This window comes from Prinia subflava, chromosome 1 (genome assembly GCF_021018805.1).
Source record: "Prinia subflava isolate CZ2003 ecotype Zambia chromosome 1, Cam_Psub_1.2, whole genome shotgun sequence".
Taxonomy (NCBI): domain Eukaryota; kingdom Metazoa; phylum Chordata; class Aves; order Passeriformes; family Cisticolidae; genus Prinia; species Prinia subflava.
The window spans coordinates 127,623,023-127,695,111 of NC_086247.1; positions in this window are offsets into that span (position 1 = coordinate 127,623,023).

A 72,089-nucleotide genomic window follows, 5' to 3' on the forward strand; every position below is an offset into this window, starting at 1 on the left:
GGTGTGCTCACAGAGAGCCAACGGGCTCTGTCACCGCTGGCCCAGACACAGCGACAGAGTGTTAGGGGGTCAGTCTGCAAGCTCGCAAGCAGTACTGACTCCCGTGGGTTCTTTGCCTGGCAGAGGCTTATGCGAGCGATGGAGATCTGACGGGCAGTGGGAAGAAAGGAGGAAACAATTTCAGACGAACAGAGGGTTTATTGCAAACACCTCCTCAGCCCGAAACTGCCCGGGGGGAGAGGGGTGCGGGGGGTTTTTGTCCAAAGGATTTGGAGAGGGGACAAAAGGGGTGGCCAGCCAACCGGGGCAGGTTGCCAGGGGATACAGGTGTAATAGAACATCGCTTGGACTAATCAGGGGAAAAATAGGAGGGATTTACAAAGGCGGGAGACATGACAGGCAGCTAACCGTGTGCCGCATGGCAGGTGCCGGAGTCATGTGAGTCATGTGAACAAAGGAACAATCGAGGGGTGGGATACAAGGAACCCAACAAGTACAAAAGCATAGAAAGCCTAACCGATTAAATTAACACACTGCCACACTCATATAGAAGTCAACCTAATGGGCTTAAAATGAGTGATCTGAGAAAAAAAAAAATTTAAGACTAAATGTCTATACTTTAGAGTTTTAAAATTTTATATTGTGGCTAAAAACTGTGGGAAATTAAAACACTGTCAAAACTGAAAAATTAAGTTTCTGTTTTGTTATTTAGCATTTTCTAATAGCTTTAAACCAAAAAATTCCCTGTCAGTTCTACAGTAGATTTACTGCTCTTGATAACAGCAATATGTTTTCTCATTTACCTTTCTTACATTGAGTTTATATTGTAGGCTGGTGCTTCTTCTGTAGTTTTAAAATAACATTGTCTATTTATTTTACAGCAGATTTGCAGCTGTACCTGTTTTCCTGGTTTGGAAAGACAGATGTCTGCTAAGAAAGCCAAAGCCTCCCTTGAAGATGTAAAACCCCTCCCTCCAAATTATTATAATTTTGAAATTAAGGAGCCCCCAGGCAAAGATATGTGAGTAGGAATAATAGTTCTCTACGAGGAATAATAAAATAAAAATGTAGTAGTACAAAAAACAAACAAACCAAAAAGAAAACCCTGACAAGGTCAGACTACAACCTGACACCCTGTTGGTCAGGGTGATGGTAGCAATCCAATCAAGTCCTCCTGGTGTGACAGATGTGGTTCTGTTGGAGTAGAGATGATCCTGTAGAAGAGTGTCATTTTCCCCTGAAGATCCAGTGGTGGATAGATGTGTCTGGTCTTCCTCTGGGAATCCAGTGGAAACAGGCTGTCGTAGTGTTCTGACTCTCAGGTTTTTATCCAGGTAGGAATTCTTGGCTCCTCCCACTGGGTGAAGCATCTCACAATGGGATGATGTAATTGTATCAGTCATGTAGTGAGCCTTAATGGCCCATTAACAGAAGATACCCTCACCCTGAGTTATGAGGACTGGAAGAGCTAAAGAAACATTGCCCCACCTGTATTTAACAGATGGTAATAAGATACATATTTTTGGTTACATCTTGCATTGCAAAATAAGACACTGTTATATAAAGTAAGACTTATTCCAACACATGAAAATATGTATGTCCTCAGTCCACTGCAATCAGGGCTGATAGAAAACAGCTCTGGTCCTGAAATCTTAAAACCACATTATAGTGTCACAATACCCAAGTTGTTATAGCTTGACCTGCAGGTCAGCTTGGGAGCAGAATTATGTCTTAAGGTTAATGGCTAATATCTTGTTATTCAAACCATCAGCAGGAGAACTTGCATCAGACTTGGACAGCAAACAAGTTTCTATCATAACTCCCAATTTTTAAGAATTTGCATTCATAGAATAAAGCATTCTGCTTTTAGACTATTTTCTATGGTTTTCTCCCTTCAAAAACTTTTTTTTCAACTATTATCAAGCAAGACCCTTTTGACCTGCTTTAATTCACCTATAATTTTAAAATAATTCAAATCAATAGTTCTCTGTAAATTTTACAGCTATTTCTTATTTTAAAACTAACAAACAAAATTAACTGCACTTGAAAAATGAGATAGACATAATTTTCTTTGAGTAATGAGATCCTGGGATGAAATTTACCATGCTTGGTCTCTACACAACAGATAATTTTATTTTTTTAGAGTAAAATCCAGTTATCTGTTCACAAGTGTCTTTGGTGATTGTGCTTCAAAGTAAAATAACCTTCTCTTTAAAAAGGCTGTAGCAATAAGTACCCAAAGTTTCCACTGAGTACCAATACTTCTGCTTCATTAAAAATATTTTGAAAATTACAGTATTTTGAAAAAGGCTTTTTGAGCATAAGTAGTAGAAAAAAGACTATTTTGTTGTCACTGTAAGGGTGTTTAATATGTAGAACAGCCCATGACCACAGTCTAAATTATAGAGAACAATCACAACCAGAATAGTCATCTTACTACGCACCTGTTGCAGTGTGACATCCAGAAGTTAAGCACCTCCTCCCAGTGAGATGGTCTGGGGCAATGATGGTCCTAATGAAACCCAAGAGGTGAGAGGAGGAAAGCAAGTCCAGATCTCTGCAAGTACATGGAAAACAAGGTTACCTATCCTTGGACCATGAGCTTTCCAGTGAGAATCACCAGCTCAGATTCACAGCTGGGCAGGGCTGGCATCCAAGCAAGTGATCCTTTCTTACAGAAACAGAATTTTTTCTTAACTTTCCTGAAACACCAGAACTCCAGAAGGCAAGGTTCCCTGAAAGCAAATGGGTACAGAGCACTGAGCCTCCATCTTTTCTACCTTTCTCATCAGAACAAGTGCAGCAGCTATTAAAGCTCCCACTCTCTATGGAAGAAGTTATTTTGTTCTGACCTTGAAGATCCAGATCCTAAAAGTCAAAATTAATTTCTGCCTCTACAGAATTTTCTGGAGCTGATGCCAACATTTTCTCTATGCCACGGTGTTCATTGTGACAAAAGGGAATCCACACTCCAAAATGGGTCTTACAGCTCCTGGAGCAAGATTATGGATTTCTTGATAATCTTGATACCTGGATTTCTTGACGACTATTTTTATTTCTTTAGACACCCATGCTGCATATGATGAATTATTTCAGAACCATATTTTATTTTTTTCCTGGCCATTACATTTCTAATCATTGCCACAGACTTCAAGCACCAGTATTCCTTTGGCTGCTGGTGTATTGCTAGGACTGTCTCTAGTATCAGCCAAAGCTGAAGTAACCTTGCACCAAGAATAGAACTGGCAACAAGAGGGAAAACAGGCCAGATGCTTCGATTCATCAGTTGTACCAAATTGTCTTTATCTTATGTAAGTAAGGCTCCAAGCCTTGTAAATTTATGGGCTCTCATTTATAGGCAAAATCCCCACATCTGAGATTCTAAAGTCACAGAAGTGTTTCTGTGAGATTGCACTAAAAAAAATGTTTCAGGTACACAGAAGTGTTAAGTGAGAGCTCTGGAAGGAGGCTAATAGAGGAGCAAGACACACTCTGTCCAGATAAATCCTGGGGGTGATCCTGCTGTAATTATGAGTTTCTCTGCTAACAGATGTTCACATTCAGAATCTGCCTGACTGTGGGTAATAGACGAGATTAACATTTGCCAAACAGTGACCTTGTGTTTTATATGGCTTTCCAAAATCTACCAGCCTCAGAACAATAAATAGCAGTACTAAATAGGACAAAAAAATGAAAACTGGAGCATTTCCAGAGATGCATGTTATACCCATTAAATTTTAATTAAGTGAAAACTGCTTTAAAAGTTAGAGACTTTTTGTCCCTTTTTACGTTTTTTTTTCCACAGGTAGCTAAGACATGGGCAATTACTTTTCTATTTTTGAAAAGATTCCTGATCTCATAACAAAGTTTTCCTGAGTTCATTTAACTTGATTGTTGACCTGATTGGCACAGCACACATTTTGAGACAAGTTAACAGAAAAATTGAAGCAATTTCACTGAAGCTTATTTCAAGTTTCCTTGGCAGTGACACTTTGCTTTTGAAAGAGAAATAGGAAAAGTTCAAATGAAAATGTGTTTGTTTTTATACACAAATAAGTACTGGGGTTTTTTTTCATTAACAATATAGGTATCTTTTAAGGTGCACAAGGTCATAGTTTATAGCCTTAAAAAGTAAGTATGGTTAACAGATAATAGAGAACAGAGCACAATTAAAAGGATTAAAGATCAGGCTTGGTGAAAAAGATAAGAGGTTCATAGGCTGTTGTGGGATATTAAGGAGAAGGATGCTAGGAGAATGGGGTTTTCTTATGGTTACCTGAAACTAATTAGGTAGGAAAAATTCTTTTATCTGTCTTTTCATTAGTTACTAAAAAAATATGTTGGAATTCTGAGTAGATGAAAGAGAGGGCTAGTGACTACTATGTAATTCTTTGTGCATTTTGGGATGATTTCCAGTACACACAATTATTAGAGCAGCTTTTATATGTGAGTTGATCAAAGGAGTGTTCTTAAATGAAGCAAAGAGTACAGACAGAAATTAAAGAGGGTCTAGAAAAGAGGAACTGCTGACAGAACTGAGGTTGTTTAGTCTGGAGAAGGGGAGGCTCAGGGGAACCTTACCACTCTCTACAACTGCCTGAAATGAGATTGGCAGGGGTGGGGGTGTGTGTCAGTCTCTTCTTCTGCCATGCCTCAACTGAAAGGATGAGAGAAAATATCTACAAATTGCACCAGGGTAGGTCACATTACATACTAGAGAAGAAAATTTCTCAGAAAGTGTCCTTAGGCTTTGGAATAAGTGTTCAGGGAGGTGGTAGGGTCACCATCCCTTAGAGTGTTCAAGTGTAAGGATGTGGCCCTTGGGGAAATGGTTTAGGGGAGATTGGGGTGGTGCTGATGGTGCTAAAGGTTGTCTAAAGGTTGGACTGGGTGATTGTGAAGGTTTCTTCCTCAGAGGATTCTGTGATTACGTGATTCTGTAAAAAGGAAAAGAGATCGATACAAAATTTGAATTTGTATTTTAGTAAATACTCCAGTTTAAACTCACAAATAACTTACTTGAATTTTAGGATCTTCACTCAACTACAAACTCAGCTCATTGTGTTATGCATCCTTTGGATGGATGGCTTAGCATGCAGGATGGCTGACTGGCCCTTACAGAAGAGTCTTTAGCCTGAATATAAATGTGACAGCAAAACTGAAGCCTCACACTTGCTGGTTTCTGTCAAACCCCAGTGACTCTGCTTCATATGCTGAATATACATCGATCCCTTCCTAGAAACGAGTTCCTTAACACTGGAAATATGCCAGTAATCTGGCACATGCAATCTTCTGTATCTACATGGAAATTTTTTCCTGTATGCTTTAGTCAATCAAATGTTTAGTAGCACTGACCCAAAGCAAATTATAGTTTTTTCTAACATGCAGGCAAGATAGATTCACTCAAACTTCATTAAAGTTTTCAGTTCTACAATGAGGGAAAATATCAAACATGGCTTAAGTCAATTAAATAGATTTCTGGTATGACATGATTTTAATATATAAGAGTATCTCAAACATCTCAAAAAGAAAGAGACTCAAAGCATGTGTAGCAAAGCTTCAGGATCAAGACTGAGATTTATTAGTCATCCTTCAATACCTTGAGACCAATTCAATTTGTCAGAGCTGGATATCATTGCCATTTTCCACAGAATCCTGGGTTTTAAATCAAGGCCAACATAGCATCTAACCTTGGAGTGCAAAAGAATTTATGGTATTGCTGGAAGGGCCATGTCTCACAGGGATTTAAATCTTTTGAATAATCCATTCTGATTTTTTTTCCCCTAGAGGTGTAAAAGAGGACAGCTGCTACTATGTTTAAGAGATTAAGAAATGAAATCACATGTGCAGCAAGAGTGATTCACAGAGCAGAATCATTATATGTATCTTCAAAATTTATCCTAAATTAGTATTTTACACTAAGACAATCCTGTGAGGTCTTCTAATCTGTTTTATATGACTGACGTTCGTTCTCTGCCATGTTTTAAATTGCTTTTCTTGTGAGTAGATGTTTTAGGAAGAATACTATTAATTTTGAATTAAAACTTTTAGGGCAGAAATTACTCACGACACATTATATATACCACACTGGATGTATATGGAATACACAAATTTTGTGTGTGTGTGTGCATGCATTTCATATACACACGTGCATCTATCAGGATGGTGCAAGTAGACATTCCTAAGAGTTGTGTTTCAGTTGTTTACACTGCAGTCAAAATGCAACCAACCAAGCAGACATTTGTCATGGTCTAGGCTCTTATGCTTAATTTTAGCAAGAAATAGTTAAACCCTATCTGAAAACTAAGTAAAAAGACTAGTACAGTTTTTCTGATGCTGCAAAATTCTGATAGTCCGTCTGTGGTAGGCTCAAGCACTGCAAATTCCTGAACAAATTTGAAGTTCACTGAAGATGTATCTTTTGCCACTTTGTGAATATCTGCCTGCATTTGAGTATAATAGCAAACCTTCAAAGCAATATTGTTTGTAAATGCTCACTGAAAACCTTTTCTTAGCTGGAACTCTTGATTTTTCTGTGTGTTGAACATTTCCTGCCCTAATGCTGCATGAGACTTCCCTGTCCTCTCAACTCTGAGCCCCTGCAGCAGGTGTCAGATCCTGGTGCTTGATCTAAAAAGCACTGTCTGTAAGATTGTGCTTTAAACACTATTGGTGCCATTCCTGCCTCATCCAAGTCATCAAAGCATCTGTAAAACCCCACCTGGGGAAAGTGGGATTGAGAAGCAAGCTGTGCCAGGATTGACAGGGGGTTCTCTTCAGGGAGAGAGAGGAGGCAAAGGAGTAGGGGTACTGCTGGCCATTTGAGGAAAAGGAGAGTGGAAGATGAGAAGGAGGCTTGAAGTGTCTGAAGAGTTAAGTGAGTAGGCGAGGTGAGAGATGTGGGAAGGACTGTTCAGGAGCTGCAGTGAGAAGCCAAGGAGGAGACTTGGACAAGAGTCGTGGTGGGTGAGACATGTAAATTAGATAAGCACAGGGAGAGAGAAGATGGATAACAAGTCGAGGTCTTTGTCAGAGGCCAGGATTTGAACAAGAGAGCAGTACCAAAAGCTGAAGAAGTGTGTAAAGAGGGATTGGACCTACAGAGGTGAGATGTACAGCTTGCAGTAGATCAGAGAATGTTAAATGTGGCTGAAATGGAAATTCTTTCTATTTCTGTATCCTATACAATGCAATGCATAAAAATCATCTAGAGATATCTGTGTTAATAATCACTGATGTATGAAGGAACTCAGTTAAAAAAGAGCAGCAGTAGGTTTTGGATTCTGTGTTTCTCACCCACAAAAGCCAAACATCACATTTCTACATGTACTTGGGTTGTGGGCATCTCCTTAACATTTTACATTCAAAATAGTAAACTTGCCTCTTCAGGAGCAACTGATAGTTAAGTACAAAAATTAAGTAATTAGATTTTTCTCCTAACCTTTGATTAAAGAAATACAGAAGGAAAGCACTCTCCTCTTAGCTGAATTATAAATCAAAATAGCCTAGATGATACTTTAGATGGAGAATACACACATTAATGAGGTGGGATTTAGAGAACAATGATTAGTATTTAGCTTGAAATACTGTGATTTTTGTCACTTTCCTATTTATTCCTATTTATTCCTATTTATTCCTATTTATTCCTATTTATTCATTCAATGTAGTTATCCAAATTACGAAATACTAGGAATAAAGTAAAGGACTATATTAAAAAAAAAAAAAAAAAAAAAAAAAAAAAAAGTATTTTTATGGCTTATAGGGTTCCCCAGATTAGACAATTAGATTGCTAATGAAAATGGAATATTATTTTCAGGCAAAAGCAAAAATTTTTAAAAAAGAGAAACAAAAATGCTACTAATGTCAAAAGAGATAGTTATAATTATATTTATATATTTATTTTCCATTATTGCAAAAGAAGGCAAAAAGATTTAATCTTGGATCACACAAAACAATGTAAACTCTCCAGATCCTCCAAGATTCATAAGCTGGAAGGCAGGAATTATTCTGAAGGCTGCACAATTCATTCCTGCTCTTTCCATGCTTAGTCTGGAATAGAAAAAGCAAGCCATATTCACTTCCCAACATCTTTGGCAATGCAATGATGACCGTGCTATTGAAACTATCCTGAAATTCATTCTTTCCTTGGAGTCAAACAGAACCTAAGTGGAGTTCCCACATTTCAAAATATATTCATTCATTTGTTCATTCATAATTTATTTCTCTATAATATTTAGTTAAATCTGCATTCATTAAATTGAGTATGACTACTTCATAGATAGAAACAGCTGGAAAGCCACGCCCAACTGAAAACAATAGTGGCAAAGTCTCAGATAAACACCAAAAAGATGCAGGCACCAAAGGCAGTCAATGTTCTCAATTTCCAAATGTGTTAAGAGCAGCATGAGAAAACACTTAGAGCAAGAGAAGAGTGCTTCACAGCATCGGGGGTGCTGATTGGCTGGTGATTTGTAAGGTTGAATTGCATGGCAATTTAAATGCATTTTGATTGTAACACAACTTCAAAATTGCTGAGACTTTAAACACTACTGATTATTCTAAATTATTAAATGAGCTAGAAGAAAATTACCTATGAAGCCAAAATAAGCCTTGATGATTTATATTAGTGTAACAAAAACATGTTGATATTAGTAAGACTGAGGAATGAACAAGTACTTTGCTTCTGGGACTGAAATTCATGAGAATGTGCAGATATAAGAGTATTCATGTTTCCCAGAATATATAGGTATTTCTATATTTAATTTTCCACTGTGAAAGAAAGATTGGGAAACCTCACATTCTGAAGTTTTCTCACCACTTTAAATACCTTTTCTGTTAGAATATGTAGTTGAATGTAAAAATAATATAACAGTGCAAAGGTAGACAAAGACTGAAAAAGGTTGTTTCTTCTGGAAGAACACCTTTCCTCAAAAGTATTCTTGGCAGGGATAGGGGTTATTTTATATAGTTTACACTGCTTCGCTGCTATCTAAGTATCTTAAGTATCATTTAGAATTCCTCATGTTTTTCCAACAAGGATTGCAATAAGTTGGACAGATAAATTAAAGAACAATTCAAGTTGCTTTTTTGGAGATATTGGAGAAATTAAATAGACCTTAATAGCTCTGCTACTGAAGTGTCAAAGCATATCAAAAACTCTCATTAGCCATAAAGTTACTAAGGAAAAGCCCTGGGTTACACAGTATAGAACATGCCATACAAACTTTGCTTCAAGTCCTCCAAAATTTTCCATGAAATAAACTGGTTCCAGGACAAGAAATTGTTGGTAATAATAGTGATAAGCTAAGCACTTCAGTTGTAAGTTCAAACCTCTTTGAAGTTCCATTCCCTAAACAAGACTAAAAAACTGAAGACATGCTGAAAAACTCTTTTTCTAAGTCAGGTCCTTTTTGGGTTTTTTGCAAGGCTGTTACACAATTCAGGGCTCAGACACAGATTTTGGTTGCAAGAGGCTGTTGTGATTTAATGTGTGTTGGTAACTAAGCCCCACACATGGGGGAGACCTCGTCCCTTCTTTTATTCCAGGACCTTCGTACAGAGTCAGACTGAACTTCAGGCTGTTCCTCGTCACACAGTTGATGGTGTAAGTCGAGATCCCTTCTGCCTCCATTGCAAACTACCCTCATGTTCTCAGCCACTCCTGATTTGGCTTCAGTTTGCTTTGAACATCAACAGTACATCTAATATGTTAAAAGTATCAGCAATTCTTCGTATTTGCAGAGACTAAACTTTGTGAATTCTCTTTCTTGTATTTTAAAAACATAAGGATTGGGACCTCATTTTGAGCAACTAACATTTTTGCATGGCAGGGTACAATTTATTGATTTTGCAACTGAATTATTCAAGTCACTCATTGGCAGTGAAATTATGCAGCTTCAAAAAAAGCTGAAACCAATAAAAAATTCAAAGAGAAAAGTGCCAGGTATACAAAACTGAGTTGTTTAATGAAATTATAATCTTGTCTGTGTGTGGAAAAATCAGTAGTGTCTCAAATGTGAAATAACAAATTATTGATAGTCATTAGACCTGATTCACAGCTTGGAACAAATCTTGCATTTAATCAATAACAGCATTTAATTTTCAAAACTTCTACAAATTTGTAAATCTGAAAGAACTTATGACACATAAAATGATACCTATATAACCTATATTTTTGAAAAGGCTTATATGTTGCTTGAAATGCTTAAGTTAATGCTCCTTTCAAATATTGAGGGTGCCGTTGTATTCTGAAGCTTAAGAATTTTCATGCATGTGATAGTTTTCTTGACAATATTGATAACAAATAGTCACCTAAGTACTAGCTCACTGAGAGGAGAATTTAGCCTTTGTCTTGAAGCACTCAGTTTCCATCACAAATCTTCCTATCTACCCATATCAAATTGAAAAGAGCTGTAGTTGAAATTCTTATGCAACGTGAAATAAGGAATTTGCAGATATGGGTGTTCTGAGTTCAAAACTACTTGAGCTATTTAGAAGTGAAAAACGTCCAGGATATATCACCCAGAAATTAGACATTTCATGAAGTTTAATTTTGTATTGGAACTTCATGATTTAAATTCATTTGTTATTTAGATCTGAGATATAAGCTATCACTAAAGGAGTTTGAGACTACTGCCAAAGCACAGATCAACAGAACCTCTGCTTCCCACAGTTGTGAGCAGACTTAACTGTTTTCTTCATATTAGTTATTTGCTACAAGTTCTCATTTATTTGTACCCAGGTACCATGGGCTTTGTTTTATCCCCTTTTCCCTTGCACTGTGGTGGTTCTTTTCTGTCCCACCCCTCCCATTTGTTTGCAAACTTCTCATCTTTCCCCAGTTAAATAACCCCAAAATGTAATTAATAGCTCTCATATGGTCCACTCTTTCCACATTATTCTCAAGGTTTCAACTTGTGTGTGCTTGAATTCACTTTATTATCTCAAAAATAATTACCTTTATCATGTTTTGATGGAAGCAAATATCTAAAAATTATTTTAGAATTCTGTGTCATTTTCCTCTTCAAGTGGGATCTCACAATCTTCCTTCTGTGGCTCACAACAAATAGGCCTGCAGAAGGTTGTCTAAAACTGTGATATTTTGTCCCATAAACAATTTCTTTTTTCCCCAAAAACAAACAAACAAACAAGCCCCAAAACACATTGGGCAAAACAAAAACAAAAATAAAAACAAAACAAACCTAAAAACACAATCAAAAAAAGAACTACTTAATCATTCAGCGAAATAAAGAAATTTTAAAATGTTAACAAAATATTTATTAAATGTTAACAACATATTTATAAACATTTATTATTTATGAAAGAAAAAGTGGTTTGTAAGTGACATCTCCATTTGAGAATTATACATCTATTTAAGGAGGTCTGTTTCCCTGTGAGGAGAGAGAACTTACATTTAGCCACACAGGATAGGAAAGCATCTTGCCTTTGGCAGTAACTAATAGTGGATGTTTAACAGAAAGGCAAAAGTCACAGTGAATGCCTCTAGACACGCAATAAATGTTGTAGACTGGGATAAAAGGTGGAAGGAAATTTGTCTCCTGGTCTTTGCAGGAATCAGCACACACCTCAACACACAGATAGGTGACAAATGCAGAATCACAACTATTAACCATGTGAATGATTGATTTATTCAATCTGATGATTCAAATGAAACTTTTCTTTCAAACATTATTTTTAAATTTAAATTATATTGTTACCCTTTCACTGAAAATGGAAAGCTTTCCAAAGGAAATGTAATTGGAGCAATAAATATATTTTTATTCTAAAAATAGCTGAAATGAAAAGTTTCCATTTTAATGAAAATATAATCTCCCTTTTTTACTATTCAAAACCCACAAATATATGTGACTTCTTGAACACTACAGAAATTTTGATATTTTGCCAAATAAATGTCCCAGTGTAGTTTATGAGACAGAGACACAAAACTTTGTTACTTTGAAAAATTAATTCAAGGAGTTGTTACACATTTCAAAAGAGAGAACGAGGAAAAATAGGATGTTTTTGGAGCTTGGTTTTACTCACTAAAAGAAATTGTTCTTTTCTTCTTTTTCTTTTATAAAGTGCTTCATGTTTCTTCCATAGTCTCTCTTCAATCAGGGAAATAAAGTTATAAATTTCAGGAGGAAAAAAGTCCATTCAATCTTGAAAAAACTGGCTCTTTATTCCAACTCAAAATGTACAGATGACATTTCTATTCAATTCTATTCCTTTCAGTTGGAGTAAAGAGCTCACAAAATATTTTTACGGGGTGTTAAGTGAAGTCCTAAAGTTAAAAGGTAATAAATGGCAAAAGCAAAGGAATTGATAAGAAGGGAAAAATAGAAATTATTAAAAGAAAATAATGAAAATAAAAACAATTGAAATGTTTTTCAGTTATAGAAATTGTTGTCATTCAGCACATCAAATGTATTCTTGTAATAACTTGAATACTGAGTTGTTCACACTTATTGAAAGTACCTATCTGATTTCAAGAACACCGTGCTGAAGCTAAAGACAAAACTTTTTTGCCTGTAAAATTGACTGAGAGGGAACACTATGTCTAAGTAAGAAATAATTGCATGTAATAAATTTTTGATCTTTTGGGATTGACTCAAAGAGATCAGATGTGGTTTGAGTTAACCAATAGTGGTAACTGGTAATTGATTAGTTTTATCCTCGCTCCACTGCTGCAAGTGGGGATCCCTGAAGAAGGAAGATGACTTGGGGTTTCAGGTGTTGAAGATGGCTGAATATGTTTCTCTTTAAACACTAGTTAGCTAATTAACTTTTTTCTTCTCTAAATTAAAGGGCCAGAATAAAGGAAGACAGGAAAAAATTATTTGTAATGGTTTGTTGATATTTATGTACTTAGTATAAAATTGTCTATACTTGCCAAAGAACTACAAAGAATATAAGCACAATTCAAAAAGTATAACCTCTAATTACAATAGGGTGAATGAATCATCAGCAACCATAAAGAAAATAACCTCTAGAATTTCTGTTAAGGCAGGAATGCAAATAATATTGCATGCTGAGAAATTACCTACCTGAGGTTCAACTGGAAAGTTATGATAACAAGAGAAAATGTGGAAATTTTTCCTCTCTGGTATTCGGACACTGAGACTTGGGACAGTTAAAAAGTTCTTGTGGCAGTTTCAGTTCCTGCATCAGCCACCCACTATATTTTACCACTTCCACAGAAGAATTAACCAAAGAGAAAGAGTCCATAGAGTCCATAGTGCATGTGATTATTATATTATCATGCTCATATTTACTAGATGGTCTTCACATTTTGTCATATAATATGTCACCATATATAAAATGCGGAGTCTGACACCTTAACCCAAACCCAGTTTAATTGTATTTTTAAGCCAAGGCATGAAATTCAATCCAAGATTCCTACTGATGGGTAGGCAGGTGTTCCCTTCTGACAGCTTTGCTATGGAAATAGAAACCTCAAGCTGAAAAAAAAGGCAAGCATCAGCAGTGATACCATCTTTATTTTAACAGGACTCACCAGAGTTCATCTGTCAATGTTGTTAGTTCCCCAAGTAGAGATCAAAAGAAGCAATTAGAATTCTTTCCATCAGATTTCTCTTTGCAGATAGTATTTCTAATGGGAACTCTGAAACAACACTTTAAATACCTTTCATCTTATTTTCAGATTTAAAAGATTAAGTGTTCTTCAATTTATCTGAAAATCAGGATCTTTTGTGTCTGTAAAGAAATTCCTGGAGCCAAATTAAGACATATAGGCAGAATACTTTATACACTGTTAAGTAGGATAAGATTCAACGTGACTATGTCACCAGATAAGCCCCTACTGAGGCACCTAGAATCAAATGTGTCCCAAAAATATCTATTTTATGAACAGGTAACTCACCAGAATAAACCCATGTCCATATACATTTTTTTTTTAATCTGATCTAATCCCTGGTTACGTGAAGAAATATTTTATTTTTCCTGTAATTTCAGTGTTGGGTTTTATCCTTCAATTAATCATCAGCCTTTTGCTAACAGTATTGTCAAAGGTTTCTTAGGTGACATGCAGTACAGTACATTTCGATGTTCCACACGTCAGCTTGCTTCAGCCTACAGCATCTGATGTTACAAGAGATATGAAACATGACATGACCAATGAGACTTAATAAAATTTGCTACAATCCAAGGCATTGCTCTGAAACCTGAAATAACCTTTTCTTCATTATTTTGCAACATTTGTTGTTTGTACATTCTCAGTGTAACATTTTTCTTTGTTTGTTTAAATAGGTGAAATTAAAGCAATGTGAAAAAGTTTATATAGAGGAAAACATTGGTCCCAAATATTGCTAACACTGATATGATTCTAAGGAAACAGGACTTTATATGCAAAATGTGGAAAGAAAACAAGAAACAGAGATGGAACAATGAAATAATGTATAAACAAAATCCACTTCAGATTTTAAATAATTAATAGGCAAAAATGTTACTTGAGAAGCTGTAAATCAGACTGTAAAACATCCTAATAAATGTTAGTGTCTCCTGTGAACTGGACAGCATACAAATGTGTGTGAGCACACTTTTATATATATATACTACACATACATATGTGTTTATATATATATAGGTATGTGCATATATACTACAAGCAAAATTTATAAATGCTTAGGTCTGCATGGAAAAATGAAAAGATTAAATTAAACCAGGAGAACAGGAGTAAGGGAAGAGAAATATGTAGGAAGAAGTATAGAACAAATGAGAGTATCTGGATTCAGTTGAGGTATATATTACTGTGATCCAAGAAATACAGGAATTGCCTGTTTGGACAATTATCAGGGATTGTCAGGGATGATCAGAGATTGCACAGGTAACAATGCCTAAGTGACTTCAACTGAGACTGTACTCCAAAATACTTAAAAAGGAACCCAAGAAAATATTTTTAAATTATCATATTCCTATTTACTAGATGGTCTTCACATTTTGTTAGAAAATGTCATCATGTATAAGAAATGCATTTTAAGATTCTTGATAATAATTTTCTTTATTAATATATATTCATGTAAATATTAAGTTGGCTGATAGTTACAACCATTTTTAGGTTGTGGATGAAAAACTGAACTTAAACAAATTATTCAAAAATTAACTGCACTTAACTTGTAATATAGTTTCTTTGTAATTTCTTATCCAGAAATTACATTAAATATTTTATGCTTCATCATCAATCTACTTGAAAGCATCTGCAAAATTCAAATACATCCAATTATATTAATTTCATTGGAAAACAACTGAAATGAAAGAAGCATTTTAATAATGTTTTGCATATTGTTTTCAAAACTGAATTCATGAAAGTTAAAATAATGTGAAGTATAATATTACTCATTCATACTTTGTTGTTTTGTCATTGTTTTTAAGTAATTTAAAGTATTAAAATTTTACTTAGGAATTTAATTACAATGTAACATTATGCTCATGGTAAGAGCACACTGTATGTATCTTGATTTCCTGAACAATTGAAAAAAAAAAAAGAAATGGTGCATATTTCCATTAGCCATAGTGGTTTTGTTACAGAATCTCTGCATATTTATTTTGTAAGTTTTTTGATGTTTCTCAGATATCTCTTTTCAAATTACATCAGTTGACACTGGTAGGAATTATATAAGGAGAGAATTAGATCTTTATTAAATTAATGCCTGATCTTGCTAACTCTCAGTGTTGGTCCTGAATTAATTGGAACTTGAATGAGACCTTTACAACAAAGTTTGAAAAGCAATTTTGGTCTCCAGTAGCAAAATTTTATTCTGCTTTACAAAAACTCTGAAGATCCCATGTGATATCAAACTGATACAAGGTCCTTACTGACAATGAATACAGACCCATGTTGGATTCATGTTCAGTAACCCAACTTTTGTATTCCTGTTCTGAAAAAAGCCACAACATTATATGGCAGAGAAGCCCCTTGTAGACATGAAAATTTTGCTATCAGGCTACAGTGGAAAAAGGCAAAAATGTGCTACTTAAGTTTTCCATGAGATATTCAGGACAGGATGTAGTTGAGATAATAGTATTAGCTTCAAATGGAAAGTAATGTAAATTTTATTGTGTTTCTAAGACCCTGTTCAGGAGTGTGGGTGAAGAGCATCACTGAACAGCTAAATAAAACAAGGTCAAGAAACAAACCTCAGTGCCAGGGTCAAGGGGTACAGATTAACTAATCCATGTTTGGAATGAGTTCTCCCTAAAACACACTGATCTTATTTGCACTACATTATTCTAGGTTCTAAATCCCCCTTGGCCCTAGGAAAGAAGATATCACTTCTATTTTTAATCAGTCTGAAGTGCTTAAGATTGCATTATATGTTACTGGAAGGATGACTTAGTTCCTGTGACGTGGAACTCTATGTGTTAGATCCAAGGAATTATATATTCTTGTGTTAGGTATGAAAAGTCTGCTGGGAGGGTGCTGGTAAACAGCAGACTTAGGGAAGAGATAAACCCTATGTGGTGTTACTCCTGTTGTGTCTTGGTGGAGGAATATGGAATAAACTGTTCCCACCATTCTGTCCTGGCTTTTTCTTGGTAAGAGCTGGCTGTCACAGCACAAACCAGAATAGTATGGGATATTAACTGAACTCTGTGTCAGGGGCACAGTATTCTTTCCTCACACCTCACAGGCTGCTGAAAATATTCATGCTCTCATTCTTTCTCATATGGCTAGAGTGTATAACCTTTCCAATAGAATGGGCAAACTTCTTGGAGTGACTACATGAGATTTTTTTTTACTACTTTTGGACATTTCCACAGCTCAACCTGCCTTCTGGCCAGCTGCATGCACATCCCTGCATATCTCAGTTTCACACTTCTCACTCCTCTTGTTCCAGTGAAAGGAGCTGGAAACTATTATTACACACCACTAAGGCACTTCCATTTTCTCACATCCATTTTCTGTAATTTCTGAGGCATCTCATTTTATGCTTTGTTCCATTTCAGATAATGTGTTTCTCAGATTTATTTTTATGCTGTTCCAATTTTTCATTTCTTGTTATTATGAAGATAGTTATGAAAAATAATAATATTTGTGTAGACTGATCATGAAACTTGCTACCTACTACAAATAAGCTTCTGTGAGAGTCCCATAGGTACTGTCACAAGTGTGCTGTCATGGTTTATTGACTAATCAGCAAAGAATTGAAGTCTCGATTGGCTTTATTTGTTGATTTATTGAAACAGAGAGATAGGAAGTACTGGACAGATTAATTAATTTTGCTGGGGAATCCAAGCTTTAGGATGCTGTCATTTTGATTGATGGCTGTGTAAAAGAAAAGATGTTTTGAAAATAATAAAACCTCATGAATTGTCACTTTTGTGACATGTTAATACTAAGTCCTTCCTTTTAACTGCTTCCATTCTTTTTTCTAATAGAAATATCAATTTCAATATCTGGAGACAACTTCTTGAATGCTTATGAATCAAGGGTTAAACAGGATGTGAAGGCCATTAAAAATAAGCAAACAGAATGGCTATTAAAAAGATGTGTGCTTATATACATATATATACATATATGTATTACTCTTAAACTGCTTTAGGTCAAAGATAAAGGCTTTTTTACCCTTGTGGTTGAGACTACATTTGAAAATTATGACAACATCTTAATTGGGATAATTTACAACATATAGAAGATGGGAACAATTTTCGTCAGTATTAGCTAATATTTTATAAACTATGACCTCAAGAGCAGTAGAAGGATGAACACGATTTTCACATTCTCATCAAGTTTAGAAAGTCAGGGTTACAGTTCAATTATGTTCAAAGCTCACTATTCATTTAACTTAATAGTTACTATTATTCTGTGGTCTTGTATTTTAAGCTACAAGTCTGCTGTTTTATATGACAAACTCCAGGTTTGAGCCTTTCAGACAGATTGACATATTAAGCTCTTTCATTACTCCAGCATATAAATATTTCCTCTGGGAGGAGCTGAGAGAGGACTAGAAATAAACCAGGAATGTTAAAAGAGATGCCCTGTATTATTATTCTATAAATACTCCAACATTTGTCCTTATGTGACAAGAAATAAATTAAAACATTGCAAATTTATACATTTGTGGAAGAAACTGCCATACCCTTTTCTCAGAGGCACTTTTTAAAAAACCTCTATTGTAAAGCACTACAAAATAATTTCTTTATCCAAAAGCTCTGAAGCAGTTATTAAACCAGCTGTTTTCAAAAGTACACAAATCTGCTAAGTTGCAGTTGGGTAACTGTTAAATGTTAAAGCAGTGAATGATCAGCATGTAGCAGATGGCCTGGGAATGGGTTAGAAAATGGCAATGTTAATACCACCAGACTGAGATGTTCATTTGTGCTGTGGTATGTGCAGGCTGGGTGAATAATGAAGGCTCTGTAATAATTGTGTAAATCCCAACATTATTAAATCGATTCAGCTGGGATTTCTTAATATATGTGAAGCACTTGATGTACTTTGAGAAACACCTCCTCTTTTTGCTAAAGCTGTTCTCATTAACTCATACTGCTTTATTTGCTGTGACCTCAGAGTTCCTGTTTAGTAATGAGTGGAATAAAAATTAGAAAGCCTCTTCAACTCTCAGTATGAGAGAGAGGAAAATATTCCAGAAACTAAACACCTATCCCACTGTTTTTGCAGATTGGCCATTATTTGAATTGTACACCTTATTTTTTAGGATTTTAAAATTAAATTTCTCATAATAGGAATAGGGAAAGGAAAATCACAACTTAGTCAACTGCAAAAAGTTGTTTTAAGAAGGCCAAATAAAAGAGCACACAAAATCAAAAACCCAAATAAGTATCTTGCTTCAGCAGCTTATCAAAGCTTGTTCCTGTGTGTGTAATGCTAAAAGGCAGAATAATTTTTATGTTTAGAAAGGACATAGATCAGGAGTAATGCACCAAGAATATCACCTGTGGCAGCCCCCAGAGCATGATCACCTATGATGTCGAGGTAAAACATGAATCAAAAATAAGCAAAAAGTCAAGACACTGTAAACATGCTACAGGCAGATGCACAGCTAGCAGGTAGTCCCTGGAGAACCATACTTGTACATGTGCAGGTGTTAGAACATTTAAAAACTCTTACCCACTGACAGGAGTTTGTACCTGTGAATGGAGATTCTCTTTACCTCTCAGCTTTTACCAGATTAGGTGTAAGTTGAAGGTTATTAATATAACATTAATTTTCAGCACCGTGGGTAATATGTTGCTTTAGCAGTGCCTGATGGAATTCACATTGACATCTGTGCAGAATGGTGGCCACCCAACAGCCCTCTGCATCAGTATGAGGCACCATTCATGATTAACAGCCAAGGAAGCTGAAAACATGAATTCTGCCAATTCCTGTCATTAGTGACTGCACATACATTAGGAAAAAAAAAACCCAAAAAACAACAAAGGAAAGCAAGAATTTCTTAGTATTATTTCCAATTTATAATCATTCATAATACAGTCCTCAGAAAAAAATAAAACTTTTAAGAGTTGTCTATTAATAGTTCTGTTATAAAATACTGGATGGTGAGGCACTGAAACAGATTGCCCAGCAGTGGATGCCCCATCCCAGGGAGTGTTGAAGGCCAGGCTGGATGGAGTTTTGAGCAACCTGGTCCATGGCAGGAGGGTTGGAACTAGATGATCTTTAAGGTCCCTTTCAACTAAAACCATTCTACAGTTTCATGATAACTGAAAGATGTGGAGAAGATACCATGTTTACTTATCTGTTAATCAGCAGTATGTTGCTATACACAAAAGATGTAATACCAAATATGGCAGTTCTAATGTTATCTTATTACTAAAATTCCAAATGTCTTCAGGAAATAAGCAGCATAAATCCCCTCCCTTGGCTGTGTTTATTTTGCAGAAGAGAAATCAAGTGAAAACTTTCTACTAATTTTATAGAAAGCCATCCCAGTCCTTGCATTTGAGTGAAACATTTTTTCTTTACATGACGGTGAAAAACTGGAGCTGGTTAGGATTAATACTAAAAAAAAAGTCATATTTTGCTCTCAGACTCATTGCTATAACCCTGCAAATGTAGTAAGTGTCACCCGAAGTGTCACATGCTTAGCTAAGGACAGAATTCATCACTCAGATTGCAGGATAAAAAGGGACTGCAGAGCTTTTTAGGATGTCTGTGTTTTGCTTAGCTCTGCAGTATGATACAGCCTGTGGGAACTTAATGAGTTTCCATACCTGGTTTAGCCAGCCACAGTTAACTAAATTTAAAGATGAGCCAAATTTTACAAGAACAATAAAGTGATCCTTCCAACAGTCCTCTTCTCAACTCCGGTTGCTACCGGGGTAAAAGGTGACTGAATTTGGTAAAAAAGTTCTACCAGAACATCATTATTCTATACCAGTCTTCAAATACCTTTTGTTTTCAGGTTCCTGTGAAAAGTGAGGGCCACGACAAATCTACATAACCCTCAGTTTCTCTAATCAGAGTGTAGAGAAATAGCCATGCATAAAACAGCAACAAGAAACACAAATTTTAATGTCTTCAAAGATTGCTTCTGTAATACTTCTAGAGTGTGATCTATGTCAATCATATCTATCACAGAAGGGACAAACTAAATGGCAACCCATAGCAGGTGTGTACACTGGATTTTAAGAGCCATCAAGAACAGTGCTTCTACCCTACATTGTTACTTCATGCTCTCAACTCCCCCAGCATTACCCAGTCCTGCCTTCCCATCAATGAGACTGCTGCTGGTCTGGGAAAGCTGGACTGCAAGACCTGTTGATTTCGTGCAGTCCAACTCTTTGCAGTTCCAGCTGTGTCCCTTGGTCTCCTGCAGCAGTGGATGGTGCATTTCAAAGCATATCTCCCACAGAACAAGGCTTTCCCAACATCTAGAGTTTACACACAGAAGCACAATGCATCATCAGCTTCCCAACTGTTTCTTTTGACAAATGTGCAGTGTGTATCTCTGCACTTCTGAGAGTCCCATGTGTGTAACTTCTGCTTAGTCAGGCCATGCCTGCAGTTTACAGTCAGCCCAGACTGGCTGTAGCTCACCGGGGTAGGTTTGAGACTGAGAATTCAAAGGTTCAGTTTGAGACATTCATGCCTAAGCAATACACACACAATTGTCTGCAACACACCACAGTGGAAGATTGAGAGTGATTTAGTGTGTATTTCTGTAAGATGTACACAGGTAGAGTGTATGCGGTGGGGAAGCAAAAGTCCTGCTGCAAAACAGACAGGACAAATCAACAGCAGATGCCTCAGGGGTTAACACATAGTGACTTATTAGTTTCAATTCATGTAAACCTATTTTTACTTTCAGCATGTTTCTAAAACCTTGCTTATGAGGAGGAACAAGAGAATTGGACCTGTTATGAAACACAGTTATTCAGATGTGTACCTTTTATGATCTTCTCTTGAAATTGAAGCACAAAAAAATGGATAACATATTGATTGAACTTAAAAAAATTCCCAGAACATATTATGGTTGTAAAAGCAGCCAATGCTTAGTTTTGTTTGCTTCATTCATTTTCCCTATTCATCCTGTTTCCGGATCATTAATGAAGACTAAAAACAGTCCCAAATTGCACCATTTAGCAAACTCTGTATTTTATATTTCTGTGTTTAGAAAACACTCTTCATTTTTGTCAGTACTAATCCATAAGAGTAGTTTACCTCTTATCCCAAAATATCTGTATTTTCACATAGCTTTTAGCTTTTTATGAGGAGTTTGATTGAGGCATTTCTGAATAAAAATAAATTATATCTGTCAGTTCCTGTTTACCTACTGTTTTGCTGACCAACTATCTATCAAATAGGTTGAAGTCATATTTTTCTGCTTTCTATAGGTGATCTTGTTTTATCATGTTTTATCACGTTCCAGTATTTCAAAGAAAGTTCACAAAAGAATACAAAGCCTTAGTGTGAAGTATGTATTTTACTCAAATGCCTTAAATAATAGGGTTTACATAATAGAAGAGTATTAACTATGTTAGGTAGGCAATTGAGAAGAATAATGGTGCTTTTAAAGTGAATGAAATCTATATTCACGCAGATATTTTACAGTTTTTTCATTATTTGTTTCAAACCATCTTTAGAAAGCTATCATAATATTCGCAGTCATTTTGAGAGTAAGGTAAAAAGTTGCCTTCCAGAACTCCTAAATGCTATGCATTTTTAAAAAATTAACATATTTTTGTCAGTGGTACAGACATGCAATTCTTCAGTTCCTTCAGAGAAGGGTGGATGGAGTTTTTGTGGCTTTTTATTAGGAGAACTAGAAAAATGTCTGAAACATCTGAAACAGTTTCATACTCAAAATGTCATTTGAAAAAGTGGAGATAGTGGAGCATTGGAGAGTGTGAATGCATGGGTGTTCAGACAGGAGGGAAAAAGGAATTGAGTTCACTAAATTTTAATTCTGAAAATGTCTGGAAAAGATAATCAATTAAATTATTTGCAAGTGTATGTATGACAGTGAGATGATGAACACTAGCCAAGAACAAATTGAGTCAAATTTCCATGTTTGTGCTCATTTTTGACCTAGCTAGAGTTCAGTTTTCAGTTTTCTTCATAGTAGCTGGTATGGGGAGCTTTTTTTTTTTTTTTTTTTTTTTTTTTTTTTTTTTTTTTTTTTTTTTTAATTCATGCTGGAAATGGTGTTGGTAACTCAGGGATGTTTCAGCTGTTGCTGAGCAGTGCTTCTGTAGAGTCAGGGTGTGGCAGTGTGTTAATTTGATCGGTTAGGCTTTCTATACTTTTGTACATGTTGGGTTCCCTGTACCCCACCCCTCAATTGTTCCTTTGTTTAACTCACATGACTCCGGCACCTGTCATGAGGCACACGGTGAGCTGCCTGTCATTTCTCCCGCCTTTGTAAATCCCTCCTATTTTTCCCCTGATTAGTCCAAGTGATGTTCTATTACACCTGTATCCCCTGGCAACCTGCCCCGGTTGGCTGGCAGTGGCTGGCTGCCCCCTTTGCCCCCCCTCCGAATCCTTCGGACAAAAACCCCCCGCACCCCTCTCCCCCCGAGCAGTTTCGGGCTGAGGAGGTGTTTGCAATAAACCCTCTGTTCGTCTGAAATTGTTTCCTCCTTTCTTCCCACTGCCCGTCGAATCTCCATCGCTCGCATAAGCCTCTGCCAGGCAAAGAACCCACAGGAGTCAGTACTGCTTGCGAGCTCGCAGACTGACCCCATACCACTCTGTCGCTGTGTCTGGGCCAGCGGTGACAGAGCCCGTTGGCTCTCTGTGAGCACACCGACGGATCAGGGTCTTTTCTGCTTTTCACCTCATCCTGTAAGAGAGCTGAGAGCACACAAGGATTAGAGAGGAGGCACAGCTGGGAAAGCTGATCCCAGCTGACCAACAGGATATTTTCTATCATATAATATCACGCCCAGAATATAAACTGGGGAGAATAAAGAAGGAAGAGGTAGGGGAGAAACAATCAGAGTAATTGTGTTTGTCTTCTCAAGTAATGGTTACGTTTGATGGATCCCTGCTGTCCTGGAGATGGCTGAACACCTTCCTGCTTATGGGAAAGGGTGAAGGAGTTCTTTGTTTTGTTTTGCTTGTGTATGTCTTTTGCTTTACCTGTTAAACTGTTCTCATCTCAACCCACAAATTTTCTGATTTTTACTCTTCTCCTTTTCTAAGCGTCCCAATGGGGAAAATGAGTGAGTGACTGTGAAGGACTTAGTTGACAACTGGGACTAAACCACAACAATGATATAGGAAAAGTGTTAGAATAAGAAAGAAGTAATAGAAATTCTGTGACTTTAATCTATTATATCATGTCTCACAAAACATTCCCGTAAGTAAGCTGTGAGGAAAAATTCTGGATTAAATTTTTATTCTCTTGCAGTAAAACAGGTTGGACCACTCAATCCATAAAATAAGTTTCCAAAAGCTCACTTTAGCACAGAAGACTGAGTCAAGCAGCATTCTGCAGATTATAATAGTCTTCAGTATTTTCATTGGCAATCTTTCTGAAGGAATACAAAATTGCCTTGCTTCAGAAATGATACAAACCCAAATGAGGATTTATTGGAGACAGTGTTACAATTAAGAAAGCATAAATAATTTTGAGATATGGCTAGAAAGAGTTCAATTATTTTCTATGAAATTAAATCAACTGCACAAATGCTGTCTGGTGGCATTTCTTCAGAAAATGGAAGTGGGATTTTGTGGATCATAAAATGAATACAATGCCACAGCATTGTAGAGAGGACAACCTGCATAGTTGAGTAAATAAATATTTATTTATTTACAGGACAGTTATAAAATAAGAGAAGAAATGTTTTCATTCCATGCAACACAGCTGATCTACAGAATTCTAATCTGAGACGTGTTTCAATGAAGATGTGAACTAGTTATGCCTGTGATAGAGGAGAGAATGATCAAGTTCTGTAGAACGTGAAACAGAACTGAAAAAACTGAGCTATTAAACCTAAATAAAAGAAGAGGGCTGACAGAGGATACAGTAATATTTTCAAAGTTTTATATAATTAAAATGGAAAGGAATATATCATCTCAAAGGTCCACCTTGTTACAATGTTTATAGTAATGGTCAAAACAGAATCTTAAAGAAGGCAAGTAAAAGGAAAGATCCCAAACCTTCTCAACCCCAAAGTATTTTCAAGTGATGGACTTACTGATGTAGCAATACATCAGGAGAAGTAGAAGACTTCTGGAGAAGTAGTTCTGGTTCTACAGTTTCTACTGTAGAAGTAGAAAACTTCCAGAGGTAGTTTTCAGGTATTTAATTAATCTCAGCAGCCAATATGCCTTACAGAATTTTGAAAAATTGGGACAGTAATAAAGAAAAAAAATCTGTTCTCTACCAATGGGCTGATAGGACTGTGAGTAATAGACTTCAACTACATCAGCAAAAAATTAGGTTGTATTAAAAAAAAAAAATGTAATGTTAATGGATAACAAAGTACAAAGCCAGTTTAGCTGAGGAACTTGTGGACCCTTCAATGTTATTGATCCCTAAGAAGAGACCAGCACCTTATGGGGTTGATATAAGAATCTGTAACAAGTAGCACATTCCTGTATGGTGGCAAAAAGGAGAATAAAACTGTTCACGCTCCTCTGTATTCCTTTCTTTCTTTAATTCTATTGATTGCTGATAAATTTTCATTATTTTTTACATTCTTTCAGTGACAGTGACTGCTCTTTCATTCCTGAAGACACTAATGCCAAATTAGGTAGCTCCCCCAGCAACTAACTACACTATGAATCAATAATTTTAATTTTTCCTGTGATTTATTATAGGAAATTCTGGTATGAATACTTCATTTATATTTAGATATTTAATTTTTCCAGGTAATTTTTGAAGTTATTATTTTTTTCTCACAGGTTTTAATGTATCAGTTTTCCTTTATAAATGGTACAGGAAATTTTTGCATAGGTCATTTACTTTCTGCATTTCAGAGTAAGCATCAGAAAAAACCTCTTTTATTAGTGTGTTTTTTATTCACAGTGAAAATCCCACACTGAAAGGAAATGCAGCCACCTCCCTTGCTGGCAGATAATTCCAGGAGCAAATAACTTCTGTACAGAGTGCAGTATTAAGTCTGTGCAATACTCAGTAATGTGGTCACATGCTGCCTCTTTATTTCAATTTAATTCTATATTCATTCAAATAAACCTTTCTGTCATTTAAATCTTCTGTTCAAACAATCAGACAGAGAAGCATGTGAACAATTTGTGATCCTTGAAAGGCAACAGAAGAGTAGTAGACAACATTTCCAGAAAACTTGTCCCCTTTCACTCTACTCATAGTAAAAGCAATCACCGTGTGTGTGAAAACATAAATCTATTGTATTGTCAAATCATTTCAGATAAACAAGAAGTTTCTCACTTACTAGGAATCCAGATCAAAACTAAAGCTCTTAATTTATAAGTGAAAATGTGTTGAACAAATACTAATAAAAAGGTCTCTGACTTTCATGAAAAAGGGGAAAAAATCTTAAACTGCCAGAAACAAGATAGATAGATAGATAACTAGTTTTCTATACAAAATATAAAACTGTCAATCAGATGGTATTACTAAACTAACACAGTGTATTGCTCAGAAGGGATGTCCGTGTCAATCAATGCCAAATCTACAAGCTTAATCTTGTTATCATTATATTCAGTAAGTTTTCAAAATGTGAAAAAATACATACTTTTGAGAAGTCTAGGCTGTAACACTAGCCTTGAAGATTTGAGCTACAAACACCACTAACTTAATAAAACTGAATTTAATTACAAGCCTTTTCACTCCTCATTAAAATTAATCAGTACTTTCTTTGTGTTTCTCCTCTTCTGCATAACATGTGGGTCCAGATGGTTCTCAAAGACTGTAATTTCTAGGGATTTTGAGCAACACATTTGTATTCTGTAATAGAAGGCATTTGATCCTTTATTTGATGTTGGTTCTCAGAAAATCCCTACCTTTAAAAATTCATGAGAGGATTGGAGTGGTAATCTAAGCAGCTGGTCATTTTCCTGTTCAGGTCTTTTAAATCTAGCCAAAAAAAACCCCCAACAAAACCAAGAGAGAAAAGATTTTTTAAACAGGTTCACGGTTTGCAGGTCCTAATAAAGATAATAGACTGTGAAATTTCATCTGTAGAATTTAAAATGTCAAGAATCTCAGCTAATGAAAACAACAATTGACTACAAGGGATAGTCATATTACCTGATCTGTTGAAGCAAAAAACCACACTTAACTGAAGGGTTTTTTTCTCTGCAACTTAAATCCATGTTGTTTATAAGTAAATGGATGGGCCAAGGGGTTGTGAGAGAGATTAGACAGACCTTTTCTGCTTGGCTAAGTGGTCTGATAAGACCCAAATCAGTACGGAGTGACAGCCAATATTACTTGATGCATACTGTGTGGCATATAGAAAATTGGCTCAATGCTTAATCCTAGTTCAGCAAGATCAATTGTTCATTTTGCAAGAATGATCAATTATTCAACTGCTAGCTGATCAGGATAAAAACACAATTCAAGCTTATGAAAAGAATAATTTTTTTAATATATTTAAACGTACCTTTGTTCAGAAGGAAAGTATATTTGATGGTATACTTGTGTTTTCATCACTTACGTCATGTCTGGAAGTGGAAGTGCAAATGGAATATGTGCAAGTGCAAACACTAAATCCTGAAAAAGGGCTTGTTTATTTTGAAGCACAAATAAACTGTGTGATAGATGATGTGCACATCAATATGTGCTTGTGTGTATTAATATTATAAGTTATATCCATTATAAATAATTGAATTAAAAGGTCTTATAAAATATGTGGTAAATGTGGAAACTCTTAATCTAGTTCAATAATATTACATGGTATTAGAAACCTCTCCAATGTATTTTTTTATTAAAGGAATATGAGGTTTTCCTGAAGTAGAACTTAAGTTGTAAGTAGGGTCATCTCTTTACTCAGATAAATGAGTGAGAGAGAGATGGAAAATATGTATTATATAATATCATTATAAAATATTGTGAAGTCTTTTCAGAAAATATCTAAATGTGTAAGTTTTACACGTCATCCAAATATGAAGAGAGTTTCTGCAGAGTCAGTCCTAAGGCTATGCTATATTTTAATAGCTTTTCTGTCACTAATGAAAATAAAGATGCAAAGCGCTGAAAAATATAAAGAATCATATACATTTCCTTTATATTACAATATCTCATAAATGTGCACATTTCTTTCCTAAAAAGAACATTTTAATACATTTTATGTCTTAATACCCTGCTTTTAAATTTTTAGCTTTTAAAAAGTTAGCTTTTGTTTCAGAATTACCTATGAAAATTTTATTTGCATGCTTTTTTCTCATTTCATCTTTAGTTCATCATTTTCTCTTCTTCCTTGTCTTATTCATATTTTGACAATTATTCTTTTTGTCTTTACTATCAGGAAAATGCAAGGGACTTTGACCTATTAGGCAGCAGTCTTGGGTATTTGGGGTTTTATTTATTTATTTATTTATTGGCAGATGCTGTGGCAGCATGCAGCAAATTCAAGTGGGAGCAGAGAGAGAGGAGGAAGAAAGGAAAAAGATCATCATTTGGGTTAGCAGTGATTTCCATAAACATGCATGCGGTACTGCTCTCTCCAAATCTAATTACTGACATGAATAGCAAGAGTAGAATTCTCTGATAGGTTGGTTCAAAAGCACCCAGGGAATTTTTATGAAAGGACAGCATTTGCCAAATCATCATCTGTGTCCCTTTTCTCAGAGAGCTCTGTGGGAAATATCTGAAGTGTAAATATGAGTGGATTATCAGCTTTCATGGTATCATTGCATTGCACCTTTTCCCCAGCAAAGAGAATGAATGACTGACTGTCTTTCTAATGGTCTCTGATGAAAGATGGTAGTACTCATGGATTAGATGGCATTTAACATGTCAGAGAGAATATTTCCTCAGTAAAAATAAAAGCTGACTTTCAAAGAGACTGTATGTAAGTTACTGTATTTCAGTTTTTAGTGGAGTCAAGTGATTAAGACAGGAATTTACCCTGGATAAGAAAATTTATTTAAAAATTGCAAAGCAGAATTCAAGGACCTGGGTGTTAAGGGTTAAAATTCACGGGTATTTAAACTGGTTAAATTTAAAAGATTTGCTTCCAAGGGGTCTAATGCACATCCAATTTAGATTATCCAATTTGGATTATTATTACTATTTTTTAATGGAAAAAAAGGCACAAAAAAGTAGGAAATCAAAACAATTTGCTTGTGTGGCTTAGGAGACAGGAAAGGGAAGACAAATTTTAGCTGGGCCATAAAGAATCAAATACAAAATTATTAGCAGCAATAATAAAAATATCAATAGAAATTTGATGATATGAGAGTGAGTTTTGATGCTTTGCCTGTTTTGCTCAGAGTGACATGAATAGGTGAAGTATGTAAGCATTCAGTGGCCTCTGAATATCAGAATCCTCCAGTAAAGTATTGAGGATCTTTTTCTTTTTGTTGTTTTTAATTCAGCCTGCCATAAATTCACATTACAGTACCATTTAGCAACAAACAGAACAGAGGCCAATGCAATCAGTCACAGGGTCAGAGATCTGAAATGATGCAAGACATAGACTGCAGGAGCTCAAGAGCTGCACCTCTTGAACGGAAGAGGAAGGAAGTCATGGAGGAGACACAGAGGGCTGATCCCAGCTTCTGGGAATCATCCCCTTGCAGGGGAATGAGACATTGTCACGGTGTGTGACTCTCTCCAGTCCCAGGGCACACAGCGGCCAGGGGTGCGACACCTTCCCCCTGGGGAGCTCTCACCTCCCCACCCAGGGACTCCGATGTTCTCGGCAGTGTCTATTTCGGAAGCAGAGATGGAGTGGAGGCGAGACGGGTCTTGGGGTAAACTAAGGAGATTTATTACAGGTATAACTGAAGCATAACAACTAAAAGCTGGACCCCAAAGACCCGGAGCACATGTCCCGCCGTGGGTTTTATAGACAGGGCGATACAAAGCAAACAACCAATGAGAATGCACTCAGGGAGGAGTCTAGGGCAGGGAATACAGAACTAGATCCAAGGGGAATAGCAGAAGCAGTGTAATGATACAAAACAGCAAATGATATATCGAGTGAGGGAAGATTGGCAAGGAAGGTTCTAGAAACAGAGGCAGGGACACAGAGAAACTACACATAACGGCATGTATAATTTAAATCATAACACACAAATAAAATATAAAGCTAGCTTGAAAACTTAAAGTGGAAAATCTACACCACAACAAGACATCACCATCAGCATTATTGGGAACAGCAACTTTTGAACACCAGCATCTCCTTGCTTCTTCTGATATTTCAATGCAAACTTAACCTCTAACTGGAGAAAGAAAAATGCATCCTGGCACACCTCTTGCTGCCCTTGGCAAGAGGATTTCTAGCACAATACTGAGCTAGAAAGTATTAGAGGATTTCTGACACAATACTGAGCATTTCCCTAAAGACACAGAAACCTGTATAAGGGGAAGGACATGCCTCTGGGCTCTCTTTCTAGTAAATTCAGTAAATAATCTTCACATTCTGTAATGCTGTTACCAATGTGAAAGGAGCTGGCAGAGAAAGAGGGAAGGGAAGGGAAGGGAAGGGAAGGGAAGGGAAGGGAAGGGAAGGGAAGGGAAGGGAAGGGAAGGGAAGGGAAGGGAAGGGAAGGGAAGGGAAGGGAAGGGAAGGGAAGGGAAGGGAAGGGAAGGGAAGGGAAGGGAAGGGAAGGGAAGGGAAGGGAAGGGAAGGGAAGGGAAGGGAAGGGAAGGGAAGGGAAGGGAAGGGAAGGGAAGGGAAGGGAAGGGAAGGGAAGGGAAGGGAAGGGAAGGGAAGGGAAGGGAAGGGAAGGGAAGGTGCGGGAAGGGAAGGGAAGGGAAGGGAAGGGAAGGGAAGGGAAGGGAAGGGAAGGGAAGGGAAGGGAAGGGAAGGGAAGGGAAGGGAAGGGAAGGGAAGGGAAGGGAAGGGAAGGGAAGGGAAGGGAAGGGAAGGGAAGGGAAGGGAAGGGAAGGGAAGGGAAGGGAAGGGAAGGGAAGGGAAGGGAAGGGAAGGGAAGGGAAGGGAAGGGAAGGGAAGGGAAGGGAAGGGAAGGGAAGGGAAGGGAAGGGAAGGGAAGGGAAGGGAAGGGAAGGGAAGGGAAGGGAAGGTGCGGGAAGGGAAGGTGCGGGAAGGGAAGGTGCGGGAAGGGAAGGTGCGGGAAGGGAAGGGAAGGTGCGGGAAGGGAAGGTGCGGGAAGGGAAGGTGCGGGAAGGGAAGGTGCGGGAAGGGAAGGGAAGGTGCGGGAAGGGAAGGGAAGGGAAGGGAAGGTGCGGGAAGGGAAGGGAAGGGAAGGTGCGGGAAGGTGCGGGAAGGGAAGGGAAGGGAAGGGAAGGGAAGGGAAGGGAAGGGAAGGGAAGGGAAGGGAAGGGAAGGGAAGGGAAGGGAAGGGAAGGGAAGGGAAGGGAAGGGAAGGGAAGGGAAGGGAAGGGAAGGGAAGGGAAGGGAAGGGAAGGGAAGGGAAGGGAAGGGAAGGGAAGGGAAGGGAAGGGAAGGGAAGGGAAGGGAAGGGAAGGGAAGGGAAGGGAAGGGAAGGGAAGGGAAGGGAAGGGAAGGGAAGGGAAGGGAAGGGAAGGGAAGGGAAGGGAAGGGAAGGGAAGGGAAGGGAAGGGAAGGGAAGGGAAGGGAAGGGAAGGGAAGGGAAGGGAAGGGAAGGGAAGGGAAGGGAAGGGAAGGGAAGGGAAGGGAAGGGAAGGGAAGGGAAGGGAAGGACTTTGGAAAGAGCTGTCTTTAAAAATATATCTGTCTTGTTGCAGTGATAGTGACAGTGACAGTGACAGTGACAGTGACAGTGATAGTGATAGTGATGTGATAGTGACAGTGACAATGACAATGACAATGACAATGATAGTGATAAAAGAGGAACTCAGACGACACGTATTTCTTGTTGCTTTTGGTTTTGATTTCATGGATTGTGACATTTCTAAGTTGATATTAAATATATACACTTCACTTGTTTCTTGATAAGAAAGAATATAAAATTAGTTTTCCTTCTATACATAAAATGTAAATGGATTTATTATATCACCTCTCTTTCCAAACAGGCTTTTCTTAAACTTCCTTGGCTGAATTATCTTGGTGTGACAACTTTCTGTAACATGATAGTACATGGCTGATGGGACAGGAATATTAATAGAGCAGCACAAAGTTTCCAAACTGGAATTCTACCATGAAAACAGTGTCTTTGCTGAAGCCATTAAAGAAAGCACATATCTAATCCCTTGTGAAATTTGCTCCATCTTCAGTTCCAAATGCAAAATGGCCATACTTAGCTGCAGCTATCTGAAGGTGTTTCATAGACTGTGCTTTTCTTTGCAAATAATTGTGTTCAGGCAAAAATTAACTACATTTATAGCAACTGAATTAGCCAGGAAGTTTTCTGTAACAAGTTGGTTTAAGGCCAAGTGCATTTCAGACTAAGAGCTCAAAAACACTGAGACAGCTTGAGAAGCCAATCTCTCCTGCTATTCTGCAGGATATTCTGCTTTAATAGTTTAGTTTATTCAGCTTCATAAAGGTTATTTCTCATCCTTATGCTCAGGAAAGCGTGGTATCTATAAGGAACTGCAGTTATACACATCAAAATAAGCAGCAGAGTGTTGAGTACAGCAGAGGCATCATCAGACAGAGGAGAGTTTATATTTGAACAGCATATTCTTGCCATCACCTCCTATTTCATCCACAGAGCTCATGTGGGTACATGGAGATTGAGTCTGTCTTTAGGTCAAAATTAAACAAAGAAGATGTTTTCCTGCTTTATGGACAGATGGCAGCCAATATTACAGGTACTCTCAAATGGTTTCTCTATGCTTATGTAGACATATGTCAATGAAAAGTGAGTTGCAGTCAGACGGGATTCTTGACAGCAGACTACATACCAGTCTCTTTATTGATACATGAAAAGATTAATGAATTACTTTTCTCATAGTATGGGGAGCTTTCCATTCTGATAAAACTACTAGACTAAATTAAGTCATTATACGTCATTAGACTAAATATTGTGAGATCAATTCAATAATGATTCATCTTTGACACATTTGTAATAGAATTCTTTCAAACTATTCTCTAGTTCTTAGTACAAAAGTCTTGGAAGAGATGAAAATAATTAAACTTAAATCCCTTTTTGGGTGCATAGTGGTATCTTCATCTGAAGCAGGCTCTTGGTAAGGAAGCATAGATTGGTGTAAGTTGAATTGCAAATGCTCAGGAAAGTGTTTCTGTTTTCTTCACAGAGATAGCAATTGCAAGCTTTGAGGAAATGCAATGCTCAGTTGCTCAACTGCAACTTGGTAGCTTAAAGGAAAGCTCAACTAAATCTCCTCAACCCTCCTCAGAGAGAATACGGAAAATGGAGCAGTAGAAAATAAACACTTAAAAACTAATCTGACCAGCTTTCACTGATGAATTAATTTATGTGGAATTACCCATTAATGCTTCAGTCCTACTAATTACTGAGCATTCTTTCTTTTTTCCAGCAGAGCACTTAGGCATGTACTTGAACTTAAACATAACCATTCTTTGGGATTTGCTTGACTGAGCCAGCCTACTCACTGCTTCACGATATCAAACATGAAATGTGGTCTGTGAATTTAGTTCCTTGCCATTTTCCCTTAAAACCCTTAAAATAACCTGCTCATTAAGTTTACACTCTGTGAAGCTAAAGTGCAAATATTTATTGGACAAAGTAATCTCTGTGCTGCTTTCTGAAGGACACCAATAAAATGATACAATTTCTTCTAAGCTATTTAATATCTGACCTAATAAAATGATAGACTATGATAAAAGACCCAGAACCACCCCAAATTCCCCAATACACTACATTTTTCTGTGCATAGAGAGATGCTGAATTCCAGAGACTGTTATGAAATTATTTTGCTCATAGACAATACAAATATGAGGAAAAGAATTTGTAGGTTTGATGTTTTAAATATAGCTAAATAAGTGAGGAAGAGCACATACATATCTGGAAATTTCAGTCCAAGATAAATATCTACATTTGTGTTTACATATTGAAGATAGTTACATGTATAAGGAAATTAATTTTTATTTTCCAAATAATTCTAAAAGACTGCTAATCCACAAAAAAGCAATGAGATGGCCAGTCAAAATTTGGCCAGTCAAAATTTATTATTCTTCAAATAGTCTTATTGATAAGAACATGCTGAACTTTTTTTTTTTTAATTACAGGCAAATATTCATGCTTCACTCAATACAGTGCAAACTCCAATATTAGGATGTGCAAAAGCAGTAGCTTAAGTTTTCTTTAGTGTTTAAATATCAACAATTCCAATACACCTTCCTTGTGGATTTTTTTTATTACATCTCTCTTTCTAAGTAGAAGAGCACAATAGTAAATCATATTTGGAGTTCAGTAAAGACATCCTGAACTTTATCATCTAGTGATATTCACTGAGACAAATTTTCTTGATGATTGTCTTTTCTTGCTGTGAGCAGAAGGCTATTCTGTAGTCCAAAGATCTTTTTGCATCCTAGTCATTTACTTAAAATTCTAAAATGTTTTATCTGGAGTTCAAATGTTTGTTGGGACTTGGATAAATTTGAAGTGGTCAGAGGATTTTCAACATTTTCAACATTTTGGCTTTTCTACACAGACAGATAGAATCTGTTGTTCTTACAGAATGCATCTTCCCTGGGGCTACTAAGCTTACACATCTGGGAGAATATCATGGAGACCTAGGACAAAAATGACAGTAGGACAGAGGTGCAGGAAATGGTGAATCTACGGCAAAAGTTATTGTGACACTTAAGATTAGATATGTAGCCTCATCTCACACTTAAGGTTTTGCCAGGGTTCAGAGAGCATTGTGCAGAGCATAAAAAAAAATCTGTAAATAGTAATGGACCAAAAAGTTAATCCTGACAAAGTGTTTACTGGCAAATAAGCAGTGAGTTTATCCCCTCTTGGAATAGACAGCACAAGGAAGGCAGACAAAATTCTCTAGAAGATCTCTGACAATATTTAAGTTTTCATCTTTTCCTATCAAAGTTTTCCAAGCACATTTTCCTGGTTAGTAATGTAAACATTTGGCAAGTCAAAATTAAGCTTCAACCTCAACCCATCTCTTCCCAAATTCCATTTTATTGTAATAGTTTCTGTCTTTCATTGGCCAGGTTTCTTAAATGTTATCTCTCTTTTTCCATTTTTACTCTACAGTACTCTCTGAATGAGATGGGCTTGCAGTAGAGAGGGCTTGAGAGCCCTCAAATTCCCCTCCTCATGAAACCTCTGGAAACTAGTGCATAAATTTTCAGGCCTCCCTGCTGTGTAAAGGTTTATCTGTCTGCTTCTGGTGTAGGGAAAGAGCTACAGTACACAGAATTCACCTACATTGATTTTAATTTGAAAATGGGAAATTTCTACAGAAATCACCAAAAAACTGTAAACAGCAATTGATTTAAAATTTCATCTATGACAACAAGATCCTTCTTAAAAAGTCAGTCCTAGATGGACAAAAAAGTCATTGTTAGGGTATTTTAACAAAAAATCTTCTTCAGCATTGCATGATCTGTATATATCAGCTTCAACTACAGAAGTGGACACATTTCACAGATTTTGTTTAAAAAAGGTAGAGTGAAATAGGTGATGTATTGCTGGAATTTTAATGTTGAAGTTGGTAAATGAATGTAAATTCTATTTGCACTATCTGGCACTTTTGTGTTGTATATTCAAAAACAAAGAACATGTAAAAGCAGAGTAAGGGTCTATAAATGCCTTTTCTTTTCTTGCATTTCTGAGAAGCTCAAGAGCAGAAAATAGCTGCTTCCCAAGCCAAATGGAAAAAAGCCACTGTAATTTCCAATGAAGTACTGAACCCTTACACTGCAAGTAAACTTTAGAGCAAAATGCAAACTACTACTTTTAGAAAGTCTGTTTGGTCTCAGTGGCTGAACAATCTCTCTTTCAGTGATCAGGGGAAAAGAGTCTGACTGTATTGCTTTGGTATTCTTGGACATCAAGAATGGGCAGCATTTTAGATAAAATGCCCTCTATTTTATAGGACAAATATTACAACATTCTGAGTTGCCTGATCGTCTGACACCAGCAGTGATATGAGAATAGTGAAATAAGCCATATAAATATTCAAGAAGAGAGCATTTGCCTTAATACTTAATTTAGCTTTTTTTTCCCTACTAAGTCTACGCACAGACCTGCTATCAGAGAAGCAATTTACTTGAAAGCCATGCTTCCTAATGTTCTCATTTTGATTTTGTGTTTGCAGATCAAAGAGGAAATCTACCCATACTAAACTTTCTCAATTTATCACCTTGGTGGATTTCAAATTTATTAAATTCTTATCCATTTGAGCCTATGCAAAATTCAATATATAATTACCACCATTATGTGTCATTCATAAGCTGTGGCTTGACTTTTTTGATGTTAGAAATGGTGCAGTAGGTACAACAGGTTTTAAGAACTTTCTCACTATAGATTTTGTATATATTTTGCTTACTTTCATCTTGTCTTTTGTATGTCAAAGCAAATTAATATACCTATTAAGAAAAAACAGAATTTATTATTTCAACTGGTTTTTAACTTCTTTCATGAATTACGGAATATCATGATAATATTTTCCTAGTGAAGGAAAAAAAAATGGCCTGGAGGAAAATGGAAAGGCAGAAGGAAGCACAAGAGAAAAGGGCAAAACATTAAAAATTACTGGATTTGGTTGCCTGCATTTCTAAGTAGCTAAACTTTTTTGTTTGCAGGAGAGGAAAATGTATACTTTTAGAAGCACTTAAAATGTCTCATCTTACCTAAAAACATGTTGCATCCACTTATTTATGCTCTTAGTATTTTGAAAAACTGTGAGGTATTCATTCCATAATTTACCTTTTTTTTTTTTTTTCCCTGGATTCCTCCGTAAGGTGGAATGGGTTTTTTTCTGTAACAAAAAGAATGAGAAGTTTTAAATGCCAGACTACTGGAATAAGAGAACTTGTTGTGGGAAGATGGCAAATAGCAGCCATAAATCATTTTCATCACAGGAAGGGAAAGTGCTTTTCTGCATTTTTGAAGATACATTATTAACTGGATTGGCCTGACCTTGTAGGACAATTCCTAGTTTATTTTAATTGGTTACTTTATCTGACAGAGCAAAAAAGGAACAGCATTTTCTTGATAGTTTGAATAGCTGAGTAGTTTCATTTACACGTGTTTTTTGCAATAGATAGACAGCTGGACAAAACAAATGCTACAATGAACACAAGCACATCATAAATGGTCATTAACTGCAACTTTTAAGCTTGACAGTTTTCCTTAATCCCACTGATTATGTGCAATATTTATTTTGGAAAAGTCACATACACTACATAAAAGGAAAACAAAACAAAACAAAACAAATAAAAAACCAAAACAAACAAACAAACCAACAAAAAACAAAAAAAAACAAGAAGAGGAAAATTGTTAAGAAATAACACAAAACTTTTATATGTGCACTGACTTTGTCTTTTAAAGAACGACCTCAAAGCAGCATATCCTATGAATGTCTAAATGGCATATCCTATTGACAAAACACTTTGAATTAATCTGCACCCAATAATACAATCATCTTGACCTGAATGATAACATTTCCAGTAAAACACTGTCTTCCTTGTTTCCCTGTCCTACTGTGAAATTTGCTCCTGCAAGATGCGTTGACCACACTGTCTAGATAATGGGAGATGTTTTCATCCTAATGTCTGCAGTAGCTGTGCATCCCTTTGGGACAAGAAGAGCATTAGAGGGACCAAGGAAGTGATATTCCATTCCAGTGAAGTGCAATGCAATGAAAATCTCAAAATACATGAATATTTTAAATTGCTGAAATTACCATTCCAGCGATAATTAACTAGTAACCACAGCAAAGATATTCTAAGAGGAAAAAAGGTCCCATGCTGGTTTCTGCTCCCACTGAAACAAAGAAAGAAGTTCATTACTGAAATTTTATTGAATGATAGTTTTCCACTGGACCTGGACAGACTAAAGAAAGTGATATGAATCTTTAGCACTCATTGCTCTCAGGGAGTCTCATTTGCTCTCTATCTGATAAAAGAAAGACAGACATGAAAAATAACAGCAAAATATTTTGAGTTACTGTATTAGTAATCCATGCAACTTCCAGAATACTATAGATAAGAGCTAGAAATATCAAAAATAATAAAGAGGAAAGAAAAACAAATGTGACTTAGGAATTAAATGATGGCTATTCCTTACCACCTCAGTACATCTCTACACAAAATGGATAAGATGAGGATCCTCTGGATAAATACAATATTCAAAATACAAATTTTCAAATGGATTTGTGTGAATTACAATGTAAAATAATAATAATAATGACAAAAATTGTTATAATAAAATATTCAAGAAGAATATGATAATTGAATCTGAACTCATATGCTTGCAAACAAAAAGCATGAGTATGTAGAAAAAACCCAGAGACGTTGAGACACCAACTGCGGTTCAATTAGAAAGGAACACAAAAGGCAACATGAAATGATTCTATAAATACACTGTAAATAAGAGAAAAACAAAGAGAAGAATAATTCTATTACCAAGTGTGAGAGAGAGCAAACAATAGACAGCACAATAAAAGGAAGCTGAAATACTCAGTGTCTTTCAGTTTATTTAATCTTTACCAAAACATTAAATTGTGACTAGCTACTTGACTTTATTTAGAAGATAAGAACACTCTGCAAATCAGAATGGACTGAAAAATATACAGTTAGAACATTCTGAATTTTTGGGGTCATATGCTTTTCTAAAGCAATCTCCAAGGCTTTATTGTCATCCCCAATGACTGGAGGAATGAAGGAAAACAACATTAAGAACTCTCTTTAGTAGAAGGGGAAAACTCAGAAATTCTCTCCCTTTTCATCTCTGGAAAGAGTGAGGGTGAAATTGTTAAATAATCAAATAAACACCTGAAAATACTAAAGTAGGAGAAAAGAATTAAACTTGGTTTGAGAAGAACAAACTAAGTTTACATTTTTCCAAGTTCTTTCTATGACAGAATACAGTGAGTATAGGAAGAATTCTTGTTTGGATATGGAGAATGTGCAATGATTTTGGTATTATTCAAATAGCTTGGCTCCCAGAAAAGCTAAAGAAATGCTGGTGTAGATGTGACTTACATTAGTGGCATTTTTACAGAAAATGGACTAGTTCGTGTACAACAAATTTGAGCAGTAAGTCTCAAAAAGAATTATCAATATGTCTCTGTCAAAATGGGAAAGGATCTCTTGCAGATAGGATTTATTGTAGGCCAAGTTCCACTTAACAGTTTCAGCAATTTGGATGTCAGAGTGACATTTTTGCAGGAAACTGCAAAGAACAGGCCTTGTAAGCTCTTTGGAGAATATGATCATAAATCAAAATGATCTTGGCTAATTGGAGGGAAAGCAAAAAATTGACAAGAGCAAATTAAATGAAAGCATGAGCAAAGATCCACAGTTCAAAGAGAGTATATAAATGCACTCATACAAAATGAGACCTGTACAGAAGTACAGAAAAGAATCTAAGGGTTATACTGTTGTTGAAATTAAATATGAGTCACCTACATGTTTCCATTGCAAAAACACTAAATAGGCAATGCAGGTCAGAGGTTTAGCAACAGCAGTATCCTGTGTAGGACATGGAAAATAATTATTGCCTCCTATTAGTCTTGATGAAACTGGAGAAGTTGATGTACATTCATTTTTAGAAAAAAATATAAAAGCTTTTTAATTGTTTGGGCGATGAAACCCTGGAGCAGCCTAAATAACACTGTTGTGAAATAGCCTTCATTTTTGTTAATTATTGCATTTGAATTGAAGAAAGAAGAAAATAATGGGTTTGTTCTACTGTTTGTTTGATCCTGCATTTTGCATCTATTTCTTTTTTTTAACAAGTAGTTGCTCAGTGAACTTGAGGCATAAGCTTTCAATGGATACCAAAATGTATGGATATTATAATTGATGTTTGTCCCCTGTAAGATTAACTGGAATACTTTTCAGTCTTGCATTTTCTTTAAGGTGCTCAGGCATTGTATATAAACATATAGCTTTCATTTTCCACAAAGCTTTCTTAATATCGTTATGCTTTTTGTTAGTTTAGATGGTTGTAGAATCATACTTGCTCAAGAAATAAATATTAAAATCAAATACATATCCTTATATAAACCAAAATAAAAGTTTTTTCATAGCTTCACAAAAAACCAAGATTTTGTTAGCATTTGCAATTAAGTTTAATGCTTAAATGAAGAAACCCAAACATAACAAAAAAATATGTATTGGTTTCATACAGTAGCTCTGCAAAACTTTGAACAGTGTTGTGTAATAAAGGTTTGAATCCTCCTAGATGTACACCTTTGACCCTATTCATCAGGGTAAGGTATAACAAAATAAAAGAAGATTAAATTCTGTACAAATGTAATCTTGCATGATAGGAATGTCTTCCTCTTCCAAAGATTTCACCAGCAGTTCAGCTATATAGATAGTGGATGTTCATAAAAAGAGGTTACTGGCAATACTGAAATGTTCTTCTAGAAGGAATCCTCAACTAGCACTTTAATTATAGTGCAACTTGTGGGATAAGCAATCGTAATTCAAACATTACATTGTTAAGTATATTACTATGAGTTCACAGGTGCAGTAACGTTTGTATCTCTTCAGTTACAGTCTGCATTTACAATGATGAACTCTGAAAGCCAGAGAACTATTGATTCCCTATAGAACAGGTAACATGACTCATACATTTTATTTGTTTTTCAGAAATTCCAAAAGTATAGCTGGGCATATTAATAAGTCTTAATATTTTTTTTTTTAGTTAAAAGGTTTTAAAATTTAAACTTAAAAAAAGCTCAGTTTGGACTTTAATCTTCAAATACAAAGTTTTACTTCATAGTCAAGTAAGAGGTTTAATGATTTTAAATTAAAAGGGAAGTTAGAGAAAAATATTAAGTAAACAAAATTTATTAATACAAATTTTTTTTATCAAAGTACTTTGACACTTTAGTTAAGACTAATTTATTTATTTTTATACTACAGTTTCAAAAACCAGAGAAAATTATGCCATGAGTATTACATACTGAATGTCATGGGCAAATGAGAGGTAACTCATCTTCAGGCAATAAAAGGTGGTATCTAGACAATGAAACCCAGGCAATGACAGATTGTTTTTTGTATACTCCAAAAGCAATCTCCACTGCAGCCTGCATTTGCAGTCAAAGTAATAGGCCTCGCCACATTACTTTGTGTGGTTAATAGCATCCTATTAGGAAAGATGTTTTTCATAAAAGTTATATGTTATTAATTAATCATTGAAATATACTGCTACTTTCATCTGCAATTCCAAGTTATTTAATTATTAGGTAGTTGGGAAATGTCTATGCATCCATTTAAATTTAAACTGTTATTTATCTAGCATACAATCATAGCTGTATCCAATCTAAATTAAAAATGCATCGAAATGTACTGAAGACACTTTATTTAAAGTGTTACCAAATATGTTACAGGAAGTAAAGCTGTGTAATTACTTAAGGGATCATATTTATAGCACTGGAGTATCCCAAGCGTTAAATGGCTTTTGTAGTTGATTAAATGTTGAAGTGATGCTGAGATAGAACTGCCAACACTGCCAATGTGCAACCCATACATTTTCCTCCCAGTCTGTGAAATGCTGTGCTGGCTTCCTTTAGGGATGCCCAATACCATTCCTTGAAACATGAATGGCAGAAATTAGAGTTTACTTTCAATGTGTGGGGGATTCAGAAAGTAGTATGAGTTATTAAAGAGCATATAATGAAAAATAAGAAATCAGGAGGAAATAGCATCCTGGAGTTGGAGGACTGATGCACCATGTTAGGAAAAGATAGCTAAGGGTGAAAGAAGGCAGAGGTGAAAAGGGCAGGGAGCAGAAAAAAAAAGTGGATTTTACTTAATCTTGAAAATATTGTCTGGATACCTGACAAGAGGGCAGGGACACATAAGAAAAAACAATTTAAAAGGAACTTTATGAGCCCTGTAAAGACTGCAAATCAGTGGAGGTGATTACATCTTCATATAGTCAAGGGTTAAATGATGGGTTTTTTTGCATGATCACAGTGCAGTCAGGGTACCATCCCCAGCAAGAACAGGACTCTGCCTCCCACAGACAGTGTAACTGAAGGAAATGCTATTGGGTTACTCAACAATAGGGCTATGGTCAAGGAGAAGAGAAGGACTTATCAGAGAATATAAGAAATCTCCAAATAAATTATTAGGGGTCAGTAGTGACCACTGATTGGACAACATTACCAGGTCTTCTGGGGTATGTTTCTTGCCTTTCTCGCACCAAAGTTGTGAGTGAATGGTATTTTTCTTGTTCTTATGCATTAGTTTGAAAGTCTGTTTATTCAGATTTTGCACACAGAAAAAAAAAAAAAAGAAAGGAAAACCAATATGAGACAAAATCAAAAAAGCATGTTTTTTAATGTCTGCTTCATATTAGGACCTCCCTTCTGACTCTTCTAATACTGTATTTGGAAACAATTGTTCTATGTATAGAATTGTGATATTTTCAAATGTCATTTGGGGGAAATAGCAAAGAGACTGCATGAAAATGAAGAATACAAGAATACTATTAAAAATTAGGAAGCGGTTCAAAGGTGTTCATTTACAATGGAGGAAATTAAATATGCAAATATATTATCACAGAGGTAGTTAACAAACAAATGAGCAGGAAAAAACCATTGTGCCTTCTAATTCATCATTGTTTAAAAGACACCTGTGAGTTCTATCTGAAAAATGACAATGCTGAGAAATGCAGATGGTTGAATTTTGCCTTCTCTCAGGTCCTTCTCTTACATGTTATATACATTGGGATATGAGGCAAGAATGTTGTCTGTAAGGAGACAATATTATTTAAATACATATAGCAAAATTTACATATAATTTAAATATTTATATTAAATGGCTAAATATGCAAGACATTTTTGCCTCTCACTCTTTTAACACGCTTTGTCTGTTCCTCAAAGTCATAGAAACCACTAGAAATCCCATCTAAAAGACTTTTCATAGAATTTTTGAGCAGCTATACACTTTTGTTGTACTGCTTCTTTAATGCTTCTTGAGATGGTGGCACCTGAGAATCATGACATACTCAGAAAAATAATTATTAAGCCCACAGAAATGATTTTCAAAAGAATATTTGCTTTTACTTTTTAAGCCAACCACTACTGACATAATTTCATATTTCAGCCAGAATAATTTCATTTTCTTCTAAGATCTCAATTCAGAGATTAGCTTTTTCACACAGGCAACTCTGGGTTAAGAGGAAAACTCCTTGTGTTTTAACTAGTGGACTGAAGTTGTCCCAGGAAAGGTCTATAGGAATGTTAAGATCTAGTCATTCTACTGTAAAACTTAATCTTTGAGAAAGACTGAAAGTATGATGTTTTTATGACCTGTCCTGCTCTTGAGAAAATCTTTTAATACAAAAAGGGGTTGTTACTATTGGTCTTTAAACTTCAAGGAGCCATTCAAAACTGGAATGAAGATGGAATAAAATAAAATTCTTTTAATATATAAAGACCATTTCATGTACATTTAGCAATTGATAAACATTGGCAATGCAAGAATGGTGCTTTAATTTAAGAGTGTAAATGATATAAGCAGAAGAAAAGGTTCTACAACAAGTACTTGCAGCAATTAGCTATTGTCAATGTTGTTGCGTTAATGTCTGTTGTTGTTTAAATTTATGGGGGGTCCCTGGGGAGTGCCCCCCGGAGACCCCCGGGGTCTTTTGGGGTCGTGGTTGTTCCCGTGCTGGCAGACAAAGAGACTTCAGACGCCGGTGGGATGCTGATGAGGTGAGGGTTTATTCACTGAGGGAGAGGGGAAGGGGGGAGGGGGAAGGGGGGGAGAGGAGAGAGGAGCGTCTGGACGCCTCCAGGGGAAGAGGGGCCAGAGGGGCAGAGCCTTCTGCCTTAGCATTCTTATCACAGAGGTTCAAAGGGGCGCGGTAACATTCTCCAGCCAATGAGGTTACAGATACAGGATACTGCAGGGAGGGTACAGACTTGGGATAAACCATACATTTTCCAAGGGTGAGCCAGAGCAAACCATTTCCATAAAATGCAATCCCACAAGTCACCCTTTTTTTCTTTAAAATGTGAGAAGAGAAATATGACATATGACCATTAACAATTTAAAAAATGAAACAGTAATTACAGTTTTGCAGCATGAAACCAAATACAATTGCAGTAAGGATTATGTTATAAGGTGAACAGTTGATCTGACCTTGTAATTGCAGTAGACGGGTTACGTGAGTTTATATTGCAAGATTTGAAACAAGTTAACAAATTTGTTTGAGCCTTTCCAGCGTGACTGGCCTAATAGTGTCTAGTCTTTTCCAACTGGCTTTTCAGACCACCACAGCCCCCAGTTTAGGCTGAGGCGCTGACCTCTGCTCCCACTCTAGGGACAGGAAAACACGTGGAGTTCCCCGGGCTCCACACACGGCCTCAGATTCTCACCCAAGGATCTGAGCCAAATCACTCCTTTCACTTTCCAACTGGTTCAACCGAAAGGACCTACACTCTGCATGCAATTGTTTACATTCGTCCATATGTACCCATTGGGGATTTTTTCGTCCATACTTGCACCAGAACTGTCAGAGACCTAACAAAAGAGCCCCAGTTTTAGGTCATCAAAAGAAAAACAAAAGAAAAAAAACTACAAAAACCGTCAAATACTTTCTCAGACACTCTATCAGGTTATCAGTCACCCTCAGAACTAACTGAGGACAGTATAAACCCAAAAAGCATTATCGATTCAGTAGTCTACTACTGATTCGCGCTTTACAAGAAGACAATCTAAAAACTGCTTCCCTTGGATCCACACTTGTGACCTGAAAAGGCCTCTGCTTTCTAAATTAGAAAACAGGGGAATCTGCAATATGAACACACACAAAACTAGAATGGCATAATTGTAAAAACTACTTCATGGGGATGGGAAGGAAATGGAGGGGTTTGGGACACCCTGCTGTTTGGCCAGAACAGCAAGGGACAGGGGCAGAAAAACAGGGAAAGGGAATCAAAGTAGCATTAACAATTATACAAGGCTGCAAAACTGGTATTACAAATTCACTTTAGCTTTGGGTTTGGTTTCTTAGCGTTTACCTTGTGGGACTTGAAAAGCGGAAGATGGGACTGAGAGCACGTGGCCATGGTGGCCATGCGGTCACAGCGCAGCACGTGGTGTTAGCTGTGCCGTGCCGGGTTTAGCAGGAAGAGGTTAACTCTCGGGGGTTTGTTAAGGGAAAGGGGGTTAGGGAGAAGGAGCAGCGAGGGGAGGAGGGGGTAAGGGTAAGGAAGGAGGTTACACAATTTACAAAACCGAGTTTTGGAAGGTGCGGGCTTGGGCACAACTGAAGACTGCTTTTTCCTTCTCTGATGGCCGTCTGGCTGAGTTCCTTTCGCTGCTGTCCAGGGCTGCTTCGCCGCTGTTGCCGGGTGGGGGGAGGGGCGCCTGTTCTCCGTGCGGCTTCTCCCGGTGCTGGGGCCCGCGCGCGCTGCGGCGGGGCCGGGACCACGTGTTGGCTCGCGCCGGGACTGCCCCGCGCCACGGCCGCGCCGGGACGGGGCCGCTCCGCCGCCGGGGCCGTGCCGGGCCGGGGCCGCTCCGCCGCCGGGGCCGTGCCGGGCCGGGGCCGCTCCGCCGCCGGTTCGCCGCCCGCGCCGCGGCTGCTGCGGGCCGGAGGGTGCCGCGCCGCTGCCGCGCAGCCCGCGCCGCCGAGCCGAGGTGGGCCGGGGCCGCGCCGCGGGCACGCGCTGCAGCAGCGGTCCCGCCGCGCCGGGGCTCACGCCGGAGCCTCGCCGTGGCGGAGCCGCGCCGCCCGGGCCGCGCCGCCCTGCGGGGCTGCGCAGCCCGCGCAGCGCCGAGGCGGGCCGGGGCCCCAAGGGGCCGGGACCCGGGCCCGCGCCGGGCTGGTCGGCGGTGGTGGGACGGCCGCGTGGTGGCTCACGAGGTCTCTGCGCGGTGGGGGAGGGGCCGCCCCGGGCCGCGATGGCCCAGAACGGCCGCTCCACCGGAGACGGCACCGAAACGGTGTTACCATGGTCCATCTTATCTCAGGGTCGCTGATGCTGTTGCCCGACGTTGGTGCGTCATCTGTTGTTGTTTAAATTTATGGGGGGTCCCCGGGGAGTGCCCCCCGGAGACTCCCGGGGTCTTTTGGGGTCGTGGTTGTTCCCGTGCTGGCAGGCAAGGAGACTTCAGACGCCGGTGGGATGCTGATGAGGTGAGGGTTTATTCACTGAGGGAGAGGGGAAGGGGGGAGGGGGAAGGGGGGGAGAGGAGAGAGGAGCGTCCGGACGCCTCCAGGGGAAGAGGGGCCAGAGGGGCAGAGCCTTCTGCCTTGGCATTCTTATCACAGAGGTTCAAAGGGGCGCGGTAACATTCTCCAGCCAATGAGGTTACAGATACAGGATACTGCAGGGAGGGTACAGACTTGGGATAAACCATACATTTTCCAAGGGTGAGCCAGAGCAAACCATTTCCATAAAATGCAATCCCACAAATGTCTTCTAGGGGAAACCTTCTGCATGAATACCTTAGGTCAGTTTAGCACTTGGCTGTTATAAACCAAGGGAAAGTAGTAAAAACAAACAACTATATGAGAATACTTTATACAGTAGGGCCATAAACTTTTGAAGACAGAGTGTCTTTTGAGATCACCAAGCAAATGGTTAAAGGAATGAGGACAGTGTCAAGATTATTATGTTTTCAGAGAAAAACTCAGCATAGCCAAGTTAAATAGCCAACAGATATGTTTCACAATCACAGATAGGCAGGCTTGACACACATTAAACTGGGAGGTAGAAAGGAAAAGTTATCTAAAACAATGACTGCCTTCTTCAGAAAGGTACAGCTAGACACTTCCAACACTTAGTTCTTTAGATTTTTTCTAACTTCAGAAGACAAGTGAAAAATTCTTTTCAAACATTTGTATATAACACAAACACTTTGGTCTGAGAAGAGCCACCAAACACCTTACTGTGTCAAGCCTATGTTATATTTTGTTATTGTAGACATTATACTCCCTCCATATTTTATATGAATAAGAGACCAAAGACTGAAATAAGAATTGGGGCTCTTTGTCTTTACATGAGGATATCTCAATTTTATTTTATATTAAAAAATATATATTTCTTTTATACATCCTTACATGGCCATTAAACATCATTTGCGTATAGGCCTTTGCTATAGAGGTACTAATGAGGATGCTGGCTATTCATTTTAAGAGAAGCCATAAGAAGGAAATGACAGACTAGAGACTGGGTAAGCAGAGTCCTGGAAAGCCTATACATCTTTCAGAAGCAAATATTATTAAAAGGGATCGGCAAGGTGAAAAGTGATGGATCAGGGAACAAGCAGTGGAACAGGACTGGACCAGAATATTTGAGACAAATGTAAAGAATTTAAATTTCATCACTGTGATTTCCTTGCGTGTGAAGGAGATATGGGAAAGAGAGTTAGATGATTTAGCAACTTCTGGAAATACTAACTTAGGATAAAATCTTACAAGGCAAAGTTAGTTTGATATTCTATTCTATTTCTTGCTTTGTACTTCAACAAAATATCACAGGCCTTGCTTGGGAAGGCAGGATGGAGGGGAATATCTGCTGAGAACCATAGGTACTAAATTCATCTCAGTGTGATATTTGTAATTTGTTTTCACAAGTATTCAATACATCCACAGGTTTAGGGGTTTTGTTTGGTGTGTTTTTTGTTTTGGTTTGGCTTGGGTTTTTTTAAAGAGAAGAAAGGAAAGAAAGAGAAACATTTGCAAGAAAAACAGCACCCTATTTCAGAAATAATGTTTGCTGGCAAACAAGTACAGTATGTGCTCTAAAACAGTTTAATCTAATACAATATAAACTGAATTACTTCTTGAATTGCCACCTTCCAAAAGAAAAAAGTAATAGTTCTGAAGATGAAAATTACTGATCGATTCTGCTGATTATATATATTTATTGTAGGTTGTGCTATAAATGTACCAGACATGGAATAAACCAACTCTTTCATTCTACAAAAAAACCCTCAACAAAACCAACACACATCAATTTTTTCTAGTACACTGGAAACATATTTTTCATAGAAGTAAACACATTTTGCAACCTTTTCTTTTTCTCTTTTATTTTGATAAAATAAAAGGTACATAGCAGGGTGTCTTGTAACAAACTGTCTCTTGAAATTGCAACAGGACACTCTATATGCCTAGTGGCCATTTAATTCAATGGTATTTTTATTAGGGTACACATACTGGGTTATTTAAACCACAGGAGTCTTTGCAAGTAAAAGCACAATTTGAACATTAAAAAAATCCAATCACATTTATTTTATTTTTAAGATGAAACCTATTTCTTTTCAGTTCTACTTTCTAAATTGTGTTTTTCTTAATCATTTGATGAAATTTCACTTCTGTTGCAGTATAAAATATAATTCTGTGCTTTAATTTTCACTGCATAACAGCACAATTGCTTTGAGAACATCAAAAGACTTTACATTTAGAGGGCATTATCTTTGCACCTGAAGTCTGTAAGTAAAAATTTACATCCCCAAAATTCTCATTGTTATCCTTCTTGAGGGAATAGGTCTATTTACTTCATTTTTTCACATTCTAATATTTATACAGGTGGAGGCAGGAAAATGGCTGTACATGGATGACCACAAAAATCTGAAATATTTGTCATGACAGTCTTTAGATTTCTGAATCCACTTTATTTGACTGCTGTTCCAGTTTATTAGTTATAGCTATGTTTTAGAAAAGTTCCATATTATTAACAAGATTAATTCACATCGTGATGACAAGTTTTGCATTGAAGTCCATTAATAATTTCATCTCGTTCCTAAACTACTTCATCAAGGTTTTCTAAAGGGAGACATCAAAAACTACAACACCAAATTTTGGGGTTGCAGTATGAACATAGCAAAGTAAAAAAAAACACTCACAAGGAAAACTAATGTTTTATTGATAAATGCTTCTTATAACTAGGGATCATTTGAAGTTCAAAAAATCCTTTTATACTTATCTGAACTGAAGCTTTTTAGGCATTTTATATATTGTAAAGCAAAGTTTAAACAAACTGATATTTGTAAGAAGTAAAAGCAACAGTAGTACCAACACCTATAGGATGGTTATAAATATTCCAGCCAAGAACATCAATAAATTGGATGTCACAGGATGGTAGCAGTGCAATTATTTTCTTAGCTCAAGGGAAAAATGGCTAAGAAGCTACACAGCAACAATGTACATTAAAAAACATTATCAGGGCTACATAGTCAAGCATTCAAGATTGTTAGAATTTCATGCTGCCACAAATGAAGACCTGCTGTGTTTTGGAAAACCGGTACCAAATACCCAGCCTGGAACAAACATGGAAAGCTGTCAGTGCTAATCACTACTCGACATAGGCTGGTTGTGTTACTTCCACAAACAAAAGTAATGAACAATGCCCTTTGTGATGGATTATGAATACATCAAATGGTAGTAGTGACCAGAGGTGAAAGAAAACTATTATTGAATCACAGAGTTCAGTGCAAAGAAATAAAAGGATTACCATTCTTTTCTGAACTATCTGCATCTTTGGACCTGTATATGCTGTTTCTACCACACATATATTTGATATATTTTTATTCTCTATGATTCTGTGTGATTAGTAGAGAGATTGGCTTTTCATACTGAACATCTAAGTTCAAACACTTGCAAAGGTATTTATGCATGACCTAAAGTAGTTGCTTTGACATCTCCCTGTTCCAAAAATAGAAGTAATTTAGCAAAACAAGGACTAGTTGGATCTTTCAGAGGCAGGTTAACAGTCCTCTCTGCAAACAATGAATAATCAGCTGAAAATATTCAAAATGAATGATTTACTAATAATAGATTAATTTCAAACCATTGGCTGACATTGCAAGAACTCACAAATAGCAATTAATAATTGTATTAAAATTGAACTAGAAATCTTTATTCATGAAAAGGTTTTAGATGATAAAAAGGGCTAAATTGACAAAGAGTAGTGGGCATGCCTCTGAACTCACTTTTATAAGATTAATTCTACTGATTTTGATTAAGTCAGTAGGTCAGTCATCTAACTGAATAGAGTAGAGCAGTTTAATTTTTATAAGGAAGATAGTAAATTTCTGTTTAAAATATCAAGCAGAATCTGTGTGTAAAGCCCAACTCATAGACAAAAGCTAAGGAGCACAAGTAAAAGGCAAACATGACAGTATTAGGTAATGAGATTACCTTAAAATGAAAATATATTATTCCAAGTTAAATTACATTATATTAAAAAAATCTTGTTCCAGCTTCTGTGACTTAGTCTAAGGAAGCGAGGAGCTGGTGCACAGCCCTATGCGATTTTAGAAGGTGTGACACTGGAGACTGAATACAATGTTGCTACTAAACCGTAAGAGGGAAGTTGATGTCCTGCTTTACAACATGTTTTACTTTCCTATATTGTTTAAACCCACAGAAGACAGGGTTTATTTTGTACAATTTATTCAGTATTGTAACAACAAAGCAAGCATCATTCTGGGATAATCATAGATCTGATGATAAGAACTTGTAATACAACTCTTACGGCATGGTTTCCTTTTGAAGATACGGGTATACAAGAATTATGCAACTCCTTCCTGTTTTGAGAAAACCCCTGGTCCTTGGCTGATTCCAGAACTTGAAAACTAACAAGGTCACTCAGAGCCACACTGTTTTTTCTTACTGATCTATGCTTCATTCACTGAAAAGGTAATCCATTATTTCATTATGACGTTCAAATTTAAATCTCTCAAACCAGTGTAAATAACAGGAAGTTACAAAAAGGAAATTAAAAACTACAGGGCACACTGAAAAAGGAATTTACAAGAGTGATTGAATATCTAATCACAAAACACTGGCAGAAGAGAGTATGTGTTATTGTCAGTAAATCTGAGAGGTTTACAATTCACATTTAAGTTTATAATTGGGCATTATCAAGACCATAAAAAGGAAAATAATTTTAATTGTGTATTTTAATGAAAACTGGAAGTATCAAGCCACTGGATATTACAGGTAAATATAGCAGATACTAGAGATTAAATTATCTTCTTTTCTGCTAGTTATCACTTTGAATGTGCCAAAAGCCAGTTCTCCGGTGCTGCCAATCTTACAAAATCACAAATCATAGCTTTTCCCTCAAAATCAGGAGTTTGATTTTAAAACTGGGAGATTTTACATTGACATATGTTCTCTTCCCTGAGATTTTAAGACTTGAACACATACGAAGAAATCCTGTCCTCTCCCAGAAGAAAGACTAAATTACCTCAGTGAAAATTTTTTATACCCAGAGCAGGGTAAGGAAAGGAAAGGTAAGGTAAGGAAAAACTTGGTATGAGTGAAAATAGAATTGTCAAAGCAGAAAATCTGCTTTTAGGCAGCAACATTCTAGTTTTATACAAGGGCTACAACTTACAAACTCTAAAATCCTCAGTTGCTCCATTTTTATTATCTGATTAAAAAAAAAAAAAAAGAAAAAAGGAAAATGTTCAGCCTTCTGTCATTCCTCCTCAAAAGGTTTATGTCAGACATAATAACGTCAGTTCCAAGAAATCTAGAAATTTATTTCCATTGTACATCTATAGCAAAGGAATGATATTAAAGTAGTAATCTTACTATAAGAAATCCAGAACACTAGCAGGTAAAAGATACCCAAATCATTGTGTGACCACCTCTTCAGGACAGAAAATCCTTACTGGGACTACTGCACTTAGCTATTCTTAATTCAGTGTAAAAAAAGCAGTGAGGTTTAAAAGCTTCATACAGAGTCTCTAATTGAATTTAGGTGAAGCAAAACTAATGTACTATTTGACATATCTGAATCACCCTTCCTGAAAGAGGCATTTTACTTCTTCCTATGGATTTTGAGCAAGGATTCTGCTCACTGTAACCTGTGCTAAACAATTGTGTTGATGGGTATTAGATATGTTGATGGGAGTTAGAGGCACTGTCCTCCTCAAAGCCACTCATTCACCTCTGGAACACACCAGGGCTGGCCCCTAAGACGTAGAGCTCTAACTTGAAATTATGGTGATAGAAGGCCACATACTCTAAACCCTGTATTGATCACGGATCACATCTGCTCCTTATCTCTCCATGGGCAATCCTGTTATATTTGAGCTCCAGAGTACAAACAGGAAGCATGTAAAGTGGGAGGAACCATGTGCATATTCTATGGAATATGCAAACTAAAAGGGTTTTTTTTTTAAGATACTTATTTCCAATACTGACAAAATACTCCCTTTCTCAGAATATAATCAAATGCATGTTCATTCTATGCAACATATTTTCTATTTAAAGCCTATATAGTCAATATTAGGGGAAAAAAATCAGCAATTGTGTTAAGAAACAGAATTAATTTTCTGTATTTTGCCATTAACACGTATAGCACATCAGTACATCAAATAGATATGTGAGTAGGTAAGTAGACAGATAGATAACAGATAGATAGAAAAACAGATAGGCAGAAACAACTTTTGCTAGACCAGTTGCTCAAAGGAACATCCAACCTAGCCTTGAGCACTTCTAGGGATGGGGCATTCACAACTTCTCTGAGCAACATATTCCAGTGTATCACCACACTCATAATGAATCATTTCTTCTTAATATCTAATCTAAAAATACATAATTGTGTTTGAAGCCTTTACTCCTTGTCCTCACATTATGTTCAATTGTAAAAAATCCCTTTACTGGCCTTCTTGTAAACCTCCTTAAGGTACTGAAAGGTTGCTCTGAGGTCTCCTTGGAACCTTCTCTCCAGGCTGAACAAGTCAAACTCTTTCAGCCTGCCTTTATTGGAGATGTGTTCCAGCCCTCTGACCATCTTCACAGCCCTCCTCTGGACTCACTCCACTGGGTCCACATACTGTTTTGTTGGGGTCCAGAGCTGGATGCAGTACTCCAGGTGAGGTCTCAGGTGAGTGGTGTAGAAAGGGGGGAATATTCTCTCCTGACATCCCGCCCACACATTTTTTTGATGCAGCCCAGGACACATTTGGCTTTCTGGGCTGCAGGTGCTCACTGGTGGGTCATGCTTCTTGTTAACCAACATTCACAAGTCCTTGTCCCCAGGGCTGCTCTCAATCCACTCTCTGCCCAGCCTTTATTTTGCTTGGGATTTCCTTGACCCGGCTGCAGGACCTTGCACTGGGTTTTGCTGAATTCTGTGAGGTTTGAACTGACCCACCTCTGAAGCGTATGAAGGTCCTTCTGGATGGTACTCCTTGCCTCCAGCCTGCCCATGGCAACACATAGCTCTGTGTTTTCAGCAAAGCTGCTGAGGGTGCTCTCAATGCCATCCTCTATATCACCCATGAAGATGTTAAACAACAACATCCTCAATACCAATCCCAAAGGAAAACCACCCTTCACTGGTCTCCACCCAGACATTAAGCAAGTGTCCAGAATTCCTTGAGTGCAGCCATTTAATTCCTTTTCCACCAAGTGGCCCATCCATCAAAACCATGTCTCTCCACTTCAGAGACAAGGATGTCATGCAGGACAGTGTCAAATGCTTTGCACAAGTCCGGGCAGATGATGTCAGTTGCTCTTATCCACCAATGTTGTAAACCTTTTGAACATCAAGCTGATCAGGTTTTTTTTTCAGTCTTCACTGTTAGTAAGTATAGATCACTGCCAGAAACTGGGTGATACTGTTTTCAGTTTTTCTTGTTCTGTTGCTTGAGTGTCTACAAAGGGTTGCTTGTCTGTGCAAGTGCTATTAGTTGCCATGACAGTATTTGTGCTAGCAATAAAGCAGCAGTTAGTTTGAAATCTCCTGCTCTCAAAAGGTGTTTGGTGACCACAATAAAACATTCAAAGACAGAATGTGTGTTTCGTGGTTCAGATCTCCAGAAAAAAATTATATACAAGACCAGCAATTATTCTTAACATGCCCGGCTACTGTCTTTAATTTTGTAAGGCAAAGCCTCCTGTAATTCTTTGATTCTGTGACACTTCACATAACCAGTGGTAAGAAATCTGTTTTCTTGATGAGGAAGGAACATGGGGAAAGACAGAAAAATTGACCTCTTGGACCTATGGGCCTTAAACATAAGGAACTGAAGGGCTCTGTTTTTAAGGTCTGTTCTGCTTTGAGGAGGTCAGCATAAACAAGTTTCAGATGTCTCCTCCAACTTAAAATATTCTGTGATTCAATGACTCAATGGATGTATTCCTTAAAAAATTACTCAGGGTCTTTTTTTAGTCAGATTTAGAGGGTGTTTTCAGAGGGTAGGGGCCATTGGCATGTTCAGTGGAACCAAATTCAGAGAGCAATTTCTGGTTCATGTATACAGCAGTTTATAACAATAAGGAAAGGGAAAGTATAGCTCAAAGGAACATTTTGAAGAATAGAGTCTCTCATTTTCAACATCACTCAAAAACAGCCAGAGTAGACTACTGCAAAACTGTTTCATGGAGAAGCTTCCCATAGATATGAACACAGGTAGAGAAAAGTTGTGTTCTTAAGAATGCAAGGGGCAGTGACAGGAAAAATTGTCACCTGATGACACAGGCTGTGGTTACAGTTCATAAAATTATTTTACATTAAGCAGATATAATGCCCATATAAGAATCTGAAACACTCAAAATTCTTTTAGTGCTTAACTCTATCAGCTGGAATTATTGCACAAAGAGAATCTGTAGGCAGTACTGAAAAAATAACATAAGGTCAAACAGATGCTTTCATTTTCCTAAATCAGTTATAATTATAATGCTATGGAAAGAGGGTAGCCACGTAACTACTAAAATAAGTGATAAGACAAATAAGCAGTGTATGAACTATGATACTATTGTTACTGAAAAATGCAGTTCTGAATGTGTTGCAGAGCTTTATCTTTGTGTTTTGTTCTGTTTTGTTTATATATAAAAAATATAAATAAATAAAGGAAAAATATAAATTACTGAACTAGCAATATCTATTTCTAGAAAAAAGTATATGTAATTTAATGAACAAATAATTAATTAATAAAATTAACTAATTTTGATAACAAAATGCATTTTCAGGTCTCTTTTTTAAAATGTTTCATTCTTCTTTTTATAAGCTGTGGGAGACAGAATTTGATTAATTAAAACTATAACTAGTACTTACTTCTTAAAAGTACTGAAGATTTGAATTCAAGGACTATTTTCTTCAATTTTCACTTATTTGTTGACTAGGCAGAAGAACCTTTAACATCTATCTTGCTTTTAGATCTCATACCATTTATTGCAAAAATGCCCGTGGAAGGAAAGCACCAAGAATCTCTATGACTAATCCCCAAAAGACACCACAGGGCACAACAGTTGTCCCTGAGTTTTGGCCTTTTTGCCTGTTGACATTTACTGTTCCTTTTTAGAGCCATTAGGAAACTGCAACAAACTTAGCTTCTGGTACAATGAATATCCCCTGTGACACGAGACCAGGACAAATCTGAAAATTATCTTGTGTAAATGAGCAGATCTTGGAATCTACAGGCTGTTAAAAAATAAGCAATGACAAGTAGGACCTTTTTGAACCATCAGCTTTCCACTTATACCAGAAGAATAAATGGCACATTATCACCCTAAAGATATGTTTATTTCTAAAAATCAGACAAGATGGAGAAGACTGAATTATCAACTAATGCAAATTATTGTAAAGCAAAATGTAAATCAAAAGTAGTTTTATTTATTTAACATTTACTGAAATTAATTGGAATTAGATGAGTAAAAACTGCTGTAACCTGATTTAAACTACATAGAACCAAAATCCCTTTGTCTCTAGATCACCAGCTGATAATAACAGCACTTCTGAGAACCCAGAGACTTCAGCAGAGACTCTATCCTGAAGCTGGTCTCTAAGTCAAACAGCAAAGATATTGGGATTCTGGATCTCAAGCTTGATCCAAGCTCTGCTTCTCCTTCAGCTCCATAGAAGATGACTGAATAATAAACAAAATCTTTCAGAATGAAGAACTGTTTTGTAATGAAGAAAGTATGCTGGGACTAGTTCCCAGACCTGCCACAGCCTCTGTTTTAACCTTAATCTATTGTTCAGTTCCTTATCTGTAAAATGAGACAGTAATCCTTCTGTTCTCCCATTCTTTGTCTGACTTGGTTCCCTGAAGTGTCGGATCTTTGAAACAGCAACTGACTTCATTTGAGTATATTTCCTGGTCCTTCCATATCTACATTTTAATCCCAGCTGAAGTGATAGAAGTATTCTTTGCAAGCAATTAAAAAAATGTGGGTTTTTTTTTTTTTGAGAATAGAATCATATCAGAAACCTGACAGTGTAATACTGGAAAGCTTTCCTGGTAAAATCACTGTATATAATGTCCACTTTGGAACAAAAAGAAGTGTTGAGTGAAAGGGTAAGTGATGAATAAAATAGTAGCAAAATATTTTGCTGAAACTCTGAGCTAACAACCTAATTACTTGAAACATCTTATATGAAAATACCACTTTTTACTGAGTATATGGACATGTGAGGTCCTGGATCCCTTTAGATAGGAAAGTATCCAGTATCCTGGATGCTTTTCCTACACAGCAAGTTAGGCAGATTGTCATACTTTCACTGGCAAACTGTCCTAAACTAATTAAAATTAATTACAACACTAACATGTATGCAGATTAATTGATGCACAAAAATTTATTAAGTATATAAAAAGTTAGCAAAGTACTTTGATGAAGACTATCTGAAAAGGTGTATGAAGGGGAACTACACTGAGAGTCTGCAAGGCAGCATGAAAACTGAAAGAGAAAAAATTTCCAGGATCATTTCTCAAAATGATTCCCAAAACCATACCTGTCATGGGGGACATTAAGTACCAATACAGCTGTTGGATAATAACAAAACTAATCAAGCATGCATCATCACAGAGGGCAATTTTATGATCCAGAAAGGAGAGGATTAAACTAGCTTGCTCAAGAAGGAACACGTAGAAATTGTGAGAAATAGTGACATTCAATACTTTTGGACCACAAAGCTGCTTCAATTTCACAAACTAAACAATGTTCTCCCTGAACAAGCCAATATAAAATACTGTCTCTTCTAAGCACAAAGTGACATAATTGCTCATTGTAAGTAAATGCTTAGTGTTACTCTTTCCAATGTTCAAAGGCCATAGCAGTAGTAGATTGATCAAGATACTATTTCGAAGCTTAAATTCCAAAATTATTTACTGAAATAAATATATTTGGAAACAAGTTATGTAAGATGTAAGGCAATTTTAAAAATATTGTAATGTAAGGGTCAAGAGAGTAAGGAAGATATCTGCAGATCTGGTAACTGGAGAAAGAAAAAAGAGTGAAAATTAGTTCATCAATGAAAAAGGAATGGGATTAAATAAACCATACAAACATGTCCTTCTAAGGCTCAGTTTAAGAGAAAGAATTGTTAGTGCTATACAAAATGAATAAAATAGCTTTGGACATTTAGTAGGTAATAATGACTTAGAACGTAGATTCTAGGGATTTAGGGACTCTACTAATAAACCTACTGAACAACCAACAATTGTTTAAACCATAGAGAATTAGAAAATATTAGAAAAAGCAAACCTAACAGTGATCATAAAAAAAGGAATAGAAAGAAGATTAATCTGTAGGAGTCATGTGCTTAACTCCATTTCTTGTGGAAACATATAATATGACAAGTGTAGTAAAATCATAAGAAGAAGCCTAGAATTTTATAGCATGGTTTGAAGAGAGACACAGAAAATTACACACCCTCTTCAGCCTCCTCACTCAGGCAATAGATCTGGCAACAAATTACAAGAAACAGTCACAGTTTGTCTCTAGCGATGAGCACTCAGTATCCCTCCTCCTTTCCTGCAGATCCACACATTGCCCTCTGCTCATTCACCAGTGTTCTTCTCTGCCTACAGAACAACAAAGGATGGATGTTTGGGACGTCTTCCCAAAACTTTCCACCTCACAGTGCACAGTCACAATGGAGCACCAGCAAATATCCCACCTTTCCCTGGGCTGAATAGAGCAATAAATATCATCTCACAAGCCTTTCATATTCTTGTTCCTTTGTGGAACTAACCTGTCTATGACAATTTGCCCCTAAGTGAACATTTAGAAGATTACAGTCATGGCACTTGTGGATGAAAGAAATACAGCACATTGCATCCTTACTCATGTTGGTCTTAGGTAGTATCAACTAAAAAACCCATATGAAATAACATTCTGTGAGAGAACAACCTACAAACACTGATGAAAGGACTTCGCGTGATGATGAACAGTAAATAAGGTACATGTTTACAAAGCAAATTTGTAACAAGGAAAAGTCAATATGATTTGGGAACTGTCTGAAGGGACAGATGGGTTAAAAACTGGCTGGGTGGCTGGGGAGTGGTAGGAATGAGTAGTAGTAGTCTCTAGAGCTCAGTATTGGATTCAGTCCTGTTTAATATCTTTATCCACAATCTGTATGAGGAGATGAAGAGCACCCTTATTAAGGTGAGCAGGAGTGTTAATCTGCTGGGAGGTAGGAAGGGTCTGCAGAGGAACAGACTGGATCTATGGGCTGAGACCAATGGTATGAAGATCAACAAGGCCAGGTGCTGGATCCTGCACTTGGGTCACGACAACCCCATGCAGCACTACAGGCTGCAGAGCTGCCCAGTAGGAAAGGACCTGGGTGCAGCCAACCAGCTGAGCCAGCATTTGCCCAGGTGGCCAAGATGAAAAATGACAGCCTGGCTTGTCTCAGTAGTGTAGAGAGCAGGACTAGAGAAGTGATTGTCACTCAGCACTGGTGAGGCCGCACCTCAAATCCTGTGTCCAGTTCTGAGCCCCTCACTACAAGAAAGAAACTGAGGTGCTGGAGAGAGCCCAGAGAAGGACAATGGAGCTGGTGAGGGGTCCAGAGGATAAGTTCTATGTGGAGAAGGCTGGGGGAGCTGCAGGTGTTCAGCCTGGAGGAACGGAGACTCAGGGGACACCTTATTACTCTCTACAACTACCTGAAAGAAGGCTGTAGCCATGTGAGGGTCAGTCTCTTCTCCCAGGAAACCAGCAACAGGACAATAGGAAATGGCCTCAAGCTGGGCCAGGGAGGTTCACTTTGAGCAACGGGAAGAATTTCTTCATGGAAAAAGTTCCCAAGCATTGAAATGGACTGAGCAGGGTAGTGGTGGGGTCACCATCCCTGTTCAGGAAATGACTGATCATGACACAGTGCTGTAGTTTAGTTAACAAGATGGTGATGATGGTACAACTTCATGATCTTGGAGGACTTTTCCAGCCTTGATGATTTTATGGCTCTATGGTCCTATAATTCTATAGCATGACAAACACATAAAAATCACTCTTTGAGGTCTGAATACCAAATTGCACTTAAAATGCTGTAGACAGGCTTCTTAGGAGTGCATAGATAAGTTGAAAGGAATTCAGAAAGGAGCATCAAAAGTCATGCTGTTACTGCAGCAATTCTCATTTTATTAAAGAGCCAAAATGCTGGTATATAAAAGCAACAGCTTTTAAATAATGAAAGAGTATAACCATCAGACAAGACCAGAGACTACCAGGATTAAAGGCTTTATACATGGGTCAGCAAAATGAACTTCAAAATTTGACTTTTGAACAGGAGATGTATTTGTTTATGTCCAGAAAAGAGACAGAACTCCACATATTAGGCAATTTGAACTATACGAGGAAAAAAAAAAAGAAGAAATGTGCTTTGAAACACATCATGATTGGCAAAAAGAAAATAACCATATTTTTTTGTCAGTATTCCTTTTTCTTCTTTATCAGAAGGGTAATATTAAGGGCAATAGAAAATACAGTATGCAACATAGTAATAAAGAAGAATAATGAAGAATTTTCCTTTGTTTATGAAATATTTCTTTTCATTATGTCACTACCAAAAAAACTAAAACTCTTTTTTGCTTTAAACAAAGCTCATAAGGAGTAAAGCCCTGTTCTGTTGTCTTTGAGAAATACATGTATTTAAATCTTATGTAATCAGTTTGTTTTATAAATTTATAGCAAGGACTAGTAATAGCAGGAGCCAATGTGTACTTTGGTAAACATCAAGAAGAGAGAAGAAAAAATCAGAATAAATAATAATAAGAGGAGATAGCAAATTTACCTGAGATTTCTTGGAATTAAAAAATGGGGAAAACTGGAAGCAAATACCTAAAGTTTCAAATCATCTTTAAAGAAATTACAACAGAAATAGTCACAAAATAAAAAAAAATAATATAAGGAAGACAATCAGATAAATATCAACAAACAAAGGTGGAAGGAGGATGAGAAACAGGCCAAGTAGAGTATAATTTTAAAACCATATTGAGCAGAGACAGCAAAAGATAATGTCAAGACACAGTCAACGAATAATGAAAAGGCAGAGAGAAGGGGCTAGACAGAATGCAGCAGTAATTCTGCTGCATCATCTGAGCCTGCTCTGCATGAAGGAAAAGTTTTGAAAAGGTGGTATACAAAACTGTCAATTTGAAACTGGAGCAAAATTGTTGAGAACTGATTGATAAATGACTTTTATATCTCTAATCTTTACTCTGAGAAAAGTTAAAATTTATTTATCACATATAGAGTACGATAGGTGGATATTTTGCTGAAAGAAAAGGAATTTGAGAGAGAAAACAGAAGGCAACCATAATAAAAGTTCCTAGAAGGTAGAATAAAAGGAAACCCTCATTAATTTTATTTCTCCTGAAATACACGGGGTTTTTTTCCAATACTTAATGCCACTAAATCTTATAATTGGAAAACTGTGTTGAAATAATGCTTTTTCTCTTTTCCATAAACCTAGTGGGTTTCAATTTGGTTGATTTCAAATCAAACTGGACACATGTCATGGAAAAATTAGTGCTAATGAATCCCTGTCTTGAATGCACCATCTCTGAATTTTTAGGACATTTTAAGAAAAGATCAACATACATTAATCAGGCAACATAGGAGTACTTAATTTCTCCTTTTTTTTTTTTCTCAAAGGGCCAGAAAATTCAAATAACAATTGGAAGACTCAGAAATACCTCACACATTAACAATCACTGCTTGTCAATAACTGAAAATAAACCAGAATGCTTGGGTCTCTTTTCATGGCTATTACACTTGTTTACAAAGCAGTCTGACTTCAAGTTCCTTAACATGTGCCTTGATTCCATGCAGATGCATATTTATCTGAAGCACTTACATTTCTGCAATCAATGCTCTATTTTGCCTAAGTGACCATTAACTTTATCAGCATTACTGCAAGCTGCAGAAAGTTGTTGCAGATACTTTAACTGTAGGATCAACAGAATTTGGAAATACAGATTAGGGCTCACTTCCCTCTCTCACCGTGAATGGGTAATTCAAAATTACCTTTGGACAAAAGAGACAAAAACAATACTGGATGTTCATAACTAGAGAACAACCTCCTTATGCAGCAGAAACGTGTGTGTCATAGGAGGTAGAAGTCAAGAAATAATTTTCCCATTGTCTTCCCTTCTTACATCTTTCTTGCAGCAACTACTGACCAAGGCTTCCATTCTGAACAGTAGCTATAATGTCAAGGTAGAATTATCCAATTGTACACTGAACTAGCACTGTCCTTGCTAAAGCTGTAGGTTCCAAGCAGCACTTTTTCTACCAGACCATTAATATTTTTTCAGTACAGATAGGTAGGACATGCTTTCTGACTGCCTTTATTCCAAATCAAGATGAAAAATAATATTATCCAAATTTTATTAATTGTTCAAGCAGAATATATTTCAACTATATAGGCTGTTGAGATTCATTTTGGTCCATTATGTTTCATCACATTATTTAAAGACCATCCAGTTTTCAAACAGAAAAAAGATATTTTTGAACAAAAATGTACTTTATGATATACTTATTGCAAATTCTTTATAAAGTTCCATATGTCCCACAAACTGTTTTATTTGGTAGACAGCGTTCCCCCTACAATGATGTCCAGGAACACTTCAGCTCCTTGTTTTTCAGAGCACTGTCCATTTACCTTCACCTGCACTGGGGTAAACACTGTCTTGGTGTCAGTCTATAAAGTTATTTCTTGAAAGATTTGTTTGGTGTGGTTCATTACTATGAAACTTAGTGTGGTTAGTATTGCAAAGATTATGTGCAAATGAGAGCATCTGTAATTCTAATGCTCACAATTTAGCTCTGTTTATGCTGTTAATCAGATTTATTAGCATTTCTAACTTTATTAGCATTTTTAACTTTAGAATATTATTTGTTGAATAGAAAGCATTGCAACTGATGATCACTGTTGGGTATAATAAAAAATTCCCAATTTGATAGAATTAGCTGAGAAACTATGTTCAATTTCCTTGTAGTATTGCTTTGGGTACAAAATTGCCAGAGAATGGAATAATGCTCTGTTCCAACAGTACATATCCAACATTATGGTATCTGAGTATATGTCACCATATCATAGGATATTCCAAAACAAAGAATTTGTGGAAAAATTTAAGTGCTTGGCTACATAATCACTGGCACTATTTCAGAGTTCCTATGTGTGAATACTGACCTGAAAAAATTATTACTACATTTTAGATAGACTTGAAGTTCTAGAATTCACTTAGGACAAATGGGAAAATGAGACAACAGAGAGAATAAAAATATTTGAGTTTATAATCTCCTTTCTTAAAAGTCAGTAAGATATTTTGTCCTTTTTTTTAATGACTGTTGAATTGAACAAACAGGAGACAGATGATTGATAAACACCAATTTAGAAATACAGATTTGTTAAGTAATTTTCAAACTGAGGCACTTATGGTTATTTGCAGAAATAACTCATCAGTTTGTATGTTTAAAACTGATTAGAGGAAGTCTGAAACCACCCAAGCAAGTGAGGAATCCCCACAATACTGATATCCCTGTAGGCTTGTTAGAGTTTCACCTGAAATACTGGTTAGAGATATTCCTTTACACATGTGGACTGAAGCACAGTAATTGAGTCCTTTTGTGTAGAACAATTAGAAAACCATGCTAATTTTGAGTGTGATTCAGACCAAATTTTCCTTGTGCTACTATATAATGGAACAATGTCAATTCTCCATATTGATGTTCAAAACCAAGTCACTACAAGAGATAGCTACAGATCACGCAAGAGTAAATTGCAAGCTAATCCTACACTTTGATAATAATTGTGACTTAACTCTGTTGCTTGATTTTTTTTAATATACTTTAGGATAAGGGTATTGATTAGGACAATAAATTTGCGTTTACAAACAGTTTATGTATTTAAAATTCAAAGATTACTTTTGAACAGTTTGTATGATTTTTCTCAGACATCAAAGTACATGAATTTTTGATAAATTATGCAAAAAGGAGACGCAAGGATAGAGATTAATCATCTGAGGAATGTCATGTCTTTTTGTGGACTCTGGAGCCAATACCAATGACTGCCTAAGACTAGTTATCACACATCTGGATGGAAACTGTCAGATAAAATGGATCCTGTTTAAATTAAATCTTTTTCCTTATAAAAAGCCTGATCTTTTTTACTACATTTCACACTAAAATAACTTTTAAGAACACCAAATTTTATACTGAATTCGTATTGCAGGAAAAAGAACAGAAAAAACCATTTCACTGTGGTTCACTTTGACTTAAAGCCACATCAACTTCTACTGTTGAACTCTTACTTTCTTCCTGCATGAATTCTTCTGTATAGATTGTTATATAAAAATATATACTACAAAGTGGAAAATAAATTTAAAATAAAAACCTAAACATTGGATTAGAAAAATTTAAAAGTTTTCAACATTTTCCCTTTCTCTTTTCAAAATAATATTTTTCAAATAATAAAGTATATTATGAAATACCTTTTGGTTAAACAGAATGTTGAAGTACATCCTTAGAGCAGGCATGAATTTTCACTCATGTTTTACACATCATGGTTTTTTTGCTGGAAGCTCATAAGTTAAACTCCAGAGAAAACAGAGGGACTCTGAACACCTTGAACCCTGAAAGGGATACCCAAATTCTTAAATTTACCATCAGGCTGAAGTGGATTTAAGATTTTAAAATATATGAAATTTCTCTTGACTACATGCATAAGATTCTGTTTTACAAGACTTAAAATGAATATAATATAGTTTAGTTTGTTATATTAAGTACATTGATTCAAAGAAAAAACTCAGATATTTATGCAGTTCTGGTCTGCTCAGCATAAAGGCCAGAACCCAAGAAGCAGAAAATAATATAGTACATATTGACAGCCTGAATTATATTCTGACAAAATTAGTTGAATTGTGGTTTTGTTATGGTTAGAAATATATTTGGGAGCAGGATGGGGATTATATAAATAACATCTCAGAATTGAAACCGGAATGAATTTCTCTTTCTAAGAGAAACACACAGTATTTTGCAAGGTAAATATAATTGTCCTGTTTTTCTTCTGAATAAGGAAAGATTAGATGCATTTGAGTTGGTTTATCTGTTAATATGCATTGAAATCTGCTGTTGCTTTTTCACAAATGCAAGATACTACTTTTTTCATGTTCATTTGTTAGAGCATGCCAGTCATGCTGGTAAGTGGGGATATAATTCTGTGTCTGAAGACACAATGCAATTCTTTGAATTCCACAGACTCTATCCAGACCCTGAACAGAAAATATTTGGTGGGATTTGCGTATTACCATCTGAGGTGAAAGTATTTAAGCTTACTTCATTTAAGACTCACTTGATTTGTTAAGCTGAAAAATGTTTACTTGGATTATATTGGCTCTGTTCATCCACGAACCCTCAGCTCTGTTGAGACAAGACATCAGCTTAGGTGAGAGTATAGGAAGTTTTAATCAGTTTGCATTCTCATCTACTATTTAATCTAATAGTTTTCATCAAGATTTTTTCTTCAGGCTTTAACTTATTCTCTTCATTTTCTGTCTCTCATTTGTTCATTTCAGGTTTCTTATATGACTTTCATATCAATATTAACAATTTACTGAAAAACAGATTAAACACCTTTTCTTCTCCTCCACAGTCACCTTTACACCATCTTCTCATAAAGCAGATAACTGAAGCAGTGCAATTAATCACCATCTTTTCACTCTTATTACAAAACAGAAAAATCTTTCACACAAAACCCACTAAGAAGAAAGTGCTTTGCAGAACACACATGGGAAGTCAGTCCCTAAGCAATGTCTGGCTAGAGAGAGCTAAAAAATATATTATAACAAAGGCGAATACTTTGCTGATACTTCTCCTACTGTTACACAGAGGCTCCCTCCTGAGTACATCTCCTTCTCCAAAGACACGGCATGGCAGCAGAGTCCGTTCAGATCCTGCTAAGCAACAGACTGCAGGATGATAACCTTCACTTCACCACATCAACAAATTAGAGTAGGAAGACACAAATTCCTTTGTTCTGCAAATTAACACCTGACATAACACACAGACCACCCTCCAGCCTTTTTCAACTATCACCTAGTAAACATTTATCAACCCTTTCTTCTGCATCTTCTTGGCTTCTGTCACTTATAATCCCTCTTTGAGCAAATATTCTAGTTTAGAAAACCGAAGCATTCCCTCCTTTTTTTCAGAAATTAATCCATTTTCTCAAGTAACTTTAATTAAAAAAAAAAATACAGTTAAGTCTTCAGTAGTGTGTTAAGTGGAATGTTTAGAAAGCAGAAAGGATTATTGTTTCTTCAGGGGTGCAGCTATTTCATCACTCATTCACTTGGCACACCCATATTACTTGTTTTTGACCCTCTAAAGTTAAGATAGCAACAACATTACTCCTATTGTCTTTCAAGATTACAATATCAACGAGGCAAAAAATACTTTGTACTTGATAATAGACCATGTTGGCAATGGTAAATGTAAAGGACATTTTATCATGAAAAATCAGCAGCTACTTACAGATTAAGGCAGCTTCTGAGTAAATCTGGTGAATAATCATTTGGAATATTCCACCCTTGAATTCTGTTAGAAGTTCTATAACCTGATGTATCATTTCCATTTTTATTTACAAGTGGCTACAGCTTATTTAACACAGAAATTTCTGGCTAGCCATAAAATCATATATTGAGATTTCTAACATATTGGGATTCCTTTTTTGTATTTATTTTTTAGGATATCAAGCACTGTTCTTCATGGTTTATTAAATGCTATGTCATTGCATTCTAACAAAGTAAAAAACAAAAATAGACCAAGAAAACAATTCTAAACTTTTTCCTGTAAAGCAGCAAAGTACTTTACACCACTGATAGCTCATGGATCTGCAAATACAGTAGAACACATGCACTTCTAATGCATGTTTTTCTGATGACAACAGGGAAGCTGGACTTCATAGAAATCTAACAACATTCAGACAGAAGGATATGGCCAATGTCACTGAATACCAAAGGTATTTAAGTTAGTTAACTAACTATGCCCTAAACAGCATTTGGAAAGCATACATTTATTCCTATGAAAAACAAACTTCACAACGTACAATAGTTTTCCTCAGTTGAACCAAGACACTGAAAAATTATCTTAACTGTACAGCTTCATGTACTCTCATTGTACACAGAGCTGGATGAGACACCGCCTCTGTCCTTCCTTGTGCAGCCCCCTTTGATTCTTTAGCTACAAACACAGCTCATTCAGTCATTTTCCTATCCCAGGAATGACATTTCAAACAAAGTTTCCAGATCAGGAGCCAAGACCTCAGAATCAAGCTTTGAGCAGAGGGAGCTTGGCTGAACCTCTGCAAATGGGTTTTGCAGGGGCTCCCTCACGAGGGTGGTCCTCACTCACCTCACCCCTGTGAGAAAGCCAGGAAGATTTTGGCAGAGTAATGATTTTTAGAAGCAGGTTGTTTATGCAGCAGGGTTTTCACTGCAGCAAAGACTGAATACCCCAAAAACAAAAACAAAAATGGCAAAAAACCTGACAGACAAGGATCATTACAGAATTCAATATGGAGAAAACAGAGACATAAATTCTTACTCACATACAAGCAGGAAGCTGAGGGCCAAGAAGTCACACTAGAGAAACCAGAACACATCTTGATGTTCTTTGCCCCATGAGAGAAAAGAAAGGCTATTTAAATAGCAATGTTAACTACAGGAGTAGTTACAGCTTGTGCTGGGGTACCAATACTGTGGTAGAAATTATTTTTACTTGGAACTGGCCGTGTTTCCATGAGAAGTGCCCATTAGCAGGTAGAGAAGAGTCAGTGAACAGCAAGCTCTGAGAGCATCTTCTGGTCCAACTTCTCTATCAAGTTTTTGTACTCTGACAGTATGAAATAAATATATAAATACTCCAGAAGATTTACTTCAAAAGCATGTTCCCAATCTGTCCTGAAACATTAATGTGGGTGTTCTTTTTCGAGGCTAAAACTGAAGTATAAAGTCAATGTCTTCATTTTTATCTATTTTTTTTTTTTTAACGAAAGATAATCAATATTAACTTTCAGTTATCTGTGAGTTCAGTGATCTACTATTACGATCATGGCAAAAATATATTAAATAACATTGAATATGTTAAGATTTTTGCCAACAAGATGTGTGTCCAGTTGGCCTGGCCAGGATCACTTCTGTGCTGCACATGAGAAGAGACTTGGCAGTGGAATCCTCACAGCAGCTCTGGGCCCTTTTGACTGGCAATGACAAACTCTACAACCTTTAGTAGTTATCAGATGCTGGAATTGTAATTTATGCAAAAAATCTTGCTTTCTTCAGTCTCCATAGATCTTAGGCCACATTTCTTGCCTGCTGTCCAGATTTTTTGGGGTAGGTTTTTTTGGTTTTTGTTTTGGTTTGTTTTTTTGTTTTGTTTTGTTGTTGTTGTTGTTGTTGCAAGGTTTTTTTGGGGTTTGGTTTTGTGTGTGTGTGTTTTTACATATGTCCTTGTCCATATGTTTGCAGTTTGTTCCCCTGAGCAACTAACAGGAAAAGAGCTGGTATATGTGATAAAATGCAATCTTGCTGCCATCTTCATTGTATTGCAACAAAGGATCTTTGCTGACAGTCAGCTGGGCTTTGATTTTTCCATCCTCAAGACTTTTAGTCTTGACATAACACATTCCTTAATTTTACTGCCGGGAATAGTGTTTTAAAACTATGTTTTCTATAGAGGAGTTTTAACCTTGTCACCCCTTTAACCCTTGTTTTATATTTGGTTTTAGTGCCTACACACACATTTCCAGTCATAATAACTCCAATCTTAGCCATTTTGTTGCTAATTTCTTCACTCTCAAATAGCAATTCCCTGTCTTCCTGCTGTGGAAGTGCATTCTTAAGAGCTGCAGATGACACCAAAGCTTAGCCAGCTTAGGCAGCACTCCAGATTGCTGGCATGACACATCAGTGTTACCAGCTCCTGTGTCTCTTTCCTGTAGTGCCTGATGAAATGGAAGAAGATGGGTCAAATGAAGGGAAATAACAGTTCGTGTTCCTGTAATCTTCTGCCATCAGTTGTACAGCAGTGCTCACTCCATTAACTTCAGCCTTACTTATCCTACTTTAAAATGTTATGGAAAAATCAAGTCTGTATGGTCTCTTTTGAATGGTTTTTATTATTTATAAATCTAACGCTCTCCAGTTATACACCAAACAATCAGCTGGTGAATTCAGTACAAATTTACTGGCCTAAAGCAAGTTTCTTTGAAACTAATGAGGATCAGCTCAGACAAATATAATTTTTTTGCTTTAAAGTCCTATGTATCAGCATGTATATGTGAGATGAGTAAAAGATTCAAGTGCCATATTGAAAATAAACCAGTGTTTATGTGCTTTAGGAATTTGAAGTCTTTGACTGAGAGAAAAAATAAGGTCCACTGTGGAGCTTTCTGTTGTATTTTAAATTTAAAAGGGAGATGGAACAAGATTAACTTTCACAAAGCTAAATTTAGCAAATAAATGCTCCAAAATATCAAGGCTAGTGCTGCTTTCCAGTTCTCAATTAGAACACCTGAAAAACTAAGTAATATGCTTTCTACTTATTTTGGAGATATAAATTTCTCTTGTAAAGGCAATATTCACCTGTCTGCTGTGAGCTAACTGGGTCTTTTTCTAAGAATGCCTTAGCCATATTTCCTGTTATAGCCTATCTACACTACAAAGTTTTGGGAAGACAGTTCTTCCTGTACTTAAGTATCCAGGTAAACCAGAGTTATGAATTGTTTGCCTCCATTGGAAGATGATTAGACAGACAGTGTATGCCAGGGAACATCAACATATCTCAGAATTAATTTATGATCTTTTTTCTTGGATCTTATTTGGAAATAAAATTGTAAGTGTCACTGCCTGAAGTGGGTAGGATCATATGTTTGGATCAAGAGCCTGATTATAATTAAGGTAATTCAAAGAATGCCCGTCTGTAAAAGGGACGGTCTGCTCAGTCAGAATTTTCTTCATGCATTGGAAAGAAATATATTAATGTATAAATGAAAGAGTGCTGGGTTTGCTGCCCAGATCTTTCCTCCTAATAAAATACTGCATATTCACTTCATCTTTTACTTTCTTTACATCTCTACTCCCAGACTGAGTTCCTATTGAATTTAATGTGGGAGTAAGGTATCTCTCTCTATGTAGTTGTTTCTTTTTCAACAGCAGAATTATTTCTGTAATCTTCTGTTCTGATGAGCAAAGCAAAAAACATCTCATTGTACCTTAACAAATACAGGATTTTAAATTATGGAGTGCTCACCCAAGTACTTAGGTTTCCTCAGAATTTATCACTGAAACAAAATAGTTGCCTTATTTTAAACTCTACTAAGAACAGTCTATTTTTATTAATGTCCATTGCCTAATCAGTCTGATCTTCCCACTGAGATTAAACTGCCAAACTGTTGTTGATATCAATGGTATCAGGATCAGATCAAACCTAGGTATAGCACAATCAGAAGTCTTGTCATTCCTAAAAGGTTTGGTTTGGAAGTGAAAGCTATTTTTTCTGTGAGTATGCAAGAACAGAACAAGAAGAAAAGATGTGAATTTAGGACTCCATGTAAGTGTGCCAGTCTGCACTGAAATATTCACCTGTGAACCTGATCTTGGTTTTTAAACAGAAGTGGCATAAGTGTGCCAGTGGTTACTTCAGACAGGGGGATGAGGTGGTTGCTCCAGAGCCAGGCTGAAATTCCTTATATGGACAGAAAGAGAGGGCAGCATGATTGCTGCCTAACTGCTCCTTGCTTAATAACCATCCTTCTCTGACTCCTCAGGGTGCTTGGCCTCATCATGACTTAATTTGTTGTTTCCACAGATGTGTTTTCATTACATGAAATAAAATAAATCAGTGATCTCCTACACCTCATTTATTTATGTGACCCCCTTCAAAGTAGATTTTTTTCTGTTAACAGAAATTGAAAATCTAGACATTTCCTTGCCAAATTTTTGTGACCTCATGAAAGGAGATGATTGAAAATGTCTCATCACAAATTACAAAAAGGAGTATAACACATTGAAAATCAACATAGAAAAAGAATTTAAATTACTGAAATGATCTTCATCAGTGTTTTGCATCTTATTTACTGAAGCATGTATAGCATCTGCAGCACTTCAGATCATACCAGAATCACTTCAGATAGGTGCCAGACTTCACATAAATGAAACTTCTCTTCAGAAATGACAGCTCTAGAACCAATGCTTTTGATAGTGTCTTAGTTTTAGGAGAATTTTGCAGAAACTTTTCTTTTTAAATTCTGTCCTAAATCTTATTTTCTTTCTGTTAAAACTAATAAGAAGCAAAAAAATATTTAAACTATTGAATGTAAGGTTTGTGTGTTTTGAATACTTATGCATGTATTTGAAAGAAGGGAACAACAATTCCCTTCAAATGTTTAATTCTTAAAAAAAGCAACCATTTCTCCACATAACTTTCAACCGTATTTTATCATCACATTTGTTTTAGGCTGCACTGGAACAGTTTCCTAGGTTATAGAATTTCAACATTATATGTATACACCTATATATCTGTGCCTTGGAAAAAAACAGTAACTTGTATTTTATATGTTTGACAAATTCAAGGTATGGAATTCAGAAATCCATAACACATGGACTGTCTCACATTGTCAGGCAAACAGAACTAATTGTTTCATGTACTTAGTCACAAATAGCAGGTTACATCTGAGACATGCAGCCACCTTTTTTTTCCAGAAGTGATGTGTTATCTTTACTATTTTGCTCAGATTTGCTGCTAAAAACAAATGAAAGGAAGTGCCATAGTAGGGAATTTGCATTTACTATCATGAGTCTCAGCCATTAGGTGAGATTTACTGTAAACCTTTGCCTGTGATGATAAAACAAACTGAACTTGAATACCATTGAGCATAGGAAATTAAGAATTTCCAATTCCTGATAGAGAGTAGGTATATTACTTCACCTACTTTCGGGAGATTTGTACCCAGTATTTTGAGTGACTGCACAGAGTATGAGACCCTGCACCATCTGCTTCAGTATCAGGTCCACTGAATTGCCTGCCTTCTTTCCTTTCACCCTGCTGCCTACCCTTCACCTTACATCTGTGGAAGTGCTGCTACTACCCAGATTTGACTTTCAGGGAATCATCTATCCCCAAAGACTTATCTTTTTCACATCAGTTCCGTGGTCATCAAAGGACTCATACAGTCACTACAAGTTTTCAGTATTTATACCATTATCATAATATCTAGAGATATCCTAACCATCAGGGAAGAATCATAAACTCATTTATATTTACTGATTTACCAAGAAGCTGGTACTTGTTGACTACTACATTTAATCCCTGAAGGAGTAAAAGAGTTCACAAGAGGGATGTTCACAGTATTTTGTCAAACTGTTAGCAACATTTAAACAAATAAAATAAAATAAAATAAAATAAAATAAAATAAAATAAAATAAAATAAAATAAAATAAAATAAAATAAAATAAAATAAAATAAAATAAAATAAAATAAAATAAAATAAAATAAAATAAAATAAAATAAAACCTATCATTCAAACCAGTCTATTGCACAGGGCAGAAATTTTTAGGTTCTTTCTAGGTCCAGCCTGGGCAAGAGACAGCTTGGGAAGACCATATTGCAGTCTTTCAATACTTAAAAAAGACCTCAATCTTTCAACACTTAAAAAGGGCTTATAAGAGGGTCTGTAGTGACAGGACAAGAGGTAATGTTTTAAACTGAAAGAGGATAGATTTAGATCAGGTATAAGGAAGAGATTCTGTGCAATAAAGGTGACAAGACCTTGGAAGAAGCTGTCCAGAGCAGTTGTGGATGCCCCATGGCCGATGCCTCATCTCTGGAAACATTCACAGTAGTGTTGGATGGGGTTTTGATCAGCCAAGATGTCTCTGTGCCCCACTGCCAGGGGGTTGGACATTATGATCTTTAAAAAGTCCCTTCCAACTCAAATCATTCTTATCATTGGGTGTATATAAAATTGGATTTTTTTGTCATGAAGAAAAAGACTATTTTCTTATCAGTATCCCAATCTGATGTTATGCTGTTAGTCTTCTAATATTTTAGTACAAAATAGTGACAAAACCTTAAAAAGAAAAATGAGACCATCTTCTACTCATAACCCACGTAAAGAAAATAATAGACTGATACTGGCTATATATGAAGAGATTCTCATCTAAGGTTTTGAGAATTTCCAGTCAGTGAAAAATGACATGCTTGATCA